Source organism: Nicotiana tabacum, chromosome 1, assembly GCF_000715075.1.
Source record: "Nicotiana tabacum cultivar K326 chromosome 1, ASM71507v2, whole genome shotgun sequence".
Classification (NCBI taxonomy): domain Eukaryota; kingdom Viridiplantae; phylum Streptophyta; class Magnoliopsida; order Solanales; family Solanaceae; genus Nicotiana; species Nicotiana tabacum.
The window spans coordinates 21,823,511-21,895,599 of record NC_134080.1 but is presented as its reverse complement, the minus strand read 5'-3'; the positions used below and the strand labels follow the sequence as shown (position 1 = coordinate 21,895,599).

The following is a 72,089-nucleotide window of genomic DNA, read 5'->3' as shown; positions in this document are numbered from 1 at the left end:
GAGCAGTTCAGTAGGAGTTGGGCACACGGGTCGAGTTAAGCACAATATTTCATCCTCAGACAGACGGGCAGTCCGAGCGTACTATTCAGATTTTGGAAGATATGCTCCGAGCTTGTGTCATTAACTTTGGAGGCTCGTGGGATCAATTTTTGCCTTTAGAAGAGTTTGCCTACAACAGCAGCTACCAGTCGAGCATCCAGATGGCTCCTTATGAGGCTTTATATGGTAGGCGGTGTCGGTTGGATGGTTTGAGCTAGGAGAGGCTCAGTTGTTGGGTACGGATCTAGTACAGGATGCCTTGGACAAGGTCAGGATTATTCAAGATAGGCTTCGTACAGCTCAGTCCAGGCAAAAGAGTTACGCCGACCGTAAGGTTCATGATGTGGCATTCATGGTTGGCGAGCGAGTGTCGCTTCGGGTGTCGCCTATGAAGGGCGTGATGAGATTTGGAAAGAAGGGCAAGCTTAGACCTAGGTTCATTGGCCCGTTTGAGATTCTTGATCGAGTGGAAGAGGTGGCTAACAGACTTGCGTTGCTGCCAAGTTTATCAGCCGTGCATCCAGTGTTTCATGTGTCCATGCTTCGGAAGTATCACGGCGATCCATCCCATGTGTTAGACTTCAGCACTATCCAGTTGGACAAGGACTTATCATATGAGAAGGAGTCGGTAGCTATTCTAGACCGATAGGTTCGTCAGTTGAGATCGAAGAGTTTCCCTTATGTTCGTGTTCAGTTGAGAGGTCAGCCTGCTGAGGCATCGACCTGAGAGTCTGAGTCCGATATGCGGAGCCGTTATCCCCATCTTTTCTCTGACTCGGGTACTTCCTTCTTATGTCCGTTCGAGGACGAACAGTTGTTTTAGAGGTGGCGGATGTGATGACCCAAAAGGTTATCACTTGATTTATGAATAAATTATGTGTTCTAAGGCCTTAGAAGCTTCTTTTTTCTTACCTCGATCTACGTGCGTGGTCCGGGCATATATCCGGAATGCTTTTATGTGGAAATGTGATGAAAATGTTAATTTGGCCTTAAAAATTAAATTTAAGTTGACTTCGGTCAATATTTTGGGTAAACAGATACAGACCTGTGATTTGTCGGTCCTGAAGGATCCGTAGGAAAATATAGGGATTGGGCATATGCCCAGAATCGAATTCCGAGGTCCTAAGCCCGAGAAATGAATTTTTGAAAGAAATTGTTTTACTGAAAATATAAGAGTTTTTGGAAATTTGACTATATTTGAAATTTCTGGTATTGGGCCCGTTTGGTTCCGGAGCCCGGTACAGGTTCAATATGATGTTTGAGTTATGTCTATAAAATTTGGTAAGGAACGGAGGTCGTTTGATGTGATTCGGACCCGTATTTGTGAAATATGAAACTTTGAAAGTTTTGAGATTTTTCTTAGATTTCTATGCTAAATTCGTTGTTTAAGATGTTATTTTGGCGGTTTGATCACACGAATAAGTTCATATGAAGTTTTTGGGTTAGTATGCATGTTTGGTTTGGAGCTCCGAGGGCTCGAGTGAGTTTCAGAATGTTTTTAAACTTGGAAATGTTGTAGGTTTTCAGTTTCTGGTGCACAGGGATTTTGTTCTTCGCGTTCGCGTGGCTTCACTCGCGAACGCGGAAGGCAATAATCCTCAGGTGCAAAAATTTTCTTCGCGAACGCGGAGCTCGGGATGCGAACGCGAGGCTGTGGGGAGGGGAGTACCCTTCGCGAACGCGTCCAGGCCTCGCGAACGCGGAGGGTTAGTGGCCTGGGGGAGGATTTTAAATTTACTCTACGCGAACACGGCCACCTGACCGCGAACGCGAAGGCTCTAGGAGCTGAAGCTCCGCGAATGCGAGCCTTTGAGCGCGAACGCGATGGTCAGCTGAGCCTAACCCATCGCGAATGCGACAGGCCCATCGCGAATGCTATGAAGGCCTGCCCAGTTATTTTAAAACAGTAGCAAAACAGGATTTCTTCATAACTTCATAACTTTTTTACTTAAACTCGAACTTGGGAAATTTTTGAAGGGGGATTTCACCACAAAACCATAGGTATGTATTCTTAGACTTGTTTTCTTCAATTTTCATTAACACCCATTAGATTTCTAGGCCTAAATCATATTCTTAAGGGTAGAAAATTGGGAATTTGGGTAGAGTTAGAGCTTTATGAATAATTGGAATTTAGACCTCATTTTGGGGTCGGATTCCGAAGCTCATTACATATTCGGGCTCGTGGGTGAATGGGTGATCAGGTTTTGGTCCGAACCTCATATTTTGACCAAGCGGGTCCGGGGTCAATTTTTGACTTTTTGGGGAAAATGATAGAAAACCTATAATTAAGCATTGGATATGAATTCTTTAGCATTTATTGATGTTGTTAAATCAATTTGGACTAGATACGAGTTATTTGGAGGCAAATTCTAAAGGAAAAGCGGTGTTTGAGGCTTGAGTTGGCCGTGAAAGTTTGAGGTAAGTGTTTGGTCTAACCTTAGCTTGAGGGATTAGGAGTTGTATCCTATTTGCTATGTGTTATTTGTTGAGTACGACGTATAGACATGGTGACGTGTATCTATACGTTGGTGTCAAGTATGCCCGTGAATCTTATATTATGATTATTATGACTCTGTTTGTATTGTTCATGTCACACCTCCTTTTTGCACCTATACCCCGGAAAGGGTATAAATAAAGGAGTTTTTCCAATTAAAGGACAATCGAAACGGGATTTATTGTTAAGAGATTCAGAGTCGCCACTTGGGAGATTTATGGTGTCCCAAGTCACCGGTTGAATCCCGAATCGAGGAAAGGGTTGACTATGTTTGACAGTTCGCGAACCAGAAATCAGAGTAAGGAATTCTGTTAACTCGGGAGAAGGTTTTAGGCATTCCCGAGTTCCGTGGTTCTGGCACGGTCGCTCAACTGTTATCATCGGCTTAATTATCCAATTTAGACAATTATGAACCTATGTGCAAATTTAACCTTTTAACCGCTTTTATTTAATTTTTAAAGAAGATTGAACGTCGTTTAAAACATATCTTTGGATCGCGCCACATGAAATGCACCCGCAATCTTAAACATATTTTATTCAACGTTTTGGGATTTGATTTGGGTCACATGAAATGCACACCAGAGTTTAAGAAGGTAATATTATTAAACTAACGAGACTAAAGTAATTACGAATTTGCAACTTTGCGAGGGCCATGAAAATTCGCTAAATGGCGTGCCTCGAATTCTAAGGATCGAAACGAAGCGGGTTAAAACAAGGGCCATGCACTTGAGATCTTATTCGGCATGGCACACCTCGTTCCCAATTCTTAAAGGAAGTTCGAAATTGAGCTTTTGAAGGTCATAAGTTATACATTTGACTAGTCAGACGTGCCTCAACCCATTTTTTAAAAGGGCTAATTAGTTAACTAAAGGTCTAAGGTAATTTGAATTCCATGTAAGAAAACAAACGACTTAACGAAATGCAACATCTCATTAATATATAACCCAACCAACTACAGGCCCAAATCGCCAAATACAACGGAAGTCTGGAATGAAATTTGTAGCGCGTCGAAGGCGCAAGGCCAACATTAAAGGCCCAATTGCAAGCTCCAACGCCAGATCATACACAAGAACTCGGCATTGTACATATTTTTATTGAATACCAATCAGCTAAAACTTTGTTGAGCAGTGATTAAACCAACATCTTTTCTTCCTTAATTATTCAAACATAGAGCAACTAAAATTATAATTCCAATTATGTCTGCACCTCAGGCCCATATTTGCCTTGAATTCACAAGGCCACCTCGCAAGAAAAATGAGCTTTGGGCTCAAACGAGCCCAAGCCAGATTTCAAGGTAATCTGCTGGGAGCTTTAAGACTCGATATCGAGTCTCCTCGACAGCAAATAATGTGTGTCTAATAAACAGGCCCCAATCTGCAAGTGTATAGCTAAACTAAAGAAAACTTAACAGCATGCATTCAATCCAACAACACTGGTCTCAACAGACCCAAAACAGACCTGAAACACACTTGATACTACTAAAATTTCTTTGCAATAATTCTTTACTGCTCCTACACATGATCAAGAACCTTCAAACATTTAAGCTAAGCGAGTGAAAGGGAAACATTTATACAACACCATAAAGAACCTAAAAGGTAATGACTATAAACTAAATAACTTATGTGAGTCTAGGAGGAACATGAGGACAACATATAATAAACATCAAAACTGGTAAAGTAACAGGGAAAGGACAACGATCAACTTCTTCAACTCGAACTACATAATTCAAGCACAATTTCCATAAAAAGCTCCATTTCCGTTCAAGGTTTGAAGGAAATACCTGGAAGTTGAAAAGCAAAAGAGAGAAATGAACACTCAGTAATGGAATCAGTAGCAGGAACACGAATCAGCAACAAAATCAGCCCAGAATTGATTGAGAAAAGATCATTTTAGCCCAGTTTTGAACCCACAATGATATCACATAAAGTTCAGAACCAAAATCCACCCAAGAGTGAACCAAAAACTTGTATACCAAATATATTCAACTCTTTTTTAACCTTCAGTTGCTCAAAACTTGTCACAGAATGAGTACTACAAGAATTTCCCAAGGATTTTTCAATGGAACAGTATTTTTGTATTTTTAGCCATCTTTGATTTTTTATTTTTAGCCCTTCTTTTTTCTGCCTTGAATGGCAAGTCTTGATGCCTTTATAGGCAAGACATTAGGGCAGCCTATTCTAGAATTAGATTTACAAATGAAACCTTTTTTTTATTCTAGTTTTAGCTTAAGCCCTTATTCAGTTTTGATTTTGCTCAGATAACATTAGTTCACATATCAGAATTACAGAATACCCCCTTCCCCCAGCTTCCTAGAAGCTTCCTATTCTGTTATACAAAGATTCCCTCAACCAATTACCCCAAATTACCCCTCAGGCCTTTGATATTTACTTCAGAAATCCAAACGGGTCAAATTGACCCAAGGATATAGACCAAATTAAATGGGCCATATTTGCGAGACAAATCAACAACAGACCAAAGCCCAATTTGTTCATTAACAACCCTAAACTCTATGAGCTTCTGAGAGACAGACCCATCCAAGTACTGGAACAATTTTTAAAACTAAGACCCTAAACTAAATTACTACTATCTGACACAAAATAAAGGGAATTAACTGAACTGTTAGACTAGTTAAGAAAGGACCCTGAACTAATCATGCATGCATGACAAAACCTAGAAGCGGAGATGAAGCAGAAACAAAGAACAAGAAAGATAAACAACTAAACAGAACGGACAAAGAAGATACCTAAACACCAACCAGAAGCCGATTCAACAAACTTTGCAGGGATTTTCAAATTTCTGACCGGAATAGCCCTTAATCGTGTATTTTCATGTGAAAATACACGAATAAAGTCTGTTGCGGTCTGAAACCTTCAGCACGCCCCAAGATTCGAGAAGTTCTGGGCAGATTCGAAGGAAATCAGTCCGGGATTCAGAAAAAGGGGAGTGGGGTGGTTATAGGGTGTGATTTTCGGTAAGATCGGGGTAGGTGCCGCCACCAGAGGCTGGGAATTTGGGGGGGCTCAGCTAGGGTTTTCTTTCAAAACCAGATTCGAGCCGTTCTGGGTTGATTCGAGGGCGGGGATTTGTGGATTTGGAAAGAGGAGAAGGAGGGGTGTTTGGTGTAAGTTTGGTGGTGATTCACGGTGGCGCCGCCGGGGGAAGGCGATGGAGTTTTGAGACGGCTCAGTTAGGGTTAGGTCTGGGTGTCCTGGTGGGGTGCTGAGCAGAAGGGTTTTGTGGGGGGGAGACGGATTTGGACATATAAATACTCCCCAAGCTTTAGTTGCGAGTCGTTCGATCCAGTGGAGATCAACGACTCAAATTGGCACTGGTCGAAACGACGTCATTTCACTTGAAGGGGGATCCGGACCGGGTAGAGGCGGGTTTGGGCTGGAATTGTACAGGTGTGAGGGGGCAATTGGGCTGCAGGAGACTTAATTAAATGGCCCAAATCCGAATTTCCCTTTGTTTTTTAATCTTTTCTCTTTTTCAATTTCCAAATTTCTTTTCTTTTCAAAATTAGAAATAAAACCTAAATTAATTATTAAAACTAATATTATCCTATCAAATTAAACTAATTAAACTCTAAAAATAATTACTATAACTAATTAAATACCAAATTAAAGAAAACTAACAAAATTCGAGAAATTAAAATTAAAGTGCAAAAATGAACTATTTTTGTGATTTTTCCATTTTTATAAAACACTAAATTACTAATTATTTCAAAAATGCAAAAAAAATAAATCCTAGATGCAAATGTAGCATATTTTGTATTTTTCATTAATTAACAAATGAAATGCACAGACAAGAATGCAAATAATTAACAGCAAATGCCACAAAATTGCAAATAATGAAACGAAATTACTTTGTTTTGAATTTATGGGAGTATTTCATGTAGGGCAAAAATCGCGTGCTCACAGCTGCCCCTCTTTGTTCGGAAACACGAAGAGTTTTCGTGCAAAGATAAAGTGAGCGGATACGAGCGATTTTTGCCCGTTTGAATACTCCGTGGGAAGCATTTTTTAAAGATTTGATCGCACCCTGCCTCTGAGGTTGCCTACATATCCTTGGCTAAAAAGGAATCAGGTCGGTGTAGTTCGGGAAGTTTTGGTAGCTGGGACTACCATGAAGTTGTGATTTCACTATTGTTGTTGCTGCTGCTACTGCTTACTGAACCTCCTTATTACACCATGTCAAAATAAAACAAAAAACTAGACTAGACTATGATCTATGAATTACAAAAGTCTTATTCATATCTTCAAACTTGATCTTGTGCTTCTTGTTGCCTTGTTGTTCTCCATTCTTTCGGAGACATCCGTTTGTTGCCACCTTGAAGTGTAAACTGAGATGTTTTCCCCATCTTCAGGTGGGTGCTTGACTGCTGAACTTGATATGTATTCCCTGCTCTCCAAGCGGGCTCCTGACTTCAAAATGTGAATGTATCCCCATGCTATCCAAGTGGGCTCCTGATTGCTGACTTGAAATGTATTCCCTGCTCTTCAGGCGGGCTCCTGACTTTAACATAGACAAAACAAAAATTTGAAAGCTAAACTTAAATGATACTCCCTTGTTCTCCAGGCGTGCCCCTGACTGTTGCGCTTGAAAGTACTCCCTTGTTCTCCAGGCGGGCTCCTGATTGCTACGCTTGAAAGTATTCCCTGCTCTCCATAATGTTGTACGGTGGGCCGGTCTTGGACCAGGACCGGACCGGGCCCGTGGTCCTAACGGGCTAAACGGGCCTGGCGGGCCGGTCCTTAATGGTGCAAAAAGCCCGTGGCGGGCCGGGGACCGGCTAGCGGGCCTGGGCCGGTCTTACCGGGCCTAACGGCTACTTTTTTTAAAAAAAAAAAATAGCAACGGTCAAATTAAAATTATAGTCGTTGGGCTGCAATTTTGACCGTTTGGAAGTTTAAAAAATAGTCATTTGGCCCCCAAACTTTATATAATTTCCCTTTTTCCCAATTCTCAACTATAAATATCCTCTCATTCTTTCATTTTTACTCACCAATTCATCAATCTCCCTCAATCTCTCTCAATCTCTCTACTATAATTGCTTATTTTATTGTTGAAATTTCGTGAAAAATTGTGAAGTTGGTGAATTGAAGTATTCAAGTCTTCAACGATTTTCAATTTTCAAGAAGTTGTTCGGCAATTCGGTAAACGCGTTCCAACTCTTAAGTTTTAATATTATAGTTTTGTTAGTTTTATTTAGTATAATTATAATTAATATGGCATTTTCTTTGAAAAATATTTTTGGTGGTAAGGGTAAAGCTAAAATTGGTGAAAGTAGTGGCCAACCTACTACCCTTCCCCCGGCTCCCCGACCCAGACCTGGTAGACGTCCTGCTGCTCCTATTATTCTTGATAGTGATAACCCCTATTTTCAATTTTCCGATAGTCAATCTTGCCATAATGTTGCACCAGGTCAAAATTTAGATGATGAAACTATGAATGCTCTTTATCCTAATGAAACTATCTTTGAAAATGATGAGGAAAATGAGGATGAAGATGAAACCCAACCGGATTTAGATGATACACCTACTAGTCCTGTTAATAACCCAACTGATGTACCGTCCGACCCACCTGTAGAAACCCCTAGTTTTAATAGACAACCTTCTAAACGCCTAGAAACATCATTAGTTTGGAATTTTTTTACTCAAGTAAGAGAACAAAATAAGGCTAAGTGTAAAACATGTGGGGAATTACTGGCGCATAAATATACTGGAGACCGTAGCGGCACGGGTAGTTTGACTAGGCACATAAAAACACACCCTAGAGATAAAGCTAGATATTTACAAATGAAAGCGCAGCTAGAGGGAACACATGTAGATTCTGATGTTAACCCTAGTACAGGTTCAAATCTAGTTCAACCAGGAATTAACACTGTGACCGGAGGTATTTTATATTACGATCCAAATAGAGATCGTGAAGAATTAGCAAAGATGGTTACCGTTATGTGCTTACCCTATTCTTTTCCCTCTAATCCTAATTGGGTGCATTATATTAGAAGAGTTTTTAATCCTACTTATAAAGGTTGGCATCGCGCAACAGTTAAGAGCGATATTTATAAATATAAACATGAATATGAACAATATTTGCGGTATTTATTTACTCATATAAGTAATCGGATTTCTATTACTGCTGATATTGGTAGAAGTGGTAATGATTGTGATTATCTAACTGTTACAAGTCATTGGATAGATGAGGAGTGGACAATGCAAAAACGCATTATTGCGTATAGAATAATTAATTCATGTCACACAGGTAAGTTTATAGCTAACACTGTTGCAGATATTTGTAGATATTTTTGCTTTAGAGATAAAATAATGGCAATTTCTATGGATAATGCTTCTAGTAACACTAGTGCTATAGGCATACTTACAACAACACTAAATCCCGCATTTAGGAATATATTCCATGTTAGATGTATTTGTCATATTTATCATTTAATTGTCGGTGATGGTATGCGAATTTTAAATTTAGAAATTAAAAAGGTTAGAATGGCTCTTAATTGGCTTTTTTATTCAAACCGTAGAAGTAGACTAAGAGAATATTTTAAAAAATGTGATGAATATGGCCTTACAGAAAGAAAGGTTCCTAAAGCTTGCCCGACTAGATGGAATTATATGTACGAAAGTTTAGTAGTTGCATATGAATATAGAAACCCAATTAATGCAACGTTTAATGCTCGGGTGGGTGGTGAGGATGATGATGAAATGCTTACTACTCAAGGGTGGCACTTTTGATCCTTTGGAATGGTGGAAGGCAAGGGAAAAATATTTTCCGGTTCTTGCAAGGATGGATCGGGATATTTTATCTATTTAAGCTTCAACTGTTGCATCAGAGAGCGCTTTCAGTCAAGCAAGACTTCAAATAGGTGATCATAGAGCGTCAATGAGGGAGAGCTTGGAAAAATCTGTACTGTTCAGAGATTGGATCCGCTCGGAAAGAAGAAACTTTTGAATTGCGGAATCACAAACGGCGATAGATGAAGCTTATGAAGAAATGATGGCAGAACTTGTGGAGGATGCTGCTTCGCCCGGAAGTGGTGATGAACAAGCTTCTTTTCCACCACCACCAACGCAACCTCCTCCGAACCTTGAAGGATTTATAAAATTTGTTAGAGATACAATGTAGATTATGGTATACCTTGTACTTTGGCATATCTTCTTTTAGTTTTTGTCCCTTTTAATGGTGGTATTAGTACCTTGTTGTGCTCATTCCAATGGGGGGAGGAAGACTAAGAAAGATATACCATTTTTGGTAATAAAAATTATAAGACATGCCCTTGAATATCTTTTTGCAATATTTTTTGTCTTTAACTTGCAATTATTTATAAGCTATAATATATATACATAACATACAATATATACTACAAGAAAATATATAAGGTAATATATATACATAACATACAATATATACTACAAGAAAATTTATAAGATAATATATATACATAACATACAATATATACTACAAGAAAATTTATAAGATAATATATATACATAACATACAATATATACTACAAGAAAATATATAAGGTAATATATATACATAACATACAATATATACTACAAGAAAATCTCTCTCTCTCTAAATCTCTCTCTCTCTTTCTCTCTCTATATATATATACTACAAAACATTATAAGAAATTATATTTGGAAATATATATACATAACATACTATATATAGTATACTATACTAGTATACTATATATATATATATATATATATATACTATACTAGTATACTATATATACTACAAAACAAGATTTTTCAAAATTCAAAATGAGGGCCCCACCCCCAATGACCACCAACGGCCATATTGCACAAATAGCCATTTTTTTTTCAATTTACAAAACTAACCTTCTCTAACACTATAAATACCCCCATCCCTCTTCTTCATTTCAATACTCAATACTCATTTCTCAATCTAAATTTCTCTCAATCTCTCAATCTCCAATTTTCAAGACTTCAAGTCTCAATCTTAATTTTCAAGTTACATCATGCCTCGTTCGGAAAGAGTGCGCTTATTTGTTTCGCACTACTATGAAGTGTTTGAAGAAAATGAAGAAGGTCAAATATTAAAATGCAAGAACTGTGGAAGAGTCTTAAATATTCGTTCAGGGTGTACCACAAGCATTTTAAGGAGGCGTATAACGTATTGTGTTGATGGTATTTATCTGCAAATTCGTCTTTAAGATATTTCAACAATTTGTGTTATTTTAAAATTATTAGACGTATTTATGCTTCATGTTGTACTTTCTTATTAATTTATTATGCATGGCAATTTAGTTTTACTATTGTTTTGTTATTTTACTTTTTCGTCAAGCACTTTAATAATTAGATTTCTACATATATATTATTTATATAGCCATGATATGGTTTACAAGAAATTGTCTTAAACAAAAAAAATTTAAAAAAAAAACAGAAATAAAAAGGCCCGCTAAACCCACGAGCCCGGCCCGTTTAGCCCAGGACCATATGGGCTTAGGCCCGTCACGGGCTGGTTCCACCCGTTGAGCCCACAAAGCCCGGGACCGTGAGGCCCGGGACCGCCAGAGCCCAGGCCCGTTAAGCCCGGCCCGTTTGTCCCATTTAGGCCCGGGCCCGGCCCAGGATACAACACTATTGAATGAGTCCTAGGGGTGACAAACGGGCGGGTCGGATAAATGGGTAATGCAAAAATGGATTAATTATCCCTGACCCATATTTTATACAGATAAAAAATGGGTTAACTGGCGGATAATATTGATATCCATATTATCCATTATTGAATATGATTACTTTTAGGAGAATTCCTAGTCTCCCAAACTTTAGGAACCCTCAATTTGAGGCTTTACAAATGTAAAAGTTAAATCCATTAGTTATTCATTGGTTATCCATTTTCGAAATGGATAATATGGTTCTTATCCATATTCAACCCGTTTTAAAAAAGTTCATTATCCAACCTATTTTTAATGTATAACATGAGTGAATAACTCTTTTCATTTATCTATTTTGCCGCAACAGTAAATCTGGCTGACTATTTATGTTAAAAAGATTTTAAGCTCTTTCTCCACACTATTTCTAATGTCATTGGACTCGATAATTAAACAAGCTCCCTCATTAACATTAGCTATTGTATTCCTTATGGTTCGTAAGAAAAAATAATTGGTAAACATCCCAAAGAAGTAATGGGAAGGTCCATGTGCAATGCAGAAATACCATTCCAAAGTAAAGGAACAATAAAATCAAGGGATAATTTGTAAGTGTAATCCATGATACCTTAGACCTCTGACTTTGTTAGGTAGCAAGTTATATACTTGTATCATTCATTTAACTCCTTAAGAAACAATTTTTATTAGCTTTAAGTAACATAAATTTGTAATTAGTTTTATGGATTACATTTCAAATGGATAATATTAAGGGGTGGCAAATGGACGGGTTGGATTAAATTTGAGCGGGTCAAGATGGGTTAGGTCAATAAATGAGTTATTGCCCAACCCAGCCCAAAGTGTACTTGGGCTAAGATGGGTTGGGTCAAAATGGCCTAAACAATGAGTCATAACCCAACCCGTCCAACTTGACCCATATTTCAGAATCATGTTCATCTTGCATAAAAAAACCTTTTACCTTAAAATGTGTAAGTTGAAAAATATTTTGTGGGCGGAGTTGGGGATGGGGGTGGGTGGGTGGTGCAGAAAAATGAAAACATAAAATAGAAAATTAAAAATACAAAAAAAAAAAATTAGGAGTTTGCGCGGAGGGGTGGGGAATAGGGTATAGGGTGGTGCATAAAAACAAAAAAAAGCAGAAAATTAAAAATACAAAAAAAAAAAGTAAAATTGGGGCAACGGGAGGGGGTAGGGTGGGTGGGTAGTGCAAAAGAATTTAAAAAAAATAAAAATACAAAAAAAATATAGTAAAATTTTTTTAAGGAGTTTGCACGGCGGCGGCGGGGAGGGGGTAGGGGGGTAGGTGGATAGTGTAGAAGAATTTTAAAAAAAATTGAAAATACCAAAAAAAAAAAAGTAAAATTTTTTTAGAGGGTTCGCGCGGCGGCGACCGAGGGGGTTACAGAAAAACAAGAAAAAACAAAAAATTGAAAATACAAAAAAAAACGTTTTTGTTTGAGGAGGTTTGCGCGCGGGAGGGGGGGGAGTAGGGGGTAGGGTGGGTGGGTGGTGTAGAAAAATAAAAAAAAACAAAAAATTGAAAACACAAAAAAAAAGAAATTTTTTGAGGGGTGGTTTTGGAGGGGGTGGGTGGTGCAGAAAAATAAAGAATAGAAAATTGAAAATTCAAAAAACAAAAAAAAAAAGGTAAAATTGGGGCAACTAAGTAAATTTCTAGATAAATTGGGTTGAGATCCCTTTGTTTTGAGTGAGTTTCATGGGTTGTATTTGGGCTACTTAATGGGTCAGAATGAACTATAAAAATTAATAGATTAACTTGGGCTCACGCCAAATTGACCCATGAGCTAAAATATTTATAGCACAGCTCATTAATCTCTTGGCGGGTTGGAGACGTTTGAGCTCAAATTACTACCCCTACATATTATGTACTAAAAGAAATAATTGTAACAAACCAAATCAATCTCCATGTGTGATACTTATCGTAAAAGGATGTTATTCGATATTCCTAATAAGTGTTTATTTTAGTTTTTGCAAATACCGTTTGGTTGAGGTTAGTATTGCAAAGACATGTACATTATTATTATTATTATTATTATTATTATTATTATTATTATTATTATTATTATTATTATTTTTTTTTTTTTTTTTTTTTTTAAAAACTCACATTATTCAAAACAACATCAAATAATAGCATTTTTGATCCCTTAATTATTGATAAATTTTAATTTTGATCCTTGTGATGTATGACTCAACATATCTAACCTTTCATTAATTACAATGTGTTTTGCAGCATATATATTTGGAATATTTTTAGTACTATATTACTGTTAAACTACTAACAATATAAGCTTAATATAACACATGAATAATTAAGCGGTAGAACAATTAATAAATATGGTGAATTTATATTTCGCAATATTAAGTTACGATGATGTTGCACCTTGAAGTATTGTGCATTAAATCTGTCGTAAGGTAATGACATCAGACCAAGTAAAAGATTATTTGGAGATTATAAGGATTATGCTTTTCACAAGCGATTAGTAGATTCATGAAGGTGAAAAGGGGAGCAAGTCAAAGAAAATAATTTTTTTTGTCCAAGTTTGGCATATTGGGATAAAATTCGGCCCGAGTAAAATACCCGGTATTTTTGGACTAGTGACATGCAAGGTACTACGTGCTCATGCTAGTAAGATGTATAAGGAATGTGAAAAGTGAATAATATTTTAAGTAAGTAAGAATAATTCTTAATTATACGAGCAATTGATTAATTATCGGGTAGCGGGATATTACCTAATTAATTAATATAAGATTAAATTCCTCACCCCACCCCCACCCTAAAATGTGGCAGAAGGTCACTATTTGAGAAAGTGATTCATATTGATTTATGAGAGGTGGCTGCCAAAGATTTAATTGAAATATTAAAAAAAAAAACAAGACTTAGTAAATGTCTTGTTTCCATGTTCATTTGGAAGAGATCAGAATGTCCCTTAAATTCAAACTAGAAATCATATATCAAGTCTCCATTTCCATTTGGAAAGGAGTAATGTAGTCATTCCTCAAAAAGCAAGAAAATTTTCTTTCTTGGTTCAAATAGTGTAACGTCAAGAACATAGGCAATCGTTCAAACACTTCAACGAGCAGAAGCTTAATTCCGTTCAAAGTTTGCGGTTCTAAAAGAGTACGGTGTACGCCAAAAATATTATACGGAGTTTTTCCTACTCCAGGTATGTTAAGGATATCCCTTCTTTCTTTTGGCATGATCCATACAATACGAACGAAATGTGCAAATGCACAAATTCCATAAATGACTCTATTCATAGAAGTATTAGAGATATCTATGTTCTTGAATTTCCATGTGTCATAATATTTTATCATATGTTCATGGGTCTCAGAAAAATACGAAAGTTGAAACGAGTTTACTTTATGATATTACTCAGAGGCAAAATGGTCTTATGATATTTCGAAGGATTTTATTAACGTACCTTTCATGCATTGCATTCATGTACATTGACCCATGACATATGGCATTATATACGCGTATATATGTATATATGTATATATATGTATATGGGATATGGGAAAGGTTATGGTGTTATGTACGCACCACCACCTGATCAGCTGGTATACGTTGATGATTTTGCCCACAGTGGACGAGATGATATGATGGGATGCCCTCAGAGGCTGGTGATGTTATGAAACATGTACCTATGCACGACATGACATTCATACGTATATGCATGATACTATAATTATTTCATGATTACAAAGTTATTCAGACTTATAGGTTGAGTCGTGTACTCCATATTTCTTCCATGTCTATTATGTACTAATTTATGTACCTTACATACTTGGTACATTTTTCGTACTGACGTCCTTTTTGCTTGGGAACGTTACGTTTCATGCCCGCAGGTCCCGATAGACAGGTCGAAAGCCCTCCAAGTAGGCTATCAGCTCAGCGGAAGATGTTGGTGCGCTCCATTTGCTTCGAAGTTTCTTGTTTGGTTAGTATGATTTAAAATTGTATTATTTGGTATGGCGGGACTCTGTCCCGACCTTTATGATATTTATGTACTCTTAGAGGCTTGTCGACATATGTCATGTACGTGAAAGATTGTGCGACCTTGTCGGCCTATGTTTTCAGTTTATAAATGATCATGTTGCCCTATTAGGACCGTATGTCACGTGTATATGATGATGTAATAAAAAATATACGTTACGTTGGTACTCGATTGAGTAAGGTACCGGGCACCCGTCGCGGCCCATTGGTTTGGGTCATGAAAAAAGTGGTATCAAAGCAGTTTGGTCCTAGGGAGTCTACAAGTCGTGTCTAGTAGAGTCTTGTTTATGGGTGTGTCGTGCACCACACTTATAAGCAGGAGGCTACAGGGTATTTAGGACTGTCACTCTTTCTTCTTACTCTAGATCGTGTGGTAGAGCTCAGTTGTAAGAACTCAATTTCCTAAACTCTATCTTATTCATAATACGACGATGCCTACATCCAGAAAGACGATTGGTAAGAGATATAGCTGTGGAAGTGTTGAGCCAGAGGAACTCGATATTTGCATCATGCTTATGATGGATAAAGATGAGGTATTCAGCAGATCAAGTGTATACTAAGATGTGCAAACTTCTTGATAAGGATCTTTAAGGCAATAATGCCTATCTATCTTTATGGTGAAAGACAATGAGAGATTCAGGAGATAAATACAAGTTTCAACAAGCAAAAGAAGCAAGATGATGAAGGGTACGGGGCGCTCAGTTAATGAAGGTTAACAATGTTTATAATTCAGGCAGAGGAATATTAGCTTTTTGAATTATATTCAACAGTAACAGAGATATGTACAATTGGCCGCACCCATCTCAGTTATGCCCTATGGGGGTAAGAAAAAGACGGCATCAGGATCCGGTTGGGGTTAGAGTAACCAAAAATGGTGAATGGATTGTTTGTGTTAGTTGACATTTCCGAAGGATATTACAAATGTGCTAATAGATCTTTTTGTGAGGAACCCAAATGGTGCACTCTAGAATATTACAATTAGATGTGAATACTAGCATGATAAAAAAAATTCAGAAGATAGGCATTGAAAGCATGGAAGGGATAAATATTACTTTAGTGTGACTCTCGTCCTTAGCAGAGCGAGGACATTGAGCAACCCGAAGAGCCGATGGATGAAGCAAGAGGAGCAAAAAATAAAAGAATGTCTTGTTGAAGTTTTCATAAGAAAGGGATAGGCAGAAATATTAGCAGAGTAATGAGAAGAGAGATAAGGAAGAATTATGAGTAAGATGCGATACATGGATGACAATGGTAGATGAAAAAGATTACGGTATTACCGGGTCCATAGTCAGGTGAAAGAAGAGATGAGAGGTGATAGGCCTTAAGACAATAAAAGAGTATAAGCCATGAAGTTATATCCTTATTTCGATAAATAAGTTCGTGACTCCAACGCGACTACCAGAAAAGAGAGTTAAACCCTAGAGTAATAGAAATCGGTATGGGCTAGTGAACAAGATAAACTAAACATGGATTAGGGACTGAATGATTTGATAATAGTCGGCATCATGAGAAATACAGAGGTTGCATTCTAGCAGTAATAGAATTGAAGACAAAAGAATAACCCTTAAAGGTCCATTCAGGAAGACGTTTCCCTAAGCAAGCAATGTGGGCAAAGTTAAGCTTAAGGGACTATGTATACCGGTTACACTAAGTGTCACCCTAGTGAGTAGGGAATTTTGTTATCCTTGGTACATAAAGATTACCGCAAGGTGATTAAGGGTCATCGATGATGTGAAAAGATGCCAAAAATGAAGAGGTAAAACATCTATAAGTGGATTGTTGTAGCACTAAATCTTAGTACTCTCCTAAAGTGAGGAATATGGAGTTCTGTGGTGTTTAAGTCAGAATTAAGTGGTTCATTAACTACGGGATGGTAAAGGAATAATGTGATAAAAAAATATATAAGTAAGGAATGAGATTACACTTATCCAAATCCTACATATATTCTATAATTCCAGAACATTATGCAAGCACGACGTCAAGGAAAGGAAGTAAGGGTTCCTTCCCGGGATGTTATTGATAAATAAGGAGCCAGTGCGAGAGGTAAGGTAAGACAAAAGAAATAACCCAAGAAAGATTACGCGAAATATTTATAGGAGAATGGGCGAACGAGTAGTTAGTAGTTGATTCAGGAAGAGCCTAGCCATGGCTAGACAAGAGGTTACGGACAAATCAATAGATCATGCAAAATAAACATAGTTAACCCCAACATGGAGAATTCAGCCCCGCAGTATTGTCATTGTAATACTTGAGATATATTCAAATAGGAATCGGGGTAGTTAAAGGTACCTTATGAATATTACAGGAACAAAAGAGAGTGACACTGGTTAGACAGTCAAAATATCAGTTCAGAAGCAACCCCACAAGGACCAGGGCATGGAGGTAAGTAACTATAGATAAGTATAGGCAAGGAAGGATATTAGGAGGTCCGTCGAGTATACAATGTAATAAGCTCACAACTTTACAAGAGTCAGAGGGTCCTCCCTAAGTACTACACTGGAAGACTAGCTGAGGAAATAAGGAAGAAGACTTCAACCTAAACATAGTAACTCGAAGGAGAAAGGGTCATGTAAAAGCAATCTTACAACAAAAATTGTATGCACTCCAAAAGAAAGTGGCACCTACCGTGGCTAATGAACGGGGAGAAAGATCAAAGGTAATATTCAAGACCATATGAGTTGCACGAAAATTCAGGCATGCATGGAAACTAAGATTAGCTAAGTAGGCACACAACAAGGAGGCAGAAAGAACAGGAAAAGTAATAGCTTACGTTTAAAGGAAGCCGAGAAGGAACAGAAGGAATTATTCGATCAATGATCCAGAGTTAGTTATGTCATGAGAACACTTACGATTTCGTAATATTATCCATGCAACATATATATACTAACATTCATACAACCATAGAAGACTCCAATATAATTTAAAAGAAAGAATTGGGCCCAGGGCATATACAAAGGATTGAATTGTTAGAAGATTCTATCATGGATATTCTATAGCGCCCATGAAAGACTAAAGTAATAACTAATGTCATGAGCCGCAGATTGGAAAATAACTTAAGCCAACATAAAGGTCGATCAGAAGAAGAAGGAATCTAAAGAGTTACATTAACAAAGTAAATCAGGAATCTGATTATTGGACCCAGAAGTTATAGGAATCATGATTAAAAACATAGCAGAATCACTCTTAATATTAGAGGTGCAAGAGAGATAGCACAACAACTATGTTCTATAACGGCTCGATGATAAAGCCAGTTAGAAGGGTACCAATCTCATAAGAAGTCAATATGAAACTCTCACGGGACTGTGTATGTACCAGAGGTGCAAGTATTATAATAGAACTTTATGTTATGGACTTGGATTACACCTAGGTAGAAGGGAGGTCACGAGAGAGATAGAAGATACGATGCGAGATTTTAAGGTAAGTAAGGTAAAAGTGAACAACGTATGAGATACTCAAAGGCAGAAGATTGTGAATAGTCCATACTTCGGATAGAAGGCTATAAGCACGGGGATCCAATAACCGGTAATGATAGCGGCATCATCGGCGGTATGTCTTCCAGCCTATAGTTTCTAAGTACTGAGAGATCTAGTTAAGAGAGTCGAGAAAAATTAGAGACAATGTGATGTCTCACTTGACGTTTCAGAATAACATAAGGAAATCTATGGTTCAAGCAAGTTAAAGGAAAGTTGCGAGTAGTATAAATGGATATGTATAGGTCGCAAGCTAAAGTATGGTAGAGCGACAAAGTTTTAACGAAACATGAGTAAGGATGAGGAAAGGCAAGTAAAAAGGTAATGAGAATGGATAAGTCCTCGGGATTAAGTCCATAGAAATAAGAGAGATAGTGGTTTCTCTAAGTTATTGAAAGTTCAGTATAGCTTGAATAAACTCAAAGGAGTCTAAGATTAATAGCATTCAGAAGGAATAAAATGCTGACCTGGTAATAAAATGAGGGTATAATTGTCACAGATAAAGGATGACGTTTGGGCCTTAGTTTGAATAATGATTTGAGAAAAAAAAGAAGAGAAGGAGAAAAGATTTCGCCGGCGGCACGAAATTAAGATACCCCCATAAGGTGAATCGCATTAAGACACAATGAAATACGATTATGGGAATCACTTCGAATATTCCTTGATGTGACATAAGCCCTAGGGGCAAAAAGTATTACGTAAGGAGTTTCGAGTTATTAGTGGTATATTGTAGATCAATATTGAGGTGAATCAACAATGGATGGACAAAAGTCACAAAGTATGAGATGAGATTAGGCTATCATTCTAAAGATGAGCAGTAATGATGGAGCATTATAAGACTTAAATTTGTACATATGGGATGAGCAACGAGAGTAAGCTGAGATTTGATAGTAGACCTCCGTAACGATAAATTAAAGTAAGAGTTATGGCAGTAAATTCATACGGATGGCTAAACGGACCTACGCAATGAGATAAATATTCGTGAATTCAATAAAGTATCGAGCGAAGAACTTTAGTATACTCATAGATGCCCAAAGGGACATCTTATCAAGCTCTACATATGAAGCCTAGAGATTGGGCATATTTACAAGGTCAAAATTGTACAGGCTGCATAATGAAAGGTAGCAACAGTTACGAGATTTGAAGGATTCCGACTACAAGTTGTGGTGTGAGAAAGAGGCCTAAGGGTGGGAATGCCCTAGACTTTGGACTCATTCACAGAATAGTCGCCTAGATGGCAAGGGAAGTTCTAAAGTATTCGGAAGATGAAAATAATAAGTGCACCAGTCAATATTCGAGGACGAATGTTCCAAAGGGGGGAATAAAGTTACTACCCGCAACATTACGATGATGTTTCGCAGTATTAAGTTACGACAGTATTGCACCCAACTGTATTACATTACGGTGATGTTACATTTCGCAGTATTAAGTTACTAAGATGTTGCACCCTGAAGTATTGTACGTTAAATTTGTCATAAGGTAATTGACATCAGTCCAAGTAAAAGATTATTTGGAGATTATAAGGATTATGATATTTCACAAGCGATTAGTAGATTCATGTAGGTAAAAGGGGGAGCAAGTCAAAGAAAATAATTTTTTTTTTCCAAGTTTGGCATATTGGGATAAAATACGGCCCAAGCTAAAATATCCGGCATTTATGGACTAGTGACATGCAAGGTACTACGTGCCCATACTAGTAAGGTATATAAGGAATGTGAAAAGCGAGTAATATTTTAAGTAAGTGAGAATAATTCTTAATTATACGGGTAATTGGTTAATTACCGGGTAACGGAACATTACATAGTTAATTAATCAAATAAGTGGATAAGATTAAATCCCCCAACAAAATGTGGCAGAAGGCCACTATTTGAAAAAGGACTCATATTGATTTATGAGAGGTAGCTGCCAAAGATTTAATTGAAATATTAAAAAAAGCAAGATTTAGTAAATGTCTTGTTTCCATGTTCATTTGGAAGAGATCAGAATGTCCCTTAAATTCAAAATAGAAATCACATATCAAGTCTCCATTTCCATTTGGAAAGGAGTAACGTAGCCATTCCTCAAAAAGCAACAAAATTTTCTTTCTTGGTTCAAATACTGTAACGTCAAGAACATAGGCAATCGTTCAAACACTTCAACAAGCAGAAGCTTAATTCCGTCCAAATTTTGCGGTTCTAAAAAAGTACGGTGTAATCTTCGCCAAGAATATTATACGGAGTTTTCCCTACTCCAAGTATGTTAAGGCTATCCTTTATTTCTTTTGGCATGATCCATATAATACGAACGAAACGTGCAAATGCACAAATTCCATAAATGACTCTATTCATAGAAATATTAGAGATATCTATGTTCTTGAATTTTCATGTGTCATAATATTTTATCATCTGTTCATGGGTCTCAGAAAAATACGAAAATTGAAATTAGTTTACTTTATGATATTACTTAGAGGTAAAATGGTCTTATGACATTTCGAAGGATTTTATTAACGTACCTTTCATGCCATTGCATTCATGTACATTGACCCGTGACCAGATGGTGTTATATATGCGTATATATGTATGTATATATATGTATATGGGATATGGGAAAGGTTATGGCGTTATATACGCACCACTACCTGATCAGCTGGTATACGTTCATGATTTTGCCCACAACGGCCGAGATGATATGATGGGATGCCCTCAGAGGCTGATGATGTTATGAAACATGTACCTATGCACGACATGACATTCATACGCATATGCATGATACTATTTTCATGATTTACAAAGTTATTCAGACTTACAGGTTGAGTCATGTACTCCATATTTCTTCCATGTCTGTTATGTACTTATTTATGTACCTTACATACTTGGTACATTTTTCGTACTGACGTCCCTTTTGCCTAGGGACGCTGCGTTTCACGCCCGTAGGTCCCGATAGACAAGTCAAGTGCCCTCCAAGTAGGCTATCGGCTCAACGGAAGATGTTGGTGCTCTCCATTTGCTTCGGAGTTGCTTGATTGGTTAGCATGATTTAGACGTGTTTTGTTTGGTATGACGGGACTGTGTCCCGAGCTTTATGACATTTATGTACTCTTAGAGGCTTGTAGACATATGTCGTGCACGTGAAAGATTGTACGGCCTTGTCGGCCTATGTTTTGAGTTTATAAATGATCATGTTGGCCTATTAGGCCCGTATATCACGTGTATATGATGATGTAATAAGAAAGATACGTTACGTTGGTACTCGGCTGAGTAAGGTACCGGGCGCCCGTCGCAGCCCATTGATTTGGGTCGTGACACAAACTACTAACAATTCAAGCTTAATATAACACATGAATAATTAAGTGGTAGAACAATTAATAAATATGGTGAATTTATGAATATTCACAAGCAAAGGATAAAAAATGCATATTTCAATTAAAATATGCTTAGTCAGATATCACAAGGACTAAAATAAAAATTTACCAATAAGCGACGGAAAAAATGTTATTAAAAATATTAAAAAGTTTAAAATTCAACCAATTAATATTTTTATAAAATATTTCTTGCTGGAGAAAACTAAAATAAAAAAGAACAGAAAGAAAAATTGTAAGGAATCTAAAGGAAGTCAGTGGTAAGTCGTTAATGTTCTTGAGCAGCAAGCAAGATTTTCTGAAATGGCGACTCTATAACCCCACCCCCACGAAACTAAACAAGGGTTTTAGCTAATCCTTAACAGTAGCATCCGTTTTGTCACCTTACACACACACACACACAATCGAATTTTCTAATAAACCCTAAAGTTAATATGAGAGAAGAGGAAAGCGGGCCGCAAAACAGGGAGCTATATGCATTGCTACACATATCTCCAGAAGCTTCGGATGAAGAAATCAGAAAAGCTTATCGTCAATGGGCTCAAATATATCACCCTGATAAATATCAAGCTGCTGAGGTATTATTTATTTTCACTCTATGTTTCGGTACTACTATACTAGCTTCTGTGAACCCTTAATTTGTGTATTTAGAGTTAAAAGATAGTAACTTTTTAGAGGATTGAATTATTATTATTGGAATTAAATAGGTCTGAATAGTTTGAGTACTTGTAATTTGCCTATGTTTCCTGGTCTATATAGGAAGGAAATGGGTACTGGACTAGTTTTAGAGAATTGCTAGTATTAGAATGAAATGGGTCTCTGATTAGATGGGGAATGTGCACATTGGGTTCATGTAGTCGACTCGAACTAGGTTGCGATTGAGGAGTAGTTGTTTGATCGATATGTTCCAGAACTGCGATTAGTTCTGTTCTCGCCTTTGATAGTTTGATATTGGTGGAAAAGTATAGCTGTGTTTGCTTTTGCTCAATTTCTTCCGGGTATTTTGCGTTGCAGTTGGCGTATTTATTCTTTTTTTTCCCTCTCTTCTCTATTCAATTTTTCTCTATGCAATAGCTCACAATTAGCTCAAGAAAATCTATATTTAAATTTTCAGGAACATTATTACAAGAAATTAGATAATTTCCCAAGTATTGGAAGAAATTTGTTTTGTTTTCTTGATTTCCTCTTGTGAAAGTTGAGTTGTGAATGAATAGTGGCATATTTGTCCTGTTTCAGATGAAGGAAATTGCGACAGAGAATTTTCAACGAATATGTGAAGCTTATGAAATTTTATCGGATGAGAATAAAAGACAAATATATGACATATATGGTATGGAAGGGATTAATTCTGGTTTGGAACTTGGTACTAAGCTGAACAAAGCTGAAGAGATCAAGGAAGAACTTGAAAGACTACGTCGTCAGAAGGAACTTCAAAAGGTTGCAGCACATCTCCGACCTTCTGGGTCAATTTTGGCAAATCTGTCATTGCCACAGTTTTTAGAGGGTGATGGCATTATGAAAGGGTAAACATCTGTACTTCTTTTTCGTTTCTATGTCGTAATTGCTTCGATGTTGATACATGTGACTAGGTGCTTCATAATCCGATGGCATGGCACGAGCCAACTATTACATCTATCACATTGTGTGCGTTTAGAATTCCTTTGTCCATAATCCTAGATAAATATGCAGGCATGTTCCTTTAAGTAACTTGTTGATAAGTAAATTCCTTTTAAGTATTTGAGTTATCCTTGGTGTGGGGGACAACTTGCATAAGAATGTTTCTAAACTGCCACCAGAAATGCTTGCGGATTTGGAGCTAATGAACTATGCTTTAAATTTTGCTAGCTTCAGTGTGCGCTTCTATGACATTGTAGTGAAGCATAACCAGTTATGAGAATTGTAGTATGAAGCGGAAGATATCATAAACAGGGATCTTGAGGAATCTTTGTAATAAGTCCCTGTTACTAGCTAAGGTTAGTTTAAGCTTCAAGAAAGGTAAAGACCATTAAGCATACACGAGAGCGACTAGCTAAGGTTGGTTTAAGCTTCAAGAAAGGTAAAGTCCATTAAGCAACTCTCGTGTATGTTTTTTTTCCATCAAAAAACATACACGAGAGTTGCTCTGCATGCTTTTGTAACAGTTTGGTTCTTATTGTTTTCCTTGACCCCTTCTGGCGACTTCCTCAAGAGGTCTCGGTTGCTGTGATCTACTTCCTATTGTATGTGTTCTTTAGTAGCTTAATGCATTACACCATCGTCAACAGAAGTAATGACCTGAGCAACCTGTAGACTTACAGACTGCACAGTCTAGATGCTCTAGAAGAACATGAATTGAGGTGCTAGCACCACTGTCATTTTTGTTTAGAAGCATCGAAGGTTATTCTATAGTAAGATATTGCAAGACTAATGCGTAAGTTTGTTTAGGCAAAGTTAGCAATATGTTTTTAGTAGCTTCAACATGTGATAAGAAAGTACTTACATAAAAAATGTAATAAGCAAGTCTTTCTGTGTTATTGCATTATATTTCAACTACAAACAAAAAAGATTTTAGAATAGCACCCAAGGGTGTGGCCTAGTGGTCAATGAAGTGGATTGAGAACCATGAGGTCTCAGGTTCAAATCCCACCGGAGATAAAAGCACTAGGTAAATTATTCCCATCTATCCAAGCTTTGGTGGATAGAGTTATCTGGTACCTGTGTTGGCGCAAGACACCACGGTTATTAAAAAAAGACTTCAGAATATACAAATTACAATCCGCTAAGTCTTCAGAATATCATCATTTTCCATATGGTTGGATTTTGCCGTGAACTTCCTTTCTTGGTCGGGCCATTTCAGTACATTACTGGAATCATAATTACAAAGGCTTGAGTTGTTTGCATCTTCCATTTGCCGAATTTTAGGGTGTGCATGATATATCAATAAGGTAAAATAAGGCATTTCATTGTTTACTGCTCCAAACCCTTAGAGCAGCATATAAGAGTAAGTTAGGGCCCCCGGAAAAGTAGTTAACTGAGGGTCCGTATTCTGCTCCTGATCTCGATACAGATGTTGAATCATTCAGCAAGTGCAAGTTTTTGTCTTCTATATGATTATTCAGCAATACCTCTTTCATGACCTCATCTTACCGTACATGTTTCTGGGCATGATTGCCAGGATGGCTATGGCTAGTGAAGTCCAGTCTCAGATATCCAAACACAATGCTGTTGCCATTGGTGGAAATCTGGCGGTTAATGGGAATGCCGGTGGTGGTGCTGCATCTGTTGTTCTTAGGCATCAAATGTCATCAGTTTCTTCGATAGAGTTTATGGGGTCGATGGGTTTGAGAGCATTATTAGGAGTACAGACAACTCGGTAGGATGATTTATTTTGCTATATGCTGCAAATCTCAAATTTCTTAGCCAAAGATTAACTTGTTCTTTGTCTCATCAGTCATATTTCTACTCACTCTACGGCAACAATGGGTCTTGCCATGTCCTTAAGAGATGGTTCTGTTAATCTCTCCAACACATGGACTCGCCAGCTCTCTGACACCGCTCATGGAAATGTAAGCTATTTTTGAGTTTGGTGCATTGAGAAGCTTAAAAAAAAATCTTATGTCATAATTGCTACTATTCTTTATGTTTCGTGGCTGCAACTTAAGTCAGAATTGATGATCTCTTGGACCATAGAATTCTGGAAAAAACTCGTTTAGAGGTTGAGGCGTGCTTTTAGTGCATCTCACATTACTAATATTCACGCATTCCTTTTAACTTATCAATAAGATTTTATTTTTTCCTTCTACCCTTTCATTTGTTTTTCCAGATACAGCTTTCATTAGGTCCAGAGTCATCTATAGCTGTTGGATGGCAGAAGAAGGAGCAGAAAAGGTCTGCTTCTGGAGAAATCAAGGTTCCACTTTTCTGCTCTAGCTGTAAATAATTTTTATCTTTTGATGACATTTTCTTATAAAAGTGAATTTAAGAATTTTTTTTATTTTACAGTTGAATAATTACTGGCTGACACTTTCGTTGGTCTGACTATGAGGGATGCTGAAATATTGAATATTTGTGGTTTTAAATCCACATGAACATACTACTCTAGTTTTTTTTGTTGTCTTGATAAAAAACAGATGAATTTGTGTCTTCTACCTGATGATATGGAATTAGGATCACCTAATGGTTAATTTACTTCTTGGCACACAGTTTACCTTTTTCTGGACAAGCAGAACATGCATCAGTTGATTGTAAATCCAGCTTTAGTAGACTACAGAGCATAATTTGTATAGAGTTGGTTTTTGGCTCCCTATAAGGCTTATGATTACTTGCTTATTTCCCAAAAACCTGACCAAATTGTTGAATTAGATTATAATTGTTATTTAGGTTGCTAAGTTTCTTTTAATATCAATTGTTTGGTTTAGTATCTTTTTGAAAAAAGAATCTCTACAAAAGTGACAGAAGTAAGTGTTATGTGTTTAATAATAAAAAAAAATGGTACTTGTATTTTAAGTAGTTCTCGAATATTCTGCTGCCAAAATCTGGGAGGTAAACTTTGATAGATTGGTGCCCCTTGAGGTATTCCATTACAGTGGGTTGTTCCTTTATAAAAAGGAAAAAAAAACTCCAACTTCCCAAACTGGGCAAGCTGGTCGAGTTCTATCAAGGCTTTTGCTTGGTTTCTTCTTGAAGAATAAGATTTTGATTTCTTCCACTCTCTCCTACTTGCATTAGGTTGTATTAGAGCTATAGATGTTCCACAACATTCTGACAAGCATACTAGCAGGATTAGAAGAAGTTGGCAATGATAGTATTAGGCTATGTGACCCCCTCATGTTCCATCCTCAATTTTCTTTCTTTTGCGTGAGAAGAAATCAGAATGCTGTTTATGTTGGGCCATTGGAAACTTATTTGAATCTAAAGAACTTTGAATGCTATTTATGTTGGGCTGCTCAAAACATATCTGGAAGTATATGTCTGTCTGTGCATATAATACAAATATAACATACTTACAACTTGTTCTGTTGGAAGAGACCTTCTTCCCGCTTTTAATATATTTAACATGACAAGTGCATTTCGAAGGATATTAAGCAGCATTAAGTCATTAACCTGCATTCTACTGGGCAGCATCTTAACCTTACCAATTTGAGAGACTTTGAGCATTGTTATATCAATATATAATTTGCAATCCATTGTTCTGTAGATAGGGACAGGGTCATTTGGTGCAACTGCTCATTACACCCACCGCTTTTCCACAAAATCTCATGGGCGTATTGCAGGCAGAATCGGAAGGTTCGTTGATGTTAATAATTCCTCACTTCTCATATTATTCATCTTATTGCCATTACCATGTTAAAGTTCAAGGTTCTAAGCCTTGGACATTTAATACTTATTGCTAAAATAAACTACACAATCTGTGGTCTGAATAAGCTAGTGAATGGGTGTGTACTCTTGATATGTTGCAATGTGCTGTTTCTGACTTATTTTGTTGAATGATTAAATTTCTCGGATCCTAGTTTTTAGTTGGACCATGATTTGCTAATACACATTGTAATGGTGATGACCAAGGCCTACTAGTCAAATGATTACTAGCATGAGTACGTCAATACATAACTTGCATTAGATATTGCTACGTCCTCGGTTTATAATCATATTTCTGTAAAAAGCTGGTTATATAAGCTATTTCACATTATCTTCTTGATCATTTACCTTATTTACCCTTGACATTTGTTCATGTATTAGGTAACATTTGTTACAAATTTCTGGGAAGAGTAACCCTCCTAGCATCTTGGAAACAAATAAACTCCTCGTGTATTTGAACCGCTTGAATTCCTTATCTTTTCTGTTGTAGATTGAACCAGGAACCTCATTTTCTTGCACAGTAGTTCAGCTTGTTATTTATATGTTTTGGAGAAGGGTATCTTCAGTTAAGCCTAAAGCACGATTATCTAGGTTACCGAATTTATCTTCATGCACAATTTCGTAACTCAATTGGTAGCCTTTTCTCACGAAATTCTATATTATATTGCAGTACTGCACTTGAACTTGAATTGGGCGGTGGAAGAAAAATATCTGAATTCAGTACCGTTCGGATGCTGTACACTGTAGGAATTCAGGTAAATATTGACAAAGTAACTCCTTTCCCCTTCCCCAAGAAAAGAGGAGTGGGACCTACTTCTTCCTATGCTTTTATTAGACATGTTTTAGCATTCCTTAGAAGTTATTGCAAGATCATTAGCATGTTTTCGTGCTTTACACCTTACATCCACTTTTTTCTCATAGGGGATCTTTTGGAAGTTCGAGTTACATCGTGGGGGCCAAAAGTTGATTGTTCCCGTAAGTAGTCTCATACTTGTGCCAATGTGCCTTATTTTGGTTTCATGCCGTCATCTTTTTCTTTCTTTTTCCTTTTCCTTTCGCTTGTGCGTGGACATGCTCATGCGTTCGTGTTTTGGCTACATATTCCCGGAAATTTGTTGCATCAACAGCTGCCTTTTAATCAGGAACTTCGAAGATGATCAGGAGTCTAATAATGATATAGCGTTATAATGAACTTAAACTAATGCGTAATCTCTTATGTTAAAAATATAGTACCTCTGCCTATTGAACTAATGAATATATGTCTTACAACTGCGGGAGCTAGTTCTCTCTCTCTCTCTCTCTCCCTTTTTTTTTTTGAGAAAACAACTGCCGGAGCTAGAATTCTTTTAGGGAACTTAAGTAACTATGTGTTAAGTATGGTCTATCTACTTTTAATAGATATTAAGTATGTTTATTCTGATGGTATCACCAAAATTAGGTTAATTATATTCAAAAAGTGTGATCTAATCCAGTTTGGTTTAACTATCAAAAAGTAGCAGCCATAAGTGGCCATTTGAAAGGTACTTGCTAGTACTGTAACTTGTAAAGAAGAGTTGAAAATTCTTTGGTACACAAAGGCGAAAGGTTTTCTTGTCTCAATTTCAAAGCTAACTTCATTTTTCACATTCAATCCTGTAAACTGTGGCGAAAATAATTGAAGCATTAAACCTTGGTGATTAAAAAACGTTTTCTCCGCGGTTCCTACAATGCGCCTCTGGGCGAGGCATCCTTGAATGGTAGTAGCGAGCGCTAGTAGCTCGGGGAGTTTGCTTGAACAATGAGGGCTGCGGCCAGACGCCCTAGCACGTCATGGGTGAGGCGAACATGGGTTTTGAAATTACAAGCTTCCAAGTAAAGAAAACGAACTTAGGGAAGAAGAGGAACTAGATCCATACAGGACATTGCCTCCCAATTATCATTCAAAACCAATTTCAGAGATAAAATATGAAGTACAACCTTACCTTATTGCTCATAAACAGTAAGGACGATGTGGAAGCCATGGCCGGTGGGAGTGGCAGCAGCTGAAATGAGCAGTGCGAGTGGAAGCGACGGAACTGACCAGTGGTGATGCCGGCGAGGGCCGAGTGGCAGAGACAAGCCACTTTCTTGACTAGAGGCAAAGCATGATATGATGTCCGTTGAAAAATAAAAAGAAAAGGGAAAAATGAAAATGTATGAAGCCAAGAGACGGGCACTATGAACATTCTGGAGATTCAGTTTTAGGCTCTCCAGCTAATGGGATGTTGGGTCCTTCCAAGGCATCTGATTAGAAAAGCTAATCGGATGTTGGGCTTAGTTGATGATTTTTAGAAATTTGGCGCTGGGCCTCCATTTTTCGCACATATAATCCAGAATTTCTTTTAACAAAAATGTAACATTTTGATAAAGAAGGGCTTTTTGCAATTCTTTAACTAAAAAGAGGAAAGCTGATTGACTCTCCAATTTTTATATGATTAGATATTTAAATTAATCATTCCTATATAATTTTCTGCAATTTTTTTCTATGATTTTAATGTTATTTTTAGTTTTTACAACTTTTAGTAATTTATGCTTATTTATTACTATATAAAATATTAAAGATTAAATATCACCCTGTGCCTCGAAACTTACGGATTACTCCGTATTAGATAAAAGGCCACGCCTCGCACCTGCACCTCTTAAAATACTGAACTGCATTGAGTCCCCTTGAATCCTTGACAAAAATTGAGAGGCTCTCTAGTTCTGCACTTCTACTAATCCAAACGCCAATAAAAGGAGTCCTAATAACAGTTTTTCTTTATTGTTTCTTGCTGTCTCGCAATAAGATGCTTATCGAATGACATGTTAGAGTGACTCCATAATCTGTATTCTTCTATCTGTCCCACTCTATTTAACCTACTTTCTTCCAGTGGTGTCCCAAAAATTGGCTTTTCCTATGGTAAGTGAAGATTCTAAGTTCCTTTCAATAAATTGGCATTTGGTTGAAACAGCTTAACTTTTATTAAATAGCATCTGTCTCACTCAAGATCATTGTTGTTCAGGCTATTAATTATTTTCATTATTTTGCCACATCTCGATGGATGCAGGTATTGCTTTCTAGACAGTTGAACCCTTTTTTTGCCACTGGAGCATTTGTGATTCCGACTTCACTGTATTTTGTACTGAAGGTTTGTGTTCTGCTTCACACGTGCATTTGAAAATTTCATTCCCGTCAACAGCTAAACTACCACATGATGGTTCTCAATTGTTCTCTGGGAGAATTTACTATAGTACTGTCTTTCCATGTGTTGCTGTAAATTGTTATAGAATCAATACTTAATTTGGTTGAGATAGAAATAGTTCTTCTGATCAACATAGCACTATCCATAGTGAATATCTTTTTGCTAGAACATTTAATTTTTTTTTAATTTGGTGACCCAAGAGTCGGTTTTCCTTTTAGTCTTGCAACCCATGTTAAAGATTTTCCGCTTGGTGGCCCATTGCAATCTATTATTTCCTTCCCTAGATATTTGAAATATGTTTTGCTTTACTAATTACTTTTGATTCTGAGTTGTTGGGGGGCCTTGTGGTGGCAATATGAGGAAATGTCTCCTCAAAATTATAAGTTGCATAGTTTCATAATTGCTCATTTTGAATGACTTCCAACATCTTTCTCTTTGTGAAATCTTTTCCTTCATAATTGTTCTGAATTCTTATGGGACCTTGTGTTGTCAAAATATGGGAAATGTCTTCTGTTGATTATATTTTATAACTTGCTTATTTTCTTAATAGCTCATTTCCCAGGATTTATATCCATCTCTTTTGACTGTTCTTCCCTTCTATACTTTCAGAGATTTGTTGTGAAACCTTTTTATCTTAAGCGGGAAAAGCAGAAGGCATCAGAGAATATGGAAAAAACTCTTGGCCAGGTAATTATAAATAGTTTGGGTAACTGGCATTGCTGCTGCGTGAATTCTATGAATAGTTCTCTAGTTCTTGGCAGTTAGACCTTGGGATGTTTGATAAACAACCAGGCATCAGAGGCAAGCTAGTTGGGGTCGGCTCATGAATCCTCTCAAACAATTTTGCTCTATTTTGACCCATTTCGCCTTAGGATATTCGATGAACCACAATTTTGTTTTTCTACTTTAGTAGTTTCTAAGTGTCAATGCTGTTTGTGTGTACCTGTACGCTGCCTCTGCTGCTATGATATGGCGTGTGTACTATTCTGTCTGTAAAAGCATTCTCATGGTACTTCCCATTGGGCTTATAATAGCTGGTCCAATGTGCACTCAACCTCTCCCCAGCTTTGCTCCTAATGAACTACATGTTTTAGTTCCGGGAGGCAAGAGCAGCAGCTAAGAAAGCTCAGCAACTATTGCAAAATGTGGCCAGTAGGAAAAGAAGTAGACAACTAGAAACAGGTGGACTGGTTGTTACAAAAGCACTTTATGGTAGCCGTAAAGCTCTGAAGAACAGAAGTCAAACAGAGGAAGTAAAAGATGAAGTGGCTTCACAAAGCATTGATGTCACTCTACCTTTAAATTTTCTTGTGAGTGAGTCCGGGCAACTAAAGGTGCGTTCTTACTTCCACCATTCTGAATAGGTTTCTTTGTTCTGATCAGTGTTGAGGACTCTTTGTTTCATATTTCGTGCCATATTGCACGTTTTTGAGTTTAAGATTACTTGCTTTAATTGGTCTTCTGTTTGAACATGAGAAGCTATTTGGAGGTCATAAATAAGAGAGAATTAGAACAACTGCAGTTGCTAAGAGAAGGCTAAGGATGTGGTGGTTAGATGTCATAATAGGAGGAGGAAAAAGGGGAATAACATGGATAGTATGGTATACGATCATAGTATGCCACAATATCTTCTTGGTGCTCCTTTTATGGTTGTGTATTTGGCTGGAACAAGTACTGGGACTTCCAAGAATTTGTGTTTCTCTGGAAGATACACACACATCTATTGTATATCAGGAGGATTAGCCCATATTTTGGTGCTTTATGTGGTTAACACATTAGGTTTGTTCCAGGACTCATCTTGGGTTCTCTAGGCTGATTTCTGGTTAATAAGGTTTTCTTACAATAGCAAGGAGGAGCATAATTGACCTATCTCCTCTGGAAAAGGCTGTCTATCTGTTGTCGCGTCAATCATAGCCCATGGCTATTAGTTTTTAAGTGTTTGGACTGCTTTCTTTGGCATGACTGATGAAATGAAAATAATTACAAATGAACGCATTTTTGCACACACTTCAGTAACTACTTGCCAATAGCTTCTCTGTTCAAGATGGTTTTACCTTTTACATATTAGTTATTTATTGTCTCATTGTGTATATGCAGCTACACGAGGGTGTAAAGAAATCAGGAATTATGGGCTTTTGTGATCCTTGTCCTGGAGAACCTAAGCAATTGTATGTGGAGTACACCTTTGATGGCAACAACTTCGAGGTACTCCTCTTCTTTCACCCTTTTCTAATATGCAAAAACCTCCTCTGACAACTAAAATTGCTGTCAAAATATTAACAGGTCATTGTTGACGATTTGGATGAGTTGCTTATTCCCCAAGAATCACACAGAATTTGATGTCATTAGAGCTGCTGAGTCGCTGTTTTGTTGAGTAGTAGGAGCTGCCAATAAACCATTTTAGTGCGCTGCATAGATCTGAGGCTGTTGATTCCTCGAAATGAGTATGATAGTCAATTGGAGTAATTTAAGGCAATCAATAGAGACTTGGTTACCTCTTCAAATGTTGCATCATTTGCTATGCCTCTGAGGTACTTTGTTCAATGTTTCAGCCCCTCGCTCCCTTCTCGTCATCCTAACCCTCTGAAACAACAGGAATAAGATGGGGGAAAAGTAGCAGAAAGGATACGTTCCTCCTTACCCTCCAAAACCAACAGGAACACCCCCACACCCTACCCCCCCCCCCACACACAGCCTTAGAAATGTTTAAATGGGATGCAGCTCCTCAAAGTTTTGGTTATCATTTTTTTAAAAGAAAATTACTACTGAGTGTATTCTATTTTGACAAAATAAAGGCAGTCTAGTGATATGTTATTCTTTCAACATTGACTATTTGATGGATTCCTTAACATTACTTGCATATGTGAAAGGGGTTTCTGTTCAAAGTCTTATTTCCTCAATTAACAAGTCAGAGAATAAAACTGGTGCATAGGAAACAGGAGGGTTTTTACCAGTTTTTCCTCTCCTTTGGCCTCACTCATCTTTACATAGATACTATTTGGTTAAATGATTTTCCAGTGACAAATATAGACCACTCTACCATGTATGCTAAAAATTATAAAGGGTGAGCAACACCCTACATGCAATTGTGCACTGAAAAATCTAGAACATGGACGATTATATGACGAGACAATCTCTCACATTTGTATCTTTACCTAATTTACATTAGGCAATTATAAGGATTGTGTGATTCAAGAAGCAATGCACCTTTCTCTCAAGTAGGCTCCAATCGACATTTATGTATTCAAAGGTAGATCTAGGATGGATTCTGTCATAGGTTCAATTGAACATATTGACTTCAGCTCGAACTATGTATGCCTATGCAAAAAAAATTTAATATATATATATACGTATTACGCTCATTCTGAACTCATTGCCGTTAGATTTCTGTTACAATGCACACAGTGATGCTTGGCGAAACAATAAAACAAGGGCATGATCTCATTAAAGCATAGAGAAACAAAATGTCAAAGAGGGTCTCATGTTCCACTCTCTTTTTTCTCTTTGTTGGTAGATAATAGCTGGTTGATGTTGCCATTTCGTGAGTTTTCTTCAGTAGCACCATGACCTATTAGGTCACAAGCATGGCATGAAGCTAGCCTGGATACAGCTTTTAAAGTGTCATCTGATGAGTACTATTTCATTATGATCATGTCTATTCCTCAGGGCTAAACTAAAAGTCCGATTACGGGTTCGATCGAACTCAGTAGCTTTTGCTCAAACAATATATTTAACAAACTAAGTTGAACAAATGAAAACGAATACCTGCACGCAAAGAAACATAATTAAGAAGCCCCCGTGAAAAAGTTGTCAATAATAGTCACTCTGCTATTTGGTTGGTTTCTATTACTGGAAGACTTGGCCAAATTCTCAGCGCCACATCTATGAAACATTAGCTGGATCACCACATTTGGGAATTTGATATATTAGAAATCTTGTCTTCATTATGTTACGTACATCATATATATATATATATACACACACACTTGGGGACAAATATTACTTTGGTTATCTACCCTTTTCATAGGAGATCTATACAAAATGACATAAGAGATTTTTGTAATATTATTTTCTTCTATTTAAATTGTAAATGGAAAATAAGATCATTTCCTCTTTAAAAACCTGCAAGGTAAAACAAGTTTTAAATTATTTTTACTCCTAGACTTGATGCTTCCCTATATATGTAAAGAACTTTCATACCTTTTTGCTAATTTTCCAACACAGAAAATTTTATTGAACCTATTTTCAACCAAATTGCTCTGAATCCTTCGCTCACTGCCGCGAATTTGAGTTTAATATATACAAAATTTTTGAAATAAATAAATAAATCTATATTGAGTCCACACCATTGCTAAAGAGGAATACTCAGTAGATGCGTGATATTCACATCGCGAATCAATTTTAAGGGCGAACTAGGATAAATTCACGTTACCAACGTCCAGGTAACGTGGGGCGCTAGCCCTGGCGCTGACCATTTGGGAGTTCTATTTTGTGCGCCACAAGTCGCGCCCCATGCTGCTTGTGGCGCTACACTGTGGCTTTTTCCCTTTTCTTCCTCTTTTTGCTTCAACTCACGCATCTTCGTCCCAAGTTGCCTCAGATGATGTCTACACATAGAAATATCACAAATTAGCATAAATCATTATATTACACATGCAAAATCAGCGAAACATGAGTAAAATGTGAGGCAATATACATAAAAATATACATACTTTAAGCGGAATATCAATTCGCAAAGGGAGGTCGACTACACTAAAGCCTTTGAATTGTGATGGTCCTATTTTACGTCTACAAAATCATAATTGTCGTGTTTGTAGTAATCCATCCAAGTTATGAACCCAAGGCAGGTCCACACGTTGACGGCACAATTCTTGGTAGTGGAAGCTGCCAATTATTATGTTTAAGTTAAATAATCAGGATAATCATATCAAATGATAATTAATGCTATATATAATTGGCTAGGTCCTAGATTAGTTCAATAAGTCTTCGCACAATAAGATAAACAATTGGATATGAACCAATAAAGCAACGTTTGTTAATGAAAAATTATGGATAAAGCGTTTAATCTAAAAAGAGTTAGGTAGCATCACCAACTATTTGTGCCATTATTTGTCATTAACCCATCACTTTCAAGATTATGTAACCTTAAGTTGTCAATTGTTAGCAATTCCATTTTGGGACCCACCAGTTTTACCACTATATTGGTACTAATTGATGGCATATGGCCATATAATACTGGATGATAGTATGTGGTTTCATATTAAATAATATTTTACACAATACTTTATAAATGGTAGTGCTCTAATGTCTGACTCAATTTGCACATACTTTAACTATTTTATTACTATATGCTATTTCAGTACAAGTATTATGATAATTCTATTCATCAAAACTTAGTTAACAATAACAACAAACCTAGTATAATCCACAAAGTCGAGTTTGTGAGGGTAGATTATATACAAACCTTCACTACTAGAATTCTGAAAAAAAGAGACCGCAAAAAGCGACCAAGCTAAATAGCGACCAAAAGTGTCTGGTAGTTATATTGATGGTCCCTTTTATTTAGGGACCAAAGTTGATCGCTAATTAGCGACCAACTTTGGTCTCTAAGCTAAATGGACCCATTTTTCCGGATATTGACTATAGAGACCAACTTTGGTCGCTTTATTAATTTAATAATATACATTTGGCGACCAAAGTTGGTCTCTAAATAAAAAATACATTATTTATTTATTTATTATTAATCACTAAAAAGCGACCAACTTTGGTCTCTAAACCAAATATCATATTTTAAAATCTGGAAACTAGAGACCAATTTTGGTTGCTTTTGTATTCAATTATTTATTTATTTTATTAAACTAGCGACCAACTTTGGTCCCTAAATACATGGATTTAATTTATTTTTTAAATATTAGCGACCAACTTTGGTCGCTATATCACCAGAAATTTTATTTTTTTAATGAAATAGCGACCAAGTTTGGTCGCTTTTTGTAGAAATCTGGGTAAATAGCGACCAAAGTTGGTCGCTATTCTCCAGAAAATTATTTTTTTTAACATGAAAAACGACCAAATAGAGACCAACTTTGGTCGCTTTTCTGTGTATTATTTTGGCAGAAACTGCCTGTTTTTGCAGCTACACCACCTGCGAGCCATACCAATTTCCTAAATAGGCATTTTATGCCAACAACAACAACAATAAAAAGCAATTAAAAGCAACAAAGAATAAAGTTCAATAGAACTAACACATTAAGCTAACAAAACTAAGCTAACGCTTATTACAAGCCCATTCGAACTAAAGAGAACTAACACAATAGTAAATTGGTATGTAAATTTGTTCTAACACAATAGAATTAACACAATGTAAATTAGTTCTAACACAATAGAACTAACACAATAGTATATAAAGTACTGAAGGAGTGTTCTTTCATCATCTTCGTCTGCAAGTTGGATTGTCTCGCTCGGTTCATTAGGTGGTTGACTGCGTATGAATTCCCCCACATCAGATGTGAAGTGAATTGAACCTATATGAAAAATTATATTGAATTAGTATTTCAAAATTTATGTAAAAGCAAATCAAAATATTTAATGAAAAGTAAAAAACTTACATGTATGTAGTGGAGGCTCGACCCTCCTTTCTGAATTAGTCTCTTTCTTCTTCTTTACAATACGAGTTTCATTGAATAGCTCATCTTGCTTCATTGGCATCATAAAGTTGTCTGGTGGCTTTGGTGATTATCCTCGTGGTACTATTACTCGAGATGAACTTTGATACAGAGAATAACTTGGATACGGTACATGACGGAGTGTGTCTTTGATCAATTGTTTATCTCATTAGCTACAATGATAATAAGAAGGCAACGACATGTGTTTCAAAAAAGTGATGGTGTAGGTAGGATTTAGCATTTCCTAAGTAGATAAAAGAGGTTATGGAGGAATTCTGTACTTCATTTTCCATGAGGAAAAGAAGTTTGATTGAGAGTGACAAGGTTGATGAAGACGAATGGTTTTCCGTTGGTCGTTGCAGTTCCCATAAAACGTGGATCATAAGACTTTATGATGACAAAGATTATAGGAAGTTTTGTGCTCAACTTTCTTCCAAGTCTGATCCGTACAAGCTTAATGTGATATTGGATGATATTTTTTCAGATTCAGACAATAATTTGACCGACAAAAGTATGGAAATGCTCTTAAAAAGAATTAAAGGTAAAACGTTTTTCTTGGTCGAGAAGGAAGCTGAAAAATATTTTACCTTTAATTCTTTTTAAGAGTATTTCCATACTTTTGTCGGTCAAATCATTATCTGAATCCGAACTAATATCACATTAAGCTTGTACGGATCAGACTCGAAAGAAAGTTGAGTACAAAACTTCCTATAATCTCTGTCATCATAGAGTCTTATGATCCCCATTTTATGGGAACTGCGACGACCAACGGAAAACCATCCGTCTTCATCAACCTTGTCACTCTCAATCAAACTTCTTTTCCTTATGGAAAATGAAGTAGAAAATTTCTTTATAAGCTCTTCTTTTATCTACTTAGGAAATACTAAATTCTTACCTACACAATCACTATTTGAAACACATGCCATTGTCTTCTCATCATCATTGTCGCTAATGAGAATAACAATTAAAGGCACATTCTGCCAGGTACTTTATCTTAGTTATTCTTGGTGGAAGTTCCATTGCATGTCTAATAACGTCATCAACCTCTTCTACAAAATCCTCCCGCAATCTAAAATTCCAAAACATAAACCAAAATTTCAATTCATATCCTAAAGGTTCAACTCATACCTAAAAGGTTCAATTTATATCCTAAAGGTTCAACTCATACATAAAAGCTTCAATTCATATCCACAAAAGTTCAAGTCATATCCTAAAGGTTCAACTCATACATAAAAGCTTCAATTTATATCCTAAAAGTTATATTCATATCCTACGAGTTTAAACTTAAACTAAAAGTTCAATTTATATCCTAAAAGCTTCAACTCATACCTAAAAGGTTCAATTCATATCCTAAAAATTCAACTCATATCCTAAAAGGTTCAATTTATATCCACAAAAGTTCAAGTCATATCCTAACGGTTCAACTCATACATAAAAGCTTCAATTTATATCCTAAAAGTTATATTCATATCCTACGAGTTTAAACTTAAATTAAAAGTTCAATTTATATCCTAAAAGCTTCAACTCATACCTAAAAGGTTCAATTCATATCCTAAAAATTCAACTCATATCCTAAAAGGTTCAATTTATATCCACAAAAGTTCAAGTCATATCCTAACGGTTCAACTCATACATAAAAGCTTCAATTTATATCCTAAAAGTTATATTCATATCCTACGAGTTTAAGTTCAATTTATATCCTAAAGGTTCAACTCATACCTAAAAGGTTCAATTCATATCCTAAAAATTCAACTCGTATCCTAAAAGGTTCAATTTATATCCTACAAGTTCAATTCACAAGAACAAAACCTAAAAACTATAAGTTATATTCGTATCCTACGAGTTTAAACTTAAACTAAAAGTTCAATTTATATCCTAAAAGTGGGCGACTCGTTGTACTCAAACAAGAGCCACGCAACGATTCGCTTAAGGCCTTAAACATTAACATTGTCTTGAACTTTAAGAGAAAATCCAAATATACTATCATGTGTCTATATTAAATATCTACCTATAAACTAATCAAGATTAAACTAAAAGTTCAATTTATACCCTAATATATATCTACCTATGAATCAAGTCTTTGACGTTAAATTAGTATCTATTGCTTACTAAAATATTGAAGGAGAAATACTCAATAAAGCCTAGCCTAAATATTCAACCCATACCCTAAACCCTAGATTTCTATAAAATGTTAAATAATGATAAATACAATCTAAACCCTAGGTTTCTATAAAATACAATGTTAAATAATCAATTGAAACACTAATTCTAAGCCTAGGTTTGTAATTCTAACCTTGAATTTTTAGGAGGTGGAGAAGGAGAGACGCAACAACGGCAAAGGCGACGGCGACGGCGGCAGCTGAGCGGTGGTCGTTGGTGGCGTGGGTGGGGCCTGGTGGTGGGAGTTGGAAGGGGGGTGGGGTTTGAGTGTGAGAGAGAAAAGAGGGATTTTGGGAATTTTTTAGAAAGAATGGGAGGGGATCCCGGTTTTGAGAGTTATGTAATTAAAATAGCGACCAACGTTGGTCGCTATTTTGGTGGGTAAAACAGTTTTGAATTTTTAGAAATAGCGACCAACTTTGGTCGCTATATTCTGACCGTTTGACCAAAATAGCGACCAAAGTTGGTCGCTATTTCAAAAAAAAAAAAAAAAAATATATATATATAAGCTGTATTCGATACGGTATTACCTCATACACTTATACTTAGTGCATAGTATAGCGTAAGTACATATATTATATATATATAAGCTATATTCGATACGGTATTACCTCATACACTTATACTTAGTGCATAGTATAGCGTAAGTACATATATTATATATATATAAGCTATATTCGATACGGTATTACCTCATACACTTATACTTAGTGCATAGTATAGCGTAAGTACATATATTATATATATATAAGCTGTATTCGATACGGTATTACCTAGTACACTTATTGTCACACCTCCTTTTTCCGGCACCGCGAGGTGCGTAGGGAGTTTTTTCCAATTAAAGGACAGTCGAAACGGGATTGATTTAATTATTTCAGAGTCGCCACTTGGGAGATTTAGGGTGTCCCAAGTCACCAATTTTAATCCCGAATCGAGGAAAAGAATGACTCTATATTACAGTCTGTGTACCAGAAATCCGGATAAGGAATTCTGTTAACCCGGGAGAAGGTGTTAGGCATTCCCGAGTTCCGTGGTTCTAGCATGGTCGCTCAACTGTTATATTCGGCTTATTTATCTGATTTTTAATACAATTATGAGCCATGTGCAAATTTTATCTTTTACCGCTTTATTATTATAATTATTATTTTTTAGGAATGTGAACATCGCTTAAAACATATCTTTGGATTGTGTCACATGAAATGCACCCACAATACGAAACATATTTTATTTGATGTTTTAGGATTTAGATTTGGGTCGCATGAAATGCGCATCCGAGTTTAAGAAGGTAAAATTAATTAAATCGCGCCTAAAGAGTCTAACGCGTCATTATCTTTTGGGAAGGAAGTGAAATTCACTAAACAATCCATCCCAAATTCTAAGTAATTTTTTTTAAAATAATTAAATAAATAAATGAGATTGGAGAATCCTATACATTTGTATTATTTACATCTATTTATTTTTAGCGAAATCCTTTAATAATATCCTTTAATGACTACCTTTTTATTATTACTAAATTTTTTATAAATATAAAATCAATATCTACATTCTTGAAAATGACATATTAAATAGAAGAAAAAACAAATATTAGCAGAAAGTAATAAAATTATAATCATAGATACAACATGGAATTATCGAAAAGTAAAAAAATAAAATAAAAAAAAAACTAATTATCCCATAGTTGGATTAAAATTCAAATTGTTAGTAAGACTATCTATTTATTTTTAGCGAAATCCTTTAAGAATATCCTTTAATGACAACCTTTTTATTATTACTAAGTTTTTTATAAATATAAAATCAATATCTACATTCTTGAAAATGACATATTAAATAGAAGAGAAAAACAAATATTAACAGAAAGTAATAAAATTATAATCATAAATACAACATGGAATTATCGAAAAGTAAAAAAATAAAATAAAAAACTAATTATCCCATAGTTGGATTAAAATTCAAATTGTTAGTAAGACTTAAGCTTATTGAAACTAATTATTTACAAATACTGAAAATTGAAAGAAATAAAAATAAAAACTTGAGTACTAAATCATATTTCTAAAAATTTAAACAATTTAACATTAACTAACTTTGTTTTAATTCATCATGTCCTAATACTTGTTTGCAAACTAATTCATGTTATAACTGAAATTGACTACATGATTCGGATTAACTTATCGTTGACGAAAAACCTTATGAATAAGGAACTTAGTTAATTTTTGCCAAACTGATTCAATAACGCCATTTTTACGTTATTTCTTCTATTTTTTTTTATTTAAACAATTTTAATTAATAATCAGGTTTAAATATATTTCCTAATAATCTGGTAAAGACGTTATTTAATATGTCGCTATAATATGCCTAGTTATGCCGATGACAGTGATTTACGGAATAATAATACATGAATAACCTAAATACAATACAAAAAATTAAATTAAACTAAATTAAAAATTTAACACTCCATTCTTCATTTCAGCTTACAAAATGCCAAAATTACAGTTGTGTACATGATATTGTCAATATAAGAAGAAGAAAGTCAGCAACGTAATACGTAACACAGCAACATCAACAATAACCAGCAATAACCAGTCAACGAAAATCCCAGTGACAGCTTTGAAAAATTCAAAATAAAATCCAGGAATGCCGAAAATAACGGACAGAAACCAAGGGAAATTTTCAGATTTTTGAAAGGCTAGTTAATCTTCAACCCTTAATTTCTACACCTGTATACCAGAATATTTATCAGGTGTGTACTACTTTCTCTTCTAATTTTCAATTTTTTTTCTTTGTATGTTTTTCTTTTCTTGAGAGTTTCAATTTTTTTTTTCGGAATAAATGTTCAGCTTTTTTTCAATCTCTTTTTTTTTTCTGTCTGTATTTTCTCTCCCCTCTTGTGTCCAGACTTCACATATATATATCCCATCCCTTTAATCAATTAAAATCAATCTCTTTCTCTACCAAACCCATTATCTTCCCACTCATCCCCATTACATTAAATAAATATATCACACCACCCCATTATATTTTGTCCCCCATGCTTTATTTAAAATAATGCAAGATTCCCCTTTAATTTTAAATCTTGTCCCCCCTTTATATTAAATAATCATATCACAACCCACCCCATTTCATTTTGTCCCCCATGCTTCAAATAAACAATTACAAAATGTACAATTCCTAAACTACCCCTTCCGACCTTACTGAAATTACCAAACTACCCTTGAACGTATTACAAATTTACCAAACTACCCATCAGCTATAACACATCAATTAATCAAACTTAACCAAAATATAGACAATATGATCAATTTCTAACAATGTTCAAACAACAATATGAACACGGATGAACATCATAACAACAATATCATATGAACATGATTTTAACAACATTTCAACAACAAATCACATGAACACAAATTGAACAACCAAGAACAACTAAAATTTGATTGAACAATATTTTAGCAACAAACAATCCTATTTTCGGATTCAAACCAACAACAAACAAAGTATGAAGATTTCTAAATTCAATCATATTGAACTTAAAATCAACTCTAACAACATTATAACAAACAATTCTTATATTAAACTTTAAACAAGATTATGAGACTAATTCAAGAAATAATCACAAATGGTAAACAAGAAATCAAACTATACACATTTCGGATTCAAAATCAAACAAACATAATATGAACATGAATTAAATCTAAAAATAAAAACGACGGATTCAAATGACTAAAACCAACATACTTCCCTTATTGCAACTAAATTCTTTTAGGCAAATGACAAAACAAAACTAAGAAGAAACAATTATGAATTTAAACTTGAACTTTAACAATACTAACAATTTCCGGAAAATACATCAAATACATGAAACAAATTGAAGAAACAATTAATTAAATTTCAATTTGAATCTAACAAACATTAAACTAACAAATTCTTACTTAAACAATACAACAAACATGAAATAAACATGAAAACAACTAATTAAACTTCCATTTTAAAGTCTGAAAATTGATTTAACAAATAACACATGAACATGAACTAAAAATTAATTCAAACGATAAACAAAACAAACATTTGTTGATTTTAGATTCGAAAATATCAAAACAAAATATGGACAAAATAAAACTCAAAAACTACTAACCGGATCGAAAGACGAACAACGACCAAACAAACAACGAACTTGACGATGAACTTACGACGTATAGTATCTTCATTTGACGAAAAACCCTCGACCTTTGCCGGACTTTAACCGGACTGTCTTGTGTCGTCAACAACAGTACGAAGCGGCGAGCAGCAACACGACGTCAAGACAGCGGTCACGGCGACAGGCAGTAGCAGTCCGGCGGCGACAGGCAGCAGCACATCGCGGACAGCCATGGACGACGACATGGTCGACGTCGAAGCTCGTCCATGGCTGTGTTCGTTTGGTTGAGACAGAAGCAGCAACAGCTGGTCGATCTTGGCAGCGGCAGTCCATCGAGGAGGATGACGGGAAGACGACGGGGAGCTGCCATGGCGGACAGCAGTAACTCGGAAATGACGCAGAAAACTGTACGTGCGTGTGGACTGCCGGACTAGTTTGGGTGGTGTCGAAACAGCGGCAGCTACCATGTGAGAACATCGAAGCTCAGCCATGGTTGGGCATGGCGAAAGCTCGAACGGGGACGATGAAGCTTGGTGAGGGAGGATGTGCTCGTGTGAAGGTGTTGACGCAGCTGTGTGTGCGTCGATGAGGAGCTTGGAGGTGGAGGATGATGAAGCTTGGTGAGGGAAGCAGCCATGGACGTTGGGGTTTTTGAGAGTGTTGGGGAAGATGAAGATGGAGGGGGCGGGTAGGCTAGTTTAGGTTTTTAGGGTTTTCTTACTATTTTTTTTTTGTTTTTCTTTGTTTTATTTTTTGAAATGCAAGATAATAGGGTGTTGGGTTATGGACCGGGTTGACCCAGTTCGAAATGGACTGGGTCGTAGGGAAGATTGGGCCATTTTTTGGGCCTGTAGCTTGAAGTTGAAGAAGAGGCCTAATTCCGACTTTCTTTATATTTTCGCTCTCTTTTCTTCTTTTATTTTTCTAAAACTAAATTATAAAAATACTTAAACTATTATTAAGAACTAAATTAAGCGCAAATTAACTCCCAATAACAATTAACGCACAATTAAGTATTAATTAAGCATAAAATTGTATATTTGGTCATTAAATGCTAAAAATGCAAACGATGCCTATTTTTGTAATTTTTAATTTTTGTAAAACAATTTTAATTACTAACAATTGTAGAATTAAATCCTATATGCAAAATGCGACATATTTTTTGTATTTTTTATTAATTTAGCAAATAAACATGCACAAACAAATACAAATAATTATTCAAAATGTCACAAAATATCACAAAAATGGCACACCAAGAAAAATTATTTTATTTTTGAATTTTTTGGGAGTAATTCTCATATAGGGCAAAAATCACGTGCTTACACTTATACTTAGTGCATAATATAGCGTAAGTATATATATTGTATATATATAAGCTGTATACGGTATTACCTCATACACTTATACTTAGTGCATAGTATAGCGTAAGTACATATATTGTATATATATAAGCTATATTCGATACGGTATTACCTCATACACTTATACTTAGTGCATAGTATAGCATAAGTACATATATTATATATATATATAAGCTATATTATATATATAAGCTATATTCGATACGATATTACCTAATACACTTATACTTAGTGCATAGTATAGCGTAAGTATATATATTGTATATATATAAGCTGTATTTGATACGGTATTACCTCATACACTTATACTTAGTGCATAGTATAGCGTGAGTACATATATTATATATATATAAGCTATATTCGATACGGTATTACCTCATACACTTATACTTAGTGCATAGTATAGCGTAAGTACATATATTATATATATAAGCTGTATTCGATACGGTATTACCTCATACACTTATACTTAGTGCATATTATAGCGTGAGTACATATATTATATATATATAAGCTATATTCGATACGGTATTACCTCATACACTTATACTCAGTGCATAGTATAGCGTAAGTACATATATTATATATATAAGCTGTATTCGATACGTTATTACTCATACACTTATACTTAGTGCATATTATAGCGTAAGTACATATTATATATATATATATATATATATATATATATATATATATATATATATATATATATATATATATATATATATATATAAGCTGTATTCGATACGGTATTACCTCATACACTTATACTTAGTGCATAGTATAGCGTAAGTATATATATTATATATATATATATAAGTTGTATTCGATACGGTATTACCTAATACACTTATAGTTAGTGCATAGTATAGCGTAAGTATATATATTATATATATAAGCTGTATTCGATACGGTATTACCTCATACACTTATACTTAGTGTATAGTATAGCGTAAGTACATATATTATATATATATATATATATATAAGCTATATTCGATACGGTATTACCTCATACACTTATACTTAGTGCATAGTATAGCGTAAGTACATATATTGTATATATAGACACACACGCCCGCTTCGTAGTACTATTCATCCCTTGTATTACAAAATTATTAACGACTTACATTTATATTATTTACATAGTAAACACAAAAGTGATTTTTAAATTTGACCATATAGAGACCAACTTTGGTCGCTAACTTTAAATGAATTTAATTTAGCGACCAAAGTTGGTCACTAAATGTACATGAATTTAAATTAGAGACCAAATTTGGTCACTAAAATTTAATCAGATTTATTTATATTTTATATAATATTTAAATTAATAATAAAAATTGTTAAACGTTAGAACTGGGTCCCACATTGGCGACCAACTTTGGTCGCTAAATTTTGAATTATATTTATTTATATTTTATAAATATTTTTACATAAATATATATTTATTAAAATATTATAACTGGGTCCTACTTTAGCGACCAAAGTTGGTCGCTATCTTCTTATCCTTCAGTTAGCGACCAACTTTGGTTGCAAGTTTTAAATTATATATATTTATATTTTATAAGTTTTATAAAATAATAATAAAATTATTAAAAAAAATTGTGTGGGTCCCACTTTTGCGACCAACATTGGTCGCTAAACTCAGTGTATCTTTGACCAAGCAAGTCTGACCAGTCCAGTCAACAGTTTGACTAAATTTGCGTCCAAATAGCGACCAACTATGGTCGCTAAATTATTTCAAATATTTTTTTTATTATTTTCGGTAGTTTGGCGACCAACTTTGGTCGCTTTTCTTAACAGACCAAATTTGGTCGCCAATATTTGGTCGCTTTTTGGCCGAATTCTAGTAGTGCTTATTCCGCCCTATGAGGTAGAGAGACTATTTTTGATAGACTCCCGGCTCAAGAAAAAAATAAAATAAAAAAGAAACAGAAACAACAAGCAATAACAATAACAAGATAAGAAATGACAGGACTAATTCAAAAATACGAGGCTAAGAAACATCAAGATAAGATGATAGAAAAGTCGAAGAGAAAGAAATAACATATAGTAAAAGAAACTTGCAAATAAAAAGATACAAAAATATGAAACTAATACTAATATTACCGACGTGAAAAGAGACACACACCTACCAATTATTCTACCCTAATTTTTAACCTCGACGATCTCATAAAAACTTAGTCATAGTGAGGATATGACATCATTTTTGTTCATTGAAGTTAGGCCACATCCTCTGATATTATAATGCTGCTATCATGTATAGGAGTATCTGCTATCGAATTTTAGTTACACTTGTAATATAGTAATAATAAATCACGACAATTTAAAGAAAGTAGGGAGTAGGAGGATGTGGACAAAACTTGAGTTCTTGTTCAAATTCATAATGCAATATTATAGGTATGGCCAATCATGAGTCATAATCAAAATACTTCACCACCTAACCCTAATTTTATCTTTCTATTAGTCACCCCATACCCTATCTCCTGCAAGTAGAAGTCTTTAAGACTTTTAGATACAAGTGTTTGTCCTCATCAAGCATGTCATATTTCTAGCTTTGATGTGATCTGAAGTGATAGAAATATTGGTTTCACGCACACATCAATCACAACTTTCACATAATTGAATGTCCTTTTTTGTCTCCAAATAGGATAATGCTTAGGTCGGTTATACTTTGAAAACATTTGTATATCAATCTTTTGTTCTTCACCAATTCTCATGTCAATTAACAACATAACAAACACGGTGTATTCTCACTGTGTAGGGTTCAGACAGGATAAATCTTATCCTTACCAGCCTACCTTATAGAAGTAAAAATATTATTTTCAATAAATTCTCGGTAAAAGAAAAGGCCATATTAAAAATAACAAATACAAATAGTAACAACAACAAAACAATATAAAATCGAAGCAAGGGCAATTCATATCAATTGTTATGTCATTTAATTGGTGCTATGTAAAAACAACATCGGGTAGTGCTTTTAACTGTTTGCTGGAAGGAAGGTCCCTCTAAATCAAAATAATTTATTTTAATACAACTATCATGTTCAAGTAAAGAAAATCGTATATAGTTCTACGTTTTCGAATTGGCATAACTTATTTGGGATGTGGGAGTAAAAGATATTAATATATGCTAGTGACCAGATTGTATTGGTCAAAATCTGACCATCACGACCAAACTGATCAACGTTTCGCCTAAGAGACCGGGCAGTGAAAGATAACATAGTCCACTTTGCACCCTTTTCTCGACATCCGCCGAGTCAGAAGGAGTAGCGCCTAAAGGGACGACCAAGACACATTGGAGCGTCGGACCAAGCAAAAAGCAAGGGTGCCTTGACTATATATAGTAAGGGAAAACCTTCGATCGTGGGGGGCTACTCCCTCTTTTCTCTCTCTGGAGCTCTCTTCTTGTATTCTTGATAGAAAAAATAACCTATAGAAGAAGATGTAAAGCTATCTCCCCATCGATCGATGAAAGACATAATATTGAATCTCAATAAGATCATTTATATTTCTTTTATCTTATATGCGATTTATACTACTAGCTCTTTGATCTGGAATTAACTGTTTGACTAAGATTTACCCCTTCATCTTCTTTGATTGATTTGTTAAAAAAGGTTTCGATATCTTTTGAGTCAAACAATTTAGCGTCGTCTGTGGGGATTTCTTAGTGAAATTTCCTAGTCTCTCCCATATCAAAGACAAGAAATACGATCACCCACCAAAAGGAGTGCGAAGGAAAAACCTAACCCACGCGAGACAAAGGCGCAGTTGGTAGGGGGAGGTGAGACGAGCAAAATTACCAAACTCAGAAATCTTTCGCCCCATCAACCATCGATATGCCAAACAAGACGAACAATGTTACCAACCGCTTCTCCTTCATTGGACCACTAGACGGGGGCAAGGAAAGTATCATTCTAACTCACCTTCTGCTATCTGTTTAAGTAGGGACACAAAGGCCGCGCAGGCGAACGAATAAAGAAACACCTCAGTTAAAGGACGAAAAACTATTGCAATACCACCCGCCGACAATACCTCCAAGACGGAAGGCGAGTGCCAGACAAGGAAACTACAATATGTGCGCGGAATGAACCTAAGCGAATAGCAACGTTTCACATTCTCCGACATTGCACCCTCCGTTGCGAGCAATGTCAAATGGACTAGGACTCTCTCGGAAGATATCTGGCTCTCCAAAAATTGGACTGACGACGAGTTGTTATTTCGATAAGTTCGAAATAACACCCTAAGGCCAAGTGCCTTCGCCAACAAAAAGAGTTCAACCTCGATCGAACGACGACGTGTTACTATTTCGATAAGTTGGAAATAGCACCCTTTAAGGCCAAGGGCCTTCGCCAAAAAGAGGAGAGTTCGACCTCGATCAAACAACGACGAGTTATTATTTCTATAAGTTTGAAATAACACCCTAAGGCGAAGGGCCTTCTCCAATAAGAAGAGTTCGATTTTGATCAAGCGATGATGCGTTACTTTTTCGATAAGTTTGAAATAACACCCTTTAAGGCCAAGGGCCTTCGTCAACAAGGAGAGTTCGACCTCGATCGAACAACGACGAGTTGTTATTTCGATAAGTTTGAAATAACACCCTAAGGCCAAGGGCCTTCGCCAACAAGAAGAGTTCGAACTCGATCGAACGACGATGGGTTACTATTTCGATAAGTTCGAAATAGCACCCTTTAAGGCCAAGCGCATTCGCCAAAAAGAGAAGAGTTCGACCTCGATCGAACGACGACGAGTTGTTATTTCGATAAATTTGAAATAACACCCTTTAAGGCCAATGTCCTTAGCCAACAAGGAGAGTTCGACCTCGATCGAATGACGACGAGTTGTTATTTCGATAAGTTCGAAATAACAACCTAAGGCCAAGGGACTTCGCCAACAAAAAGAGTTCGACCTCGATCGAACGAGACGGGTTACTATTTCGATAAATTTGAAATAGCACCCTTTAAGGCCAAGGGCCTTCGCCAAAAAGAGGAGAGTTTGACCTCGATCGAACGAAGCCGAGTTGTTATTTCGACAAGTTCGAAGTAACACCCTTTAAGGCCAATGGCCTTCGCCAACAAGAAGAGTTCGATTTTGATCGAACGACGACGGGTTACTATTTCGATAAGTTCGAAATAGCACCCTTTAGGCCAAGGGCCTTCGCCAAAAAGAGGAGAGTTCGACCTCGATCGAACGACGACGAGTTATTATTTCGATTAGTTCGAAATAACACCCTAATGCCAAGGGCCTTCGCCAACAAGAAGAGTTCGACCTCGATCGAACGACAACAGGTTACTATTTCGATAAGTTTGAAATAACACCCTTTAAGGCCAAGGGCCTTCGCCAAAAAGAGGAGAGTTCGACCTCGATCGAACGACGACGAGTTGTTATTTCGATAAGTTGGAAATAACACCTTTTAAGGCCAATGGCCTTCGTCAACAAGAAGAGTTCGACCTCGATCGAACGACGACGAGTTGTTATTTCGATAAGTTCGAAATAACACTCTTTAAGGCCAAGGGCCCATTCCAACAAGAAGAGTTCAACCTCAATCGAACGACGACGGGTTACTATTTTGATAAGTTCTAAATAACACCCGTTAACGACAAGGGCATTCGCCAAAAAGAGGAGAGTTCGACCTCGATCGAACGATGACGACTTATTGTTTTGATAAGTTCAAAATAACACCCTTTAAGGCCAAGGACCTTCGCCAACAAGAAGAGTTCGACCTCGATCGAACGACGACGGGTTACCACTTTGATAAGTTCGAAATAACACCGTTTAAGGCCAAGGGCCTTCGCCAAAAAGAGAAGAGTTTGACCTCGATCGAACGACGATGGGTTACTATTTCGATAAGTTCGAAATAACACCCTAAGGCCAAGGGCCTTCACCAACGAAAAGAGTTCGACCTCGATCGAATGATGACGGGTCACTATTTCGATTAGTTTGAAATAACACCTTTTAAGGCCAGGGTCCATCACCAAAGAGGAAACCCAAAGTATATCTAAGGCCAAAAGCCGTCAGGAAGTATAAAGGGGAAGAAAAATTGGGACTCGCCATATAGGCATCTATCTCGCACCAAAGCCATAAACAGTGAAAATAAAGGCGAAGTACAAGGCAAATAACGAAAAACTCTTCATCATACAAAGTCATTGCGCGGACAATCGCCGCTTACATATGGACCAAGCCAACAATAAAAAAAAAGAAAAGGAAAGGGGAAAGAAACAACGACAACCGACGACGAACAACCAAAAAAAACTGAAAGTAAGAACAGGCAAAGACAACATTCTTCATTCGGGGTCATCACCGCAATGGCCATCACCATCACCAAGAAGTCCTCCATCATCATCATCCGCACCCCCATTAGCTTCAGGCGTCGCCGCAACATACCCGCAATTAATGCGAGCCTCCCGCACTTTCACAAGCGCTTCTTCATATGCAGCCTTAGTCACAGTACCCGCCTCCCACAAACTCTTATATATATATATATATCCTGCTGGCCCTCGGCATAAACGTAAACCCAAAGCTCGTGCATATGGCGGGGAATGGCGGTGGAGGAAGATTCAATCTGAGCCAACAGTCGCCCATTTTCTGCCTCCAGTGCTGCGACCCGATCTCCCAGAACTGATGCTTCTTGATCAATCTCGCTGATGTGCTCCTCAAGCCATGCCTCTATGAGGGTAGCCGTCGCTGTTTCTGATTCATGTTCGTACTGGAGGATGCGGATGGTGTCCTCCAGGTCCACTGCCCTCTCCGAAGCCGCGGACCAAGCACTCTCGATGCTCTCCAACCCATCGACCTTGTTCTCCAACGCGGTCAATTTCCCCATCCATTCCACGCTCAGTGCCTCGACCTTGATCAGGTTTTGATCCATCTTCGATTGCATTGACCTCAATCTCTCCTGCAGATGATCACATTCTGCGGTGACTCCCTTGCCCAACTCGGGCACCTCATCCGTCATTCGAAGTTGCTCCTCGAGCACACTCTTGCTGCGGATAGCTTGCATTAACTCTTGGTCCCTTTTCTCCAACTCCTCACCAAGAGCCCGATTGCCGGGGTTAGGCTTCAGCCGCTCACGCATCTCATGGCACTTGTTGCAGTAACGATGATATTTCTCCAACATCTTCAAGAAAATCTTGGCCCGAATGTTGGCCCTACGAATGCTTTCCACTTCTACCATATACGTCTGAAAAATGTAAAGATGGGTTAGAATTGTATCATCAAGAAAGGCGAGGGAAAACAAAAGTAAGCACATCATACCCTTAAGCCCATAGCGGCTACCTCATCCATCAAATCAACATCAGGAACGGGCCAAAGGGCTGCATTCTCGGCTATGGAATATAACATGCTGAACTGCGGCACCGGATCCTCCGTGTCCCCCAAAAGATTGGTATTCGAAGGGATCTCAAGAATACGAGCCGAGCCTCTCGTACGAACCACCGAGTGAGTAAGGCCCTCCTAAAACATCCTGATATTATCAGGGTCGAGGTCTGATTTGAATTTGTAATTGTCGACCATCATGCCTTTCCCTCTTTCGGCAGCCAAAGAGGAAGCATGACCAATTGCAGAGGATGAGGATACGTCCAAAATTGTAATGGCGGCCCCAGAAGTCCGATCTTCCGCTACGACAGGTTGCTGACCACCGACAATGGTGGGAATCTCTGATTGAGCCGAGGCAACGGTCAGTTCCGTCCCTACGGGGGGAGTCACGACAACCCCCTATCCAGATCCCGTTGTAGGAGAGTCGTCTAGATGAATCATTGTTGGGGGCGTAGTTTCAAACTCCACTCGCCGTCTCTTCGACGACCCCTCCTCTTCCCTAGTAGACGAAGAATCACCCGTCGGGCGAGCAATGCGGGTTGGGACTTTAGCCTGAGAAGTGGCCCTCGCAAGAGTAATCAAGGCTGTAGACTCAACTGAAATAGCCCTCGACGAAGGTCGGGCGATGGGTATCGCGACATGGTGAGTAGATGAGGCCGACTGACGAAAGCTAACGGAGGAGCCCTTGCTCTACGCACTCTCCCTTACATCAACAAACGACACGTAAGAGCTAAGTAAAAAGAGAGGAAGAATAGCAAACAGAAACGTCATCTCACCTGCAAGAGGCCTGCGTCCGAACCTTTCATCAAAGGTCGACCATGTGCGAACCACCACTGTATGGGGAAGGATGACACTCACCCATTCGCGAATACCTTCGACAGCGGATGGGGCAATTTCTCAGCTACAAAGACATGATAAAGTTTAGTACCATAAAAGGAAATAGTCGGGCATCTCACTGACTAAAAATACAAAAACTTACGTGGAAAGTTCCACTTATCAGGGAATCCCGTTGGGTCCGCCACAATGTGCTCAGTCCGCACGTAAAAATATTTCTCGTAGAAACGACAGTTAGTCCTGTCGTCCATCTTCACCACCAGACTCTTCGACCTCCGAGGACACATGTGTATCATCGTACTGCGAATAAGTTGAGGGACGAAGATGCTGAGCATATGGCCCAAAGTGACCTCACGACCGGCGAGTTCCGCAAACTTAAGCAGCATAAGAAATAACTTGTACAAATACGATGAAAGTTGAACGGGGCATACCTCGTAAAAAGGGAAAAAATGCACCATCAACAAAGGAAGAGGAAGTGTATACCTAATAAGAAACGGGTAGGCGTAGGGCGGTCGAAATGAACTATGTCGTTCCCCACCGCCGGCCGCATAGCAACATAATTGGGGATTCCCCGCCTTTATTTCAACTCTACAATGTCCCTCTCTCTCATAATGGAGTGGACAGGTTCCGGTTCCACCCCGGCGCGAGTACTGAAGTCGGTCAACTCTCTCCCAGGGCGAGGTAGGATCTCAACCATCGACGGGACCTCCTCATCTTCCACCGCATCTACCCCTCTGGTGTCCTTTGCAGCACTTTCCGGTGCCGGAACTGTGGCGGGAAGATCGGCACGAGAGGAATCACCAGCCATTTTGTACGGATGAAGCGGCAAAAAGACAACGGGAAGAAAAGATGGAGATTTTCGGTTAATTAAAGGCAAACAAAAACTTAGAGTGTCAGAGGGAAAATATATCTGCAGAACTCTCTCAAGCGAAAAGTAAAGAAGTGTGTCAATCGAATGATAAACTCCCTCTATTAATAAGAGACATAAATCCCCCGAGTACGAAACCCAAGAGTCGCCAAATGAATCTGATAGGGCACAAAATGTTTCGGTTTCCCAGGAACTGTTCCATAATAGCGGTGACCACGAAATGACGCTTTGATACCAAATGACGTTTCGGTTCTGAAACCGCCGCAACAGTCCATGGGTATCAAAAGAACGCCACCACCCCGCCTAAAACCCAAGTAATGTAGCTAAGGAATGAGAAGTCAGAAGTCAGAAGTCAGATTTCGCTCGACTTCGTAACGATCATGATCCGTCTGCCGAGCCCGATAGAGGATGACCCCGACAGATGGAGGGACTAGCCGTATTGGTCAAAATCTGACTGTCACGACCGAACTGATCAGCGTCCCGCCTAAGAGACCGGGCAATGAAAGATAACATAGTCCACTTTGCACCTTTTCTCGAAATCCGTAGAGTCGGAAAGAGCAGCGCCTAAAGGGACGACCAAGACACATTGGAACGCCGAACCAAGCAAACAGCAAGGGTGCCTTGACTATATATAGTAAGGGAAAACCTTCAATCGTGGGAGGGCTGCTCCCTCTTTTCTCTCCCTGGAGCTCTCTTCTTGTATTCTTGATAGAAAATAACCTATAGAAGAAGATGTAAAGCTATCTCCCCATCGATCGATGGGAGACACAATATTGAATCTCAATAAGATCATTTATATTTCTTTTATCTTATATGCGATTTATACTACTAGCTCTTTGATCTGGAATTAATTATGTCTGACTAAGATTTACCCCTTCATCTTCTTTGATTGATTTGTTCAAAAAGGTTTTGATATCTTTTGAGTCAAACACGACAGTAATAGAGTACACAAGATTTGCTACCTACATTAATGGTCCAGAACCAAAAGAGAGAGGATAAAAACAGATGGGTCTAAAGTATCCCTTCTTATTTAAAAGGGGGTCCTAATTCTAAATTTAGAAATATCCTTAAAGTGGTCCCCACGAACAAAATATTAAGGGTTTGGCAGCAAGTGTAAGCTGCCACGTATGGTATCTTATGTCTTTATCTGTGTGGTGAGCTGGAAGGCGGGCCACCACTATAGTCAATCGTCTTTGTGGCCTGTTCTTGTTCAATGCTGATCTCAAATCCAAAGTATCTGTTCTTCCCTTTGAATATAAATATAAGATTTATACATTTATAGGATATATTATAAGTTTGCAGTTTTAAAAACTATTTGATTCTCTAAATAGTATCTCATTTCAGGGGAAATATTGTTTTAATTTTTTAATTTATTTTAAAAGATAATTAATTAGAGAAATGCCATATGTTTGGACTACTTTTTGAAAACATATGTTTATAGAATAATTTTTTGAGAACATGTTAAAAACAATTGTACAAAATATTTTGAGTATCTACATTTGAATTGTTTTAAAAAAGAAAATCAAATCATGACATGTACAAAAAAATTTGAATAATACGCAGGTTAAGTACATTAGCGATTAATAGATATAGTACAATCTTATTAAGTAGTTATTATGGAAAGAAAACCTTCGACTACTAAAGTTTCACTGTTTCAGTAGGAATATGAAGTGATATATAACCCAACTTTTGAGTTGATTTTTGGTGTGAGAAAACATAATATATAAAAACTAGGTAAATTTTTACCATATTAATACGAAACCAACCGAGGTATTCAACATGGGCAGAGAGAATCTGAAGTAGGGTTACTTTTCCTTTGATGATAGCACACAAATCCAGGCAATCACCAACTACAATCGATGAAATTTGGATTGATTATATTCATAAAAAAGAGCTGGCATATATAGTAAAGAAATAGGATCTTCATTTGGGAAATGTCATCATAAAAAATGCATTGACGTTGAACTCAAGAGCATTGGGTATATATAGGGCATGATATTTAGGAGAGCGGTCCCAATTTTATTGGAACTAAGTTCATGCACCTTGTAGTAGCTGGAATTTTCTTCTTCTTTCTTCCCAAATTTGAATCTTAATTAGTCATAAAGTTGAGTCAATGTACAAGGCTAGAATATAGTTTAGTCGTATTAGTAAAAAAAATTTACATAATAGGTGTAAGTTTGATTCTCACGGTCTTTTTTCCCTCGCCTTCCTCTTCCCTCACGTCACAGAACAAAGTTATTTAAGAAAATGTCAATTCTATGTTGCACTCAAAAAATAGTTTTCAATCACATTACTAAATCAATTCAAATACACAAATTTAACCTTGGATAAGACCACTATATGTTTCAATCTAATTAATGCCATCTGATAAGGTCATTTACAAGACCAAAACTTCAAAGCCAAGAAATCAAGATAATTTGTTTAGCATAATTAACGATAAAACAACAATTAAGTATGATACGTTGAATTTTTACATGTTAAAAATGTTAGGTTTTAGTTTCAAAAACCTCCCTGTACTTTCATGTTAAAACAATCACTCCCTGTACTTTCAAAAAAGACATAACGAGGGAAAAAATAAAAGGGGGAGAGAAAAGAGAATCAAAGGCCTAAACGGGCAACAACAATAATTGGTCAGATTTTTAGGACCCATATCTTGGTACAATATTATATCTTCAGTAAAAGAAATATAAGTATAGAGATTTATTTGCTTCCCTCTTCTAATTAAACTCTTAAATACCTCCTTGTTTGGGTAAAAGATAGAGTAGAGGATGTCAATAGTTCAAAATAATTTTGCCAAAAAACTTCTCCTTTGCAATAAAATAGAAGAGGAAAATGAAGAAAAAGAAATGGAGTAAATGTGCTTCGATAAACGGGTAAATCCAAAACTAGCGTATAAGGAATTTAAACAACCAATACAAAACATTTGCTTTCAGCTGCAATAAAAGATCTGGCAAGTGTCTTTAATTTGGGCAATGAATGTACTTTGAACCCTTAATACAGCTCATGCATCGAAGAAAAACTCTATTTATTACCAACACGGATAGTAATAAAGTGATAAATATTCATTCAACTTTAATTAGAAGTTTTGGGTTCAATCCCTGGATATAAAGTTGCATTTGTTAAAGAGCGCTTTATTTTTTAATGTGAGATTTTTTAGCGCGAATCCGAATTCAATCAGACTCTAATACGAGTATCGAATACTGGAAAAAAAAACTTTGCTTATTGGTTGACCTTGACATCGTTGACTTTCTACTGATTTATCTTTAGCTTTATTTAAAGTTTTGGTCTGACTATTAAATAAGTTCAATATTCCCTGGGTTGTTACCTGTCCAAAGATTTAGGCTTATCCATTCTTGATTCATCCCACTTGATTACTATTAGCAATTTGGTTAAACTCACATTTAATACTTCAAATCAACTATTAATACTTCAAGTATAAGCAAATATCCTGTTCTCCACTGTATAGTATGTAGTAAAGTATAATTGGATTGAAATCTTATTTTTTGTGTGTGGTAATTTTGTAAAATCAAAGTTTCTTGGTAACCTTGTGCTGAGAACAGTTTGATCTGCAAGAACAATAATATACCCGGTGTAATTTTATAAGTGAGGTCAAGGGAGGATTTAGTATGCGTAGACCTTACATTTACCTTATGTGAGGTGGGGAGAATTCTGATAGACCCTCGGCTAAAGAAAAGCATTTTAAAAAAATGTTTGAAAAATACAATAGTAAAGCACAATTTGATATGCAATGTCACGAATTCGTATACTAATATCTCCTTGTTTATGCTAATTTTAGTTTAGTTTTTCATGTTTTATTGTTAACATTGTAAAATTAAAGAAGAAAAAATTAGTGAATGCCGTAGTGTTTCAAAATTTGTTCACGTTATTCAAGACCATTGAAATCGTAATACAATATCTCTAGTGCCTCTCGTTCATTAACTGAATGTAAAAGATTTTAATTTTGGATTAGTTTCATCTTAAAATCAGTAATTAGAAATCTATGGCTTATTAGAGGTTTCAGGTTTGAATTATGTAAATACAAAAAAATTGTGGCAGAGATATTTCCTCTTTAATGAGCCTTACATAACGCGAATCTAAATTAATCGCGGCTCAATACAAATACCAAATACCGGATGAGAAAAAAAAAAAAAGGTGACCATACCTTCCTCTAAACACTAGCAATCAAGGATTCACTCTTCCTGCAAGATAAAAGAAAAAGGGTAGTGAAATCTAAGTTGACAGGAGCCAAAGATTTACAGTAATTAATTCAAGGAAAAAAATACAAAAAACAAAGAAGAACTTTTGAAATTGTGTATAACTTTCTTCGACAACTTTGCCTCCATTTCCGATTCAATTACACAAGCCTTTGAAAACATATATTTTTCAAAATATGTTACTTTGTTCACTCTCTATTGAATGTGATGTTTCACTTGAAAACAAAATTGACCCACGTTGATAATTAATATCAGATTTTTTTCTTAAAATGCAAAAAAAAATAAAAAAAATCATTATACTCCTCTATAACTTTAGTTATTTATGTTTTATTTCAGAAAACAAAAGATAACATGTCACCACAAAAAATAAATTAAGTTCAATATTAATTAAGATGCAGATCAAATTACTCGCTCTTTCCAATTCATATAAAAGCAATTGTAGTTTGAGATAACATAAAATGTTTTATCCAAAATTATTTTAAACGACTTAGACAAGATTCAAAGAACTCAAGACCATTCAAATTATTAGACGTAAAATACAATCAAACATCTCTATAATAATCTCGTTTCTTTCGATATTTATTGGCTTCTATAGTAAAGCATTGCGAATTAATTCTTAGTTTTATTTATTTTATTTTTATTGTATTGTTAAAAAGGACATATATTATAGTAACATACTATAAAAATTGATTTCGAGAAAAACTTGACTTTTATAATCATGATATTATTATATATATATATATAGATTGATACAGAAGGATCTGAATGTATATTGGTATCTAATGAAATACTTTGAACTCCATATACATAATCAAGTAACACAACAAAAATTGAGACGAATAGAGAGTAAATATAAAATATTCTAACCGCATATCTACATTACATAAAATGTTGGCAAAGAAAGGAGTAGAATCAAGTGGGAAACCTACAATCTCCATTACTCTCATGTCTTTTCCTTCCACATAATGACACAATATGACTACGACACCATTCCACACCCAACGCTCGTCCCCTCTTTTGAAAGCACACAAAGATTCATTACCATACCAAACCCCTCAACGTCGACTTAGGCGTTTGTCCATAAATTTTTCTTTTCTTTTTTCTATTTTTTTTATTTTTAAAAATGTATTTGTACATAAAATTTTGCAAGTTTTTGAAAAAATTTCGAAAATAAATTTTTTAAAAATCAAACTTTTCAAAAAGATTTTCCCCACTCACAAAGCTGCAATACTTTTTTCAAGTGAAATGCATGTCTAAATGTAATTTCAAATTTCAAATACCATTTTCCAACTTAACTTCAAATACTACTTTTTCCCAAAAATTATAATTTTTATGTCGAAATGCCTGCCCAGGTGCATGACGGAGCTAGATCTTTGAATATGTATTCAGAAAAATTAAGTAGCTTTTATTTTAATTTTATATTTGTAACTAGTAACTAAGATATAATGAAAGTTCAGAATCTATAAACTTAAATTCTGGTTGAGTATGCAGTAGGTGGAATCACTTCCAAGTTCCAAGTTCTTTACCCATCCTCTGAAAGTGCGTTTCTTGCGGGCAGATATTGATTCACTTGTCCCTTGCTTTTTTGCAAGGATCGCATACTATTAATGTATGTACTTTGTCCCAACATTTTACTGCTCCTTTAATTCTTACTGAAAAATCATGGCAGAATTTGAAATACAATTGTCAAAATAATTCTATGCGGTTGGAAAGTATTGAGTTGAATTTATAAAAATAATATCTCAAGTTCAAGTTGAGAAATAGTTTGCGTGCATTATTTCTTAAACATTAGTGGTACAATTATCTATGTTGGTTGAAAATAATAGATAAATAAAATAATTAAATTGCGTGCAAATTAAATTGAACACTATTTGTATAAAAAAAAATATTGTGCGAGGAGCCTCCCTCCCCCCTTCCCCCTCTTCCCAAAATGATCACAAACTTAGATAGCGTTTGTTCATAAAAAAAGGTTTCCTTTTTAAAAATTTAAATATATTTATCCATGAAATTTGTTAGTTTTTGATAAAAAATTAAAAATAAATTTTTTCATATCTAAATATAATTTTAAATTTTAAATATTATTTTTCAACTTAAATGTAAATACTAGTAATTTTTATGTTGAAACGCTTACTTAGTGTTTCAATTCATTGCTAAGACTTGGGCTTTATCCATTGCCCGCCTTTTGATGTGCAATCAATTAAAGTGATGGTAGTATTTCCCGTAATCAACCCCACTTCCAACCGAGAGGTAAGCAACCTCCACTTTCAATCAAGAGGTAAGCAACCCCCACTTTCAATCAAGAGGTTGTGAGTTCGAGTCTCCCCAAGAACAAGGTGGGAAATTCTTAGAGGAAAGTATACCGAGTTTCTATTTGGAAACAGACTCTCTGCCCTAGGCTAGGGGTAAGGTCTGCGTGTAGTATTTCCCGTAAACCTCTCCTAAATCCTCCCTGCCTCACCAAACCTCCCTTCGGCTTTCCCCCACAAGAACCTTCCTCCTCTACAACCCCTTTATATACCTATCTTTTCTTCCTCTCCTTTTTATACAAACAAAAATTGATCCCTCTCTTTCTTTCTCTGTGTACAGAAAAGATAAGGTCGAGCGCATAGTGTTTCAGTTGTATATTCATTTCAAAACAAAATACTCTGTTTCTGAACCTCAGTTTGCTCTGTTTTCCCCAATGGCTTCTTCCTCTGTTTTCTTCACTCTTTTCACTTTCTTCTCACTCTTCCTTTTCTCCTCCTCCGCAGAAACATTAGTTTTCCCTTTAACACATTCTTTCTCGAAAACCCAATACAACAGTACTCATCAGCTCCTCAAATCCACCTCCGCTCGCTCCGCCACTCGCCTCCACCACCACCGTCAAGTCTCCCTCCCTCTCACTCCAGGAAGTGATTACACGCTCTCCTTTTCCCTTGGCTCTCAAACTATTTCCCTCTACATGGATACTGGAAGCGACGTCGTTTGGCTCCCTTGCCACCCTTTTGACTGTATTCTATGTGAAGGCAAGTATAACCCTTGTACTATCCCTAACCCGGGCCCACTTAATCTCACCTCTGCTGTCCCCGTCACGTGCAAGTCACGCTCCTGCTCCGCCGTCCACTCCTCTATGTCTTCCTCTAACCTCTGCGCTATGGCGAAATGCCCGCTCGAAGACATTGAAATTTCCGACTGTAAATCTTACACGTGTCCACCTTTTTACTATGCTTATGGCGACGGGAGTTTCATTGCGAAATTATATAGCGATAAATTATCAATGCCCACGTCATCGCCGTCGTCGCTAATTTTGCATAATTTTACGTTCGGCTGTGCTCACAGTGCACTTGGTGAACCTATTGGAGTAGCTGGTTTTGGCCGTGGGAGACTTTCTTTACCGGCTCAACTCGCTATTAACTCACCGGAAATCGGAAATTTCTTCTCTTATTGCTTGGTTTCTCATTCTTTTGATACTACAAAAGTTCGTAAACCGAGTCCGCTCATTCTCGGTCGTTACTCAGTTGATGAAAAAATGAAGCAAATGAAAGATTACGAAATTGGTTATGCTTATACTCCTATGCTCGAAAATCCAAAACACCCGTATTTTTACTGCGTCGGACTTGAAGCAGTGACTATAGGGAAAATGAAGATTCCGGCGCCGGCGAGTTTGCGGCGAGTCGACGGCAGAGGAAACGGGGGAATGGTGGTGGATTCTGGTACGACTTTTACTATGTTGCCGCATGTGTTTTATGAAACAGTGGTAACTGAATTTGATAAACGAGTTGGACCGGTTTATAAGCGAGCGAACCCGGTCGAGGAACGAACCGGGCTTAGCCCGTGTTACTATTTGGATAAGGGTTCTTCAAATGTGCCACAGCTGCTTTTACATTTTGGGGGTAATTCCAGTGTGGTGATGCCTAAGAGGAATTACTTTTATGAATTTTTGGACGGTGGAGATGATGGGAAGTTAAAAAGGAAAGTGGGGTGTGTGATGCTGATGAACGGTGGTGTTGAAGAGGAAAGTGGGCCCGCTGGGTTATTGGGTAATTATCAGCAACAAGGGTTTGAGGTTGTTTATGATTTGGAAAAGAAGAGAGTTGGATTTGCCAGGAGGAAGTGCGCATCTTTGTGGGATGATTTGAACCAGCACTAATGTGCACCTTTGCGTAGCTGATCAGATTCGACGTTGACTTTGACTTTATGGTGAAGTCAAATTGGGTCGGACTACTTGATGAAATGGGTCGGGTAAGGATCCATGGATATTTTGGGAATAAGAAGTGGAATGTGGTTGATATTTTTTCTATTTTGTCATTGTATAGCTGGAGTTTTGGTACATATTAGACAAAAATAATTTGAAATATAGAAGGGAGAAATGAGGCAAAATGAATAAAATGTGTATGTAAATTTGTGGCATTGGATTTGTTAAATTCTTTTTTTGTTTTTGTAGATTATGTAAACTGGTGCTGAATGTAATTATTTTTGAAGATATTTATGATATTTGCTTTGTGTAATTATAAAAAATTATTAGGACATTAAAATCAAAGCCAATCAAATGCGCTTGCTGTAAATTTCTTTGATAGAATTATAGTGGGAAGGAGTCTTTGGCATTCCAATAATTTTGTGGAAGTTTACAATTATTGATACGTCCTCAAACTAAACAATGGCAGGCTCTCGCTTGTAACAAACATTTTTCTTTCCCTTTCTTGAAAATTGCCGAGTACAAACTTAGGTACAAAGTCATATGAACACAGAAGTCTTAAATTTAATTCAATTTAATTCGAAAGTTACGAACATTTCGAAATATAGACTTTATCTCATAAAGAGTTCTAGTTTCATTACTGTAAATTTATTGAATTTCGATTCAATACTTTCCAACAGCACGAAAGGTACAATTTTTAGGAATCAGAAACTGTTAAGTCAGCTTGAGTGAATCTTCAGCAAAGTAATGAATCGAAAGATATTGTGTATCATGCTGCCTGCTTCATCAAATTTTTGTTTTGGTGTGAACCTATTGGTCACCGTTTTGAGACGTGAAAGTAGATATTAGTACTTGTATTAAGAAATGCTATTTACATTATACTGGTAGAAATGTGATTCTTTTTTGAACCCCGTGTAATGTTTTATACACCGAACTACTTTTTATTTTATTTTAGCATGGGCACTTGTTGAAAATCATAATTTTCCTCGAAGCTTCAAGACAAATCTTTTTGCCACGTCCCACTAGTAGAAGGAGTTTATTAGACGCACTCATTAAATTAGTGTCACAAAATTTCATATTTGTCAAAAAAAAATTGGCCTCAAACTCAATGGTAAACTATGTACTAAGCTTGTGGATTTGAACCGATATTTCAATATTACAGGAGTAAATACTGAACTTTTATATTTACATATAGTATTTGACATTAAATAAAAGGAAAAATAAAATAATATCGAAAAGTACATTTCAAGTTAAATATTGAGAAAGTTTCAATGCTTTCAAACATGTTAAGTTCGTGTTCATAGAGAATTAAACTTTCATAACTTCTTAATTCAACTTCACAAATACTCCCTCCGTTCACTTTTACTTGACACATTTTGACTTTTCACGCTTCTTAAAGAATAATAAATAAATTGCATAGTTTACCATGATACCCATATTAACCGATACATATTTTATTGAATTTGATAAAATAATTGAAATGAGTAATAAATATTGTGGGTATAACAAGAGTTTTTTTGTCTTCTCTTGATATGCGTACAGTTATAAATAAAAATAAAAATTTATTATTAATATATATGTCAAATAAAAGTGGACAGAGAAAATATTATTTTTCCACTTTAATTCCGATATATTGTCCAATAACCAATTTAATTGAGTTGGAAGGGGAGCCAAAAATAAAGAAAATGACAAAGCACGCCGCCAATGGGATTTCAGATATTGCAGAAATCTGACGTCATATAAATAAGAGTCGCTAGTTTCGAAGACAAAAAGGTGGCCCTAAAATTTAAAAACGTGTGTGTCCGCTCATCGCTTAGCTGTCTCCCACTGTGTATTTGGTGCACTTCCCTATTAATTACACATACGTGTGCACTCATTATTATTTATCAATCCTTTTCGTTTCGTTTGTTTTTTATATGACGTGTCACTCTCTCCAGTTCTCCTTACAAATTGTTCGCATTAAACATTCTGCTTGCTTAACGTACTACTCCTACGTATAATTTTCTTCATTTTATAAGATGTTTTTGAAATAATGATATTTTAACATTTAAACTCTTTATTTTAAACTTAATATTTACTTTTATAATCATGAAAAATTATGATACGTCTAATACGACAAGTCTAAGGACATTTTTAGTATATGTGAAACATTTTTTATTTTATTTTTAAAATTTTTGCATTCAATTAAAAATTATTATGTACAATAAACAAAAGAAATAACAACCACGTAACTTCTTATCGATAGAACTTTCAATATAATTATCGATTACTTTAGCTTACCCAAATGGGCAAATTATTCCCCTTACAAAGAACTTAACTGTTAGTTCGAGATTTGGTGAGAGGCAGCCGTAGGACTGTGCGTAATTTGATAAATACCCATTTTTTGTACTGAAATAAATTTTTTTAATATTTGATATTCAATATAGTATATGGTTTAAGTTTTAAAAAAAATGGTATTAAATATAGTATTTGGTATTTTAAAACGAAATACTGAAATATCGATACCGTACCAAAATATATATTATATTACACAATACACATATTATTAATTCTAAAATAAATATAAAAATTCTAAAATTTTACTTTCCTTTATTCTGTAAGTTCAGCAATTAACTCTAAGCAAATAATAAGACATTTCTAATGATCAAATTTATAGCCCGTTTGACCAAACTTCAAAAATCAGTTTATTTTGAGAAATACTTTTCTCAAAAGTACTTTTAGTGAGAAATAGTTTGTATTTGGCTAATTAGTTTGAAAAACACTTCTGAGCAGCAATTAGTGTTTGGTCAAGCTTTAAAAAATTGCTTCTAAGTGTATTTTTCTCAAAAGTGCTTATCAAAAAAGTATATTTAGAGAGAAGCTACTTTTGTCTGCTTCTTCAAAACTGCATCTGTTTCTCCTCAAAAGCACTTTTTTCCTTTCAGAAGCTTGCCAAACACCTCAATAATTGGCCAAAAAAAGCTTGGCCAAACAGACTATTATTCCTTTATGGACAAGTGAGGCTTGCTTAGTTGGTAAAAGCACCTCCACCTACGACCGTTAGGTCCTGGGTTCGAGTCACCATGGAGGGGAAGTGTGAAAACACTATAGATCCTCATAATTTGGGAGGGGTATAAAAAAAAAATTATTCCTTTATGTACAGTTTTCTCTCTCTGGGTTGATATTTGACAAAACTTTTATCAACAAACGTTTTTAATTTTGTACTTTTGAGTACTTTAATTAAGAATATTACAATCTATGACACTATGCACTAGTTAGTATTCAAAACAAATAAAACGAAGTTACTAAACCGAATAAATCGAAATTGAAAGCGAAAGGCGAAAAACCAAACCATATCGAATTTAATTAAGTAAGGTATTGGTATAACATTTAAGAAATCGAATATCGAAAATATCGAACCAAAATATCTAAATACCGCATCGTACCGATCGACGAACACCCTAGAGACAGGACTAGCTAGTAATATGTTTAGTACAAAACTAATTAAAATTATATGGAGATACTTCTCTGATACGATATCTACTGGAGTATATATGAATGATATTACACTTTACGTAATTAATAAAGAATAGTAGGTATAGCATGTAGAGGAACTTAAATTAGACTTTCAGTTTGACATTCGGGTTACAGTTTAGTAATTTAGTGGTCAATGGAGTGAAAAAAAAAACTTTGAAAGACCAGAATTTAAATCTTAGCAGGGACAACAAAAAAAAGTAAAGTAACCCCCCCCCCCCCCCAAATATGATAAATAGAAGGCAAAATATCTTACAATTCTCTAAACTTGACACAAATTATTAATTTCTATCTTAAATTATTCGTGGTCTTAACTATCCACCTCAACTTGGCCTTTTTAGAGCCAATACCCCACTGGACGCTGATGTGGCAAAGAGTGTGGGTGCACTCGTCTGCCACGTGGATTTTTTTATATATGTGATTTTTTTTTAAAAATAAAATATATTTTTACCTTTATAAGTATGTTACTTTTTTAGATAATTTTTTTCGAATACAATTTAGGCAGAATAGTCTGGGAGACACTTGTACTAGTTTGGTTTTGTCATCTCGGTCCCTCTACTCTACAAAGTTTCAACCGGATACTTGAACTCGATCAAAATATAAGTTTTAAACATCTCTGTTGCTCACTCGCTTGACAGGAAAGACACATCATATCCACCTCAGCTAAATTAATGCCACATCATTATTTATTACAAAATATAGTATTTTTTATAAAAAATCCAAATCTATCCCCTTTTTCCAAAAAATAAAATCCCAAACAGTCCTTTCTCTTCCACTATTCCATTTCTCAATCTTATACCCGCCATAACCGGATATCACCACCCCTTCCTCCTTCGTCTGCAAATACATAACCAAACTCACATTTGGTTACAATTTTCAATCAGTTCTTGTTATCCCCATTGTATTACTGTTACCGGTGAATCTCTCCATAACCATCTGTACACTCCTCTTCTTCACTTTTAGTATCACTTCTCAAAATCCAACTACTCCCTCTGTCTACAACCTGTTTAGCAAAATACTACAGAAAGTACAATGCTTAACCACCACAATTTAAAATATCTCATAAAGTCAAAGTAAAATAAAGAAAACCATATGAAAATTATGAAATTCTTGTACTAGTAGTAGCATCTTCCCTGACACCATTGTTGAAATCGAATTTTAGAAGGGGAACTAAAATTGAAGCAGCCTGTTTCATGATTTAAGCCATAAATTTCAATTGATTATTTTGACTCCACTTAACAGCAAAAAGTAAACATGCAAGTGATTATTTATACTAACCTCGGAAAATCCATGAATTCAGGTCTTCTCATAAGAAATTAAAAAAAGAAAAACTCAAAATTAAATAAAATCATAGGGAATTTTTTTTTTTGATGGCAGAAACAGACGCTTTCAATAAGGGATTGCTTTGGGTTTTTTCTTTTTGGGCGGTGTGGGGTTGGGGGAGAAGAAAGGAACAAAAAGAAAATGCAACGAGATGGGGTGGGGTGCTAGGAAAAACGATTAAGTCTTCTGTTTTGCTTATGTTCATTTTTTTTTTTACTTTTTTGACTTTGTCTTTTTATTTGTTTTCTCATCTTATTTTAACAATTTATTGTTCGAAATATTCATATTCACTCTCACTGCCCCGCGTGAATTACACCCCTTTTGTCCAGCTTAATTTTTTGTTGCCACATGTACTCGGTCAAAGGTCAGAGGTATTTAAAAGTTCTGTTTTGCACGAGATCAAGTGTCCGGTTGAAACTTTGTAAAGTAGAGGGACCGGGATGACAAAACCAAACTAGTACAGATAATTCTTTTGAATACAATTTATAATAAAACTTGGATAGAACTATATTATTTAGGCTAAATTTTTTTATTTGGCTAAAAATAATAAAGTTTTAATTAATCTTTTTTTTGAATTTGACTTGATAATAAAGATTTATACAATTTAAATAAATAGTCAAGGCATCTAAAAAGTTATAAAAATACATAGTTTGAAATTAATTATTTTTGCTATTAATCACGCCCAACTCTAGTCCTAAAAAGGATAAGCGATCACTGCAAATATAATCCGGTCTAAAAGTCCGGAGTCGAATCCTACAGAGAACTAAAGCTTAGCTATATCTGTTTAATATCATTAAAAAGACAAGTTTAATAATTTTCTAAATTATAAAGATTGAGATTTATATTTCTAATTAATTAACTAGCAAATACTAGAAAGCGGTAAAATTATCAACTAACGAGACAAAGGGTTGGAGACTAAATTAAGGAGGTCTATAGTTATGATTTCCCCAATTGTCGAAATCCTTACAGCTATGTTCTCTACAATTTCGCCGGTGTATTCTCTATTGATGGTGAGTACTTTAGGTGCCGTAATTCTCTCTCGAGCAACTACAACAATTTACTAGGCATATTCTCTCGAACTACGCTAGTTGACTTTATCTAACCGCTCATTATGACCACGTTAAGGCTTTGTTATTTCTAAACCTGCCTTTAAACTCACTGTATTGATTTCGCACATACATCAGGAGTGACGTTGTTCAACAACTACCTAAATATGTACTCTCTCTCGAGCAGTACACGCTAAATAGGCACAGTCAATTGATGGTCACTCAATCAACAACAACAAATACGTAGTTGAACAAGTAGAGAAATTCAACGGCTTAATTATATAAAAATATAACAAGTATTTATCCTACAAAAGGTTCCATCAAAACCCTAGAAAATGAATTAGTTATTCATAATAGTATGCAAAAATACAATACTAGAATTCATAAGCAATAATGGAAATAGGAAGAAGGAACTGAAAAACTCGTGAAAGAATTCTCCGCCTTGCTCCCAGTGTGTTCTTACCTCCTTAGGTCTAAAAACAAGTTTTCTCTTGACTTGGGCGAGTTTGTTGAGTTTATATAGGATTAGGATAAGTTTCCCATGCTTTACACATTAGCCCTTGGACTTTCTCGGCCTTTTCCAGATCGATCGCGGCCGCGGGCCAACTGCGGTCGTTTTAGACTATTCTGTTTTGCAACTTTTTCCACCACGTTTCAGCCGCAGTCGCGGTGGACTATTGCCCAGTTTTTCTTCGTCTTTTCTTGCTTGTTTTCATCCGGGCTCTTCTCGATTGGTCTTGTATTTACATATTTGACCCCAAAATACTCTATATCCTCCTCCTAACTTGGAGTAGCTCCTGCAAAGCATAAAAACCTCAATTAGAGCATTTTGTTATCATTTAGCACTTAAAACATCAATAAAATATAGTTAATTTAGAGCATAAATAGCATCTACATCGCATAATATAGGCTACTATCAACACCCCACATTTAAACCATTGCTCGTCCTCGAGCAATCAAACTACACTTTATATATAGACATGACCTTTTTAAACAATTCCCCTAACTCGTCACACCAAGAATACTTAAAATAGACTAAGCACAAAAGCGTAACATCTTCACCTCAAGAATTGATTCGCAAGTACAATCCATTATTCACAACTTGACCACTTACTCAAACATAGAGGTCACTGACATTACCTCTCCTTCATGAATCAAGTGCCCTCACACAACAAAAGAGAGTAGTTCCATACAATAAAATTCAAGAACACTTATGAACTCAAGATAGAACTAATTCACTCACTCTCATTGATATGCCACAAAAGATGCACCATAGGCATTCCCGTAGTGTACTACTCTACTAATCGAGCTCATTCAGTCTAGGATCAAGTAAGACTTTATTTGGTTGTATTGTAGGCTGCGGGTCGGGTAAAATATTTGGATATAAGAGTGACTACACCTCCTAGAGCACTTTAATACATATACTTTAATATTCCAGCCCATACTTATGTCAAACCATAACTCCACCTTCACATCAATGTATATTATCCCATACTTCTTTAAGCACAATTACATCAAGAGTCACCACTTATCAAGGAATATTTTTTTCACAGCAATACAACTAATTTTTTTTCAATTCAAGTGGCTCTTACTTTTTCAAAACAGTGCACTTTTCTCTTTATTTCATTAATTCCACTCAAAAGCCAAACCAACCATCCCACACTTTAACTTTTACAAAGTTCATAACAATTCAAGTGCTCATGAGAGGTTAGAAGGTTCAAATAGATGGTTAATTCAAACAAATGGGTAAGGTTTGTAATGTGGTTGCCAAAGAAACTAGATTACAAGCTCAAAGGGGTTAACTACGATACATAACAATTAGGCGGGTAAAATATACATATCTGGCTCAACAAAGAAATGCCTATATCACTTTCAAGACTGAACAAAACTACTATTTCGCTTTGTGTTAACGGTGAAAATGGTAATAACAATTAAATTTCATTAAGTGGTTCTAAAAATACGTGATCTATTTTTATGCTAGTTGTTAGGCGATTGATGCTATGTGAAAGACTTAGAAACGAGATAAGATCTTAACAAGGAGATGTTAATCAAACTGAATCATTGTCAATCGGGGCCTCGAGCTTGCCTATTCGAGGGCCTCGGGGTCGAGTCCGAAGCTCGGCTGGGAGCTATCGAGGGTGATCGATTGAGACTAACAGTTATAAATAAATCAATTACGGCTCTTTGTGGCCAATAATAAGCAATAAATGACGAACTTTAAGTAGAATACAATAAATACGAGTAATAAATGAAGTAATGAAATCAAGAAAATATGTTAGAGAGAAGAGAGAATGTTCTTGAGTCTTTAGTATTGAGCAACAACTATTTACATATGACAAGGATCCCCTTTATATAAGAGGGAAAATCCCAACATAGTAAAAATACATTCATTACAAAGATATGGGGCTGGACCAGCCATTTAATGCCTTGATTCGCATTTTGGGCTAGTCCACTAGACTTGACCTGCCATACGCACGTGCCTTGGGAACTCCGCCTCGATCCACCGAGACCGGTAATTCACATTGTCTCGGGGCCGGTTATTACTTATACTATCTCGAAGTCGAATTGTCGAGAATTCTCAGAATCGATCACTAGAAGCCCTCGAGATGCCGTGATGCTTGTGAAATCGAGCCGTCGATTTCCACCGTATACAGATAGTCCCTATGTTTCCTAGAACAAAGTGATAGGAAATGATCCTAAGCCCATACTCCGTAAGCATCATCGCTATGATGCCAGTCTATCAGAGCATTAAATGTCATACTCAAAAAGTCGCGCAAGGGTCGCCGTCAAACACAACTATCGAGAAGCCCACAAACCGCTATTGGTTCGTCCTTTCCGCTGCCCACACGGCTCCTATAAATGCATCAATCGTTTGATAATTCATATTTTCTCAACATCTTCAAATTTTCAAGGCCAGACCCATCCCCTTTCGCATTTTTTATTCTTCCGTTTTTGATCCTTTGTCTACTTCCTCAGAAAAGTTTTCCCACCATCATGGCTAGAACTTCCAAGACAGTTCCTCGGAAAGACGAGGCTGCCTCTTCAACCCGAACATCCAAAGGAAAGCCCAAATTGATACCTACCATTGAACAATGTACTTACATCGGGTTCGACATGACGAAGGATTTCACCGTCGAGAAACCTTCATCTACACCGGGCCGATGCGAACACGTGTCCCGGTACATTAGCATTGTGACCGACATAAGGAAAGTGAAGGAAGACTGCTAATGGGAGGAGGCATTGTTGGTTGATATTCCCCGCTCTAACGAGAGCATAACGGATCACAAAGCTGGTTTCCTTTATGTATATACTTACTTGTTCACTTTGGGTCCGGTCGATTATTCTAACCCTTTTTCCTTGGAGATAGATCCGGTTATTCTCAATTTCTGCGACAAGTACCAAGTGGCACTTGGTCAAATCTATCTGTCTTTCTGGAGGATAGTCTACATGCTCTACTACTTCTCCAATGGGGTCGAGGGCGAGAACTTTACCCTCGACCATCTGATCAGATTGTATAGCCCTCGATTTTATTGAGGTTTGATTAAGCTTCACCACTGGTCCAAAAATCATTTTTCTCGAGCACCGATGAGGACAAAGATCGAGGGTGGATGAGCAGGTTCGTCCGAGTGAGGACCTCGGACATCATCTCGACCAGGAGGATGCCATTCTCGGAGAAGTGGAATACACAGCGTAAGTATTTTTCCTTCGAACATGCTCTGTGATCTTCCTACCTCTTTCCGAAAATGATCTCCCCTTGGTTTATGCAGCTACCGCTTGGTATCCCGAAGCGGTTCAGGATCTGCCAGGATGGATTAGGCAGTTGGATACTTCGTTCCTGTATCTCGTCCGGTCTTGACCTGACCTAGCTAAAACGCAGTGGATGGCCAAGAATCATGGTAAAGTTCTTCTTACCACTTATATCTTAATCTTATGCTTCTCCC

At 36.3% G+C, this 72,089-nt stretch overlaps 2 protein-coding genes across 3 annotated transcripts; both read left to right on the top strand.

Moving 5' to 3' along the window:
* Positions 1 to 15,429: 15,429 nt before the first annotated feature.
* On the top strand, positions 15,430 to 33,430 carry LOC107814946 (chaperone protein dnaJ 13). 2 transcript variants are annotated; one of them, XM_016640448.2, is made up of 14 exons: positions 15,430 to 15,444; positions 22,213 to 22,589; positions 23,248 to 23,534; positions 25,166 to 25,363; positions 25,442 to 25,556; positions 25,814 to 25,900; positions 27,188 to 27,276; positions 28,016 to 28,100; positions 28,267 to 28,320; positions 30,411 to 30,491; positions 31,155 to 31,232; positions 31,640 to 31,879; positions 32,643 to 32,750; positions 32,829 to 33,430. In XM_016640448.2, exons 2-14 carry the CDS (start codon positions 22,446 to 22,448, stop codon positions 32,883 to 32,885), a joined length of 1,623 nt encoding a protein of 540 aa, XP_016495934.1. In that variant the 5' UTR covers positions 15,430 to 15,444; positions 22,213 to 22,445; the 3' UTR covers positions 32,886 to 33,430. The 2 variants fall into 2 exon arrangements, with proteins under 2 accessions (XP_016495934.1, XP_016495935.1); XM_016640449.2 differs by lacking the exons at positions 15,430 to 15,444; positions 31,640 to 31,879.
* Positions 33,431 to 60,544: 27,114 nt separating this feature from the next.
* On the top strand, positions 60,545 to 62,681 carry LOC107813114 (putative aspartyl protease At4g16563). Its single transcript, XM_016638326.2, has one exon. It carries the CDS (start codon positions 60,773 to 60,775, stop codon positions 62,219 to 62,221), a length of 1,449 nt encoding a protein of 482 aa, XP_016493812.1. The 5' UTR covers positions 60,545 to 60,772; the 3' UTR covers positions 62,222 to 62,681.
* The last annotated feature ends 9,408 nt before the right edge of the window (positions 62,682 to 72,089 follow it).

Coding starts and splice junctions, on each gene's coding strand:
- LOC107814946 (XM_016640448.2), top strand. CDS start 22,446: ATGAGAGAAGAGGAAAGCGGGCCGCAAAACAGGGAGCTATATGCATTG. Junction 25,901..27,187: donor CTGCTTCTGGAGAAATCAAG/GTTCCACTTTTC, acceptor ATTGTTCTGTAG/ATAGGGACAGGGTCATTTGG. Junction 30,492..31,154: donor CACTGTATTTTGTACTGAAG/GTTTGTGTTCTG, acceptor CTATACTTTCAG/AGATTTGTTGTGAAACCTTT.
- LOC107813114 (XM_016638326.2), top strand. CDS start 60,773: ATGGCTTCTTCCTCTGTTTTCTTCACTCTTTTCACTTTCTTCTCACTC.